The sequence below is a fragment of the Oxyura jamaicensis genome (genome assembly GCF_011077185.1).
Source record: "Oxyura jamaicensis isolate SHBP4307 breed ruddy duck chromosome 5 unlocalized genomic scaffold, BPBGC_Ojam_1.0 oxy5_random_OJ106705, whole genome shotgun sequence".
Lineage (NCBI taxonomy): Eukaryota > Metazoa > Chordata > Aves > Anseriformes > Anatidae > Oxyura > Oxyura jamaicensis.
In genome coordinates this window covers 1-65,959 of record NW_023303986.1, presented here as the reverse complement: position 1 = coordinate 65,959, position 65,959 = coordinate 1, and the positions used below count along the sequence as shown (strand labels likewise).

The following is a 65,959-nucleotide window of genomic DNA, read 5'->3' as shown; positions in this document are numbered from 1 at the left end:
ACCGCGCGGGGCTGGGGCTGGGACAAGGATGGGGATGGGAACAGAGATGGACGCAGATGGGGATGGGATGGGGATGGGGACGGGAATGGGATGGGGACAGAGATGGAATGAGATGCGGGCGGGCTGGGGCTGGTGCCTGTGTCCCGGCCATCCCACTATTCCTTCCCCCGCCCCCGCCCCTCCGCAGACCGCGCAGGCCGTACCACCCCACGGCGGGGGGGGATCCGCGACCCCCGGGGGTCCGTCCGTCCAGCCGCAGCCCCCATCCCGATCCCCAACTCCCCTCAGCTCCGTCTCCCTTTCCCACTATCGCCCCCCCCCCCCCTCCCCGCGCGGTGCCAGGGCCAGGCACGGCTAAGCCGCCTCCCCCCGTCCCCCCATGGCCTCTCCCCGGGCCCCCCACCCCCCGCCCCATCTCCTCGCCCATTGGCCGAGCCGCGGGCCGCGTGGGCTGCGATTGGCCGGCGGCGCCGTCGCTCATCCGCGGCGCCCCCCTCCCAGCGTTCCCACGGCCGCCCCATTCATCCCCCGCCCGCCGGTCCCGGCGCCACGGGGCGGCGGAGATGCTCCGGGGGGGCCGGGGGCTGCCGAGCCCCGCCGCCGCCGCCCCTGCCCCGCTGCCGGCCCCTCGTGGCGGCCGGGGGCCCGAGGGGCCGGGGCTAGGCGGCGGCGGGGGGCTGGGGGAGGTGGGCGGCTGGCGGGGGGGGCGACACCGGTGGGAGGAGGAGGAGAAGGAGGAGGAGGGGGGGGCGGCAGCGGCGGCGGCGGCGGGCGGTGATGCCGCGGCTCCCGGTGAAGAAGATCCGCAAGCAGCTGAAGCTGCTGCTGCTGCTGGCGCTACTCACCTTCGCCGTCTGGTTCACCTACCTCCACATCAGCCTGGTGCGCCAGGGGCGGGCCCTACGCATCCCCTTCGCCTACGGCAGAGGTAACCCCCCCCGTCTCCCGGGACCCCTCCCTTGGGATCACTGGGACCCCCCGGTGGGCGTTGATTCCTCCTCCCGGTATCTCCGCCCTTGCCCCATCCATCCCACATTTCCCCTACAGGCGGTGTCACCTCCATCCATAGCCCCACGCCCTCGGGAGGGAGCCGAGAAGCCCTCGGGGCTATTATTATTATTTATTGTTATTATTTATCTTTTTATCATTATTATTTATTATTATCATTATTAAATTTTGTTACTCCTTTATTTCCTTTTGAGGGTTTCACACCTCTTTTCCCAGCCGTTTGCTTCTTCTCCGTGCTAACAAAAGAAAGCCGTCCATAAACCCGGGGGCACCCAGGCGGCGGTGCAGGTCCCTGGCCCCGAAGCATCTCTATCCCCTCCATGGGGACCCCCCCAGAAACCCCCAAACCCCCCTTCCACCTGGGAAGGGATGTGGGAGGCTGCAGCACGGCCAGCCCTGAGGGCCTGGTGCTGTGCTCCCCCAAAAGCTTAGCCCCAGGGGAGCGGCCAGGCGAGGGGCTTCATGCTGATGGATCCCCGGCTTTCTGCCTTGCAGGCCTCGTTGGGCTGTTTGCCTGGTGTGAAAGTGCACAAAATATTTGCCAGGTGGGCTGAAACTTGAGTTTGAAACGTTTCCGATGGGCTTGCAGGGAGAACCTGTCTCCCATCTTTTTTATTTTTTAGTGCTTTGTGCCCTAAAATCATGGGAAAGGAATAAGGAGTTGGTGCTTGTAGGGGGGAGAAACGACTCTTCTGAGCAGGTTAAGGCTGGTGAAGTCTCTCAGCTGCTAACCCCAAAGTTTCCGACCGCAGGAGCAGCATGATCCTGCAGATTTTCAAGCCCCACCGGTGCAATCAGGGTAACGCCAATAAGAGGAGCAGGAAATGAGATGTGCTTGGGCATCATCTCTGAGGAGCACTTGCAGGGCGCGCTGCTTGTTTTCTTTTTTTCCGCTGCAGGATCATGCTTATTGGGAAACCCCCAAATTACAGAAGTCTAACCCCAAAGAGGCTGCCCGATATCTTTTAGGGCAGAAAAAGTCCTCTTTTGGGACTGGCAGATGGTGCGGGATGGCAAGCCCAGCTGTCTGTCCATTGTAGTCCCTCTGGGTGAGGTTTCCCTTCTCTCTGAGGAGGATGCTCAGAGCAAAAGCACGTTCCCTGGCTGTGTTTTAGGGTGCTGAACCCGGTGGGTGCCTGCTCCTGCTCTCCCCTGCATCCCAGCTGGTCCGTTATGGTGCTCGGGGGGTGAGGGGATGCTGTTTGCTGTACCAGCGAGATGCATCGCCGTGCTCTGGCTCCTGGCAGAAAGCCCTGCGGTCATGCTGCAGCTGAAAAGACGAGCTGCCGGTGGGATCCTCATTTTGGGGGAGAAAGGTGGGGGAAAAAGAGCCTGGGGACTGCAGCGGGGGGAACGCTCGTAGGGCCATGTAAGGAGAAATGGGTTTGGAGGTGCTGGGTGAGGATGGTGCTCTGGTGCTTTCTGCTGGGCTGTGGGCTTGTTCCATGCCGTGGCGTACGTGGTGGAGATTCAGACCCAGCATCTGGGGATGTGGCTGCCTGAAAGCTGGGGGAAAAACAGCTTTTGGCATGGTTGGTACCTGTTCTAAGCTTAGAGGTGTCGCCAGCCCCAGAGCCCTTGGGGATTTGGGGGACGCTTGTCCCTGGAGTGGGAGAGGTGGCTGGGGAGCTGTGCCTGAGAGAACCAAAGTGTGTCCAAGACCTCTCAGCCTGGCTCAGAGGATGCTGCCTGGCTTGTGTCAGCCAGCAGGAGGTGCTTGGAAGGGTTAATTACTTGGTAAGGCAAGTGGCACCGAGCCCACGGGCTTTCTGGAAGCTGAAGGTGCGGGGCCTGAGTCTTCCTGGCACCTCTGTTGGGGGCAAGGCAGGGGTGGGCCAGGCCAAGAGGTGTGCATGGAGGGGGTCTGTGCATGAGAGGGGGCGGTTTTGGGAGGTTTGTGGGGTCCAGTGGCCTGGCAGGCACTCACACAAGGAGCTGGGGTAGCGTGGTTGGGGACTTAGCTGGGAACCATGCTGGCATCATGTCCCTGATAAAAAATACCCCCCTTCTCCTTATCTCCCACAAGTAGATAATTACCCTTCTCTGCCTAATTTAACACACAGATTCCTCATCTGAAATAATGAGACCATTACAGTGTTCTCCCGGCTGGAAACCGCACCGAGTCAATAGGGTGGAAATGCTTGCATGCCAGGTGGAAAGGAAAAAAAATGAAAAAAGGGGAAGAACAGACAAAAAAAAATTACAGTAGACATTTAAAATAGCTCTTAGCAGGGGTGCTTGGCTGGTCCTGCTCCCTGGCTGCCACCTCGCTGGAGCAGCGACTGCACACACAGGGCTCTTGCTGGTGCTGAAGGAGCAGCAGATGTGCTGGGGTCCTGATTTCAGAAGGGTCCTGCAACAGGTGTGGGATGTTTGTTGGAGGAGGGTGATGGCTCTATCCAAAGCCAAAACAGGGAGCAAAACCTAGCAAGGCTTTTTGTGGGGTGAGATGCTGGCTGCTGTGTGTGTGTGTGGAGAGCTGCTGGCATGCGGGGTGGCCCGGAGAACTCCCTAAAATGCTGTGAGCAGAGGCGGTGCTGGTTTGGGGGGTGCTGAGATCATAAATCGCAGTGTTTTGGGCTGGAAGGGACCTTAAAGACCTGCTAGTCCAGCCCCCACGCTGTAGGCAGGGACACCTTCCACCAGACCAGGTTGCCCGCAGCCCTGTCCAACCCAGCTTTGAGCTCTTCCAACGATGGGGCACCTAAAACTCCTCGGGACAGCCTGCTCAGTGCCTCACCACCCTCAGAGTGAAGGATTTCTTTCTTACCTCCAATCTAAATCTACAATTTAAAACCCTCATCCTATCCATCTTTCTTAAGAGCCCCCTTTAAGTATGGAAAGGCTGCAATGAGGTCTCCCCGGAGCCTTCCCTTTACCAGGCTGAGCATGCCCGGCTCTCTCAGCCCCTTTTCATCGAGGAGGTGTTCCAGCTTGCTCTGAAAACTCCATCCCTCTTGTGCTGGCAAGGGCTGGGTGCAGTGCTGCGGGACCTTGCACTTGGCCTTGCTGAACCTCACGAGCTGCCAAGCTGCCCTGAACCTTCTCGGACCCTGCTGGATGCTGGAGCAATTCCCACCTCCATCCAAAACGCTGAAGCGGGGAGCACGGCACGTCTCCGGGAGGAGCTGTCGGCATCACTGCCTGCGCACCCTGTGTCCCGTCCTCGGCTGTTCCCCTAGGGACAGCAGGAAGGAGTGAATTTGGGCTGACGTGCAGCGTCCCGAGCACATCTCCTTGGTTCATGTGCTTTTTTTTTTTTAATTGGAAAGCTGGCACGCTTGTGAAGCTGGGCGGCTTTATTCCTTTCTTCAGAGGTGCAGGTAGGGGAGAGGATTAGAAAGAGCCCTTTGAAAAGGCTCGGTCGCCCTTGCGGAAGGGCAGCGGTGCTTGCGGGGAGGCTGAGCGCTGCGGATGGCAGCTGCTGTCCCCAGAGCCGCTGTCTTCCCCTCCGTGTTATCCCCTGGGCCTCCCCCATGGAGCCCTTTCCCTCCTCATCGCGGCCCCACTGCCCTGAATCGGCTCTTTGTAACCACTCCTGTCCTGCCAAGAGCTGCTGCAAGGGGAGGAGGAAGAGGCAGGCAGACAAGTGAGCCCTGTCCTTGGGAGACCGGGGCTGTCTCGGGGCTTTGGGGCTGGAAGACGAGCTGGCGTGTGGCTCGGAAACGTGGCAGCGCGGCTCTGAGCCGTCCTGGCATCTCTGCCCTGGGTGAGCGCTGAGCTGCTCCTTAAAACGGGGTGGGGATGACTGCAAGGCTTGGTAATTAAGTGAAATGATGGGCTGCACCTAATTTATCCAAACTGTCCTCTTGCTTCCCCTTTGTGATGTCTGGGAGGGGCCCAAGAGCTCATGTTTATGGCTCTTGCCTCAGCAGAAACCCCAAAGCTGTCAGGGACAGGGGGCTCAGCATCCCCTCTGCATCCTGAGCTGTGACTGGTGATGCTCCTTTAGGGTGCCTTTTATCCACTAAAGGATCCTTTAAAGGAGATATATATATATATATAAAGGATATCCTCCAAAGGGTCCCCGGTGCGGGTACCCTTAGCAGGTGAGACCCCAAATGAGGGGGGGGGAGGAACTGGTGCCTGGTGCCCAGCTGGGTTGGGACGTGATGCAGCGGGTGCTGGAGCACTGTTGGAGAATCCCTGTAGCTCTGCAGAGTCCTGGTCCTCCCCAGCACCGCTTTGCACAGCAGGGGAGGTGCATCACCTCTTCCAACAGCTTGAGTCCTTTTAAAAAAACTGGAGGAAAAAAAAGAACTTAAAGAACTGCAATAAAAAATACTTCTCAGTCTCTTTAATGTGGGCTTTTGCTAAAAATGAATTTCTTGCTGTTTTGTTCACCTCTGGGCTTCGTTTGAAGTCTCCTTTTGCTGTGGGGCTGGCGATGCAGGGGTCACCATCCATCTCCTCTGTGTCTGCCCCCAGCCCCGCTGCGGGATGTGGGGAAGCCACTGTGTCCCCAGCCTGGCCACCAGCCTGGCAGCCCCCTCTGTGCCCTCTCAAATTTAATTTAAAAACAAAGGAAAGGTTCAAAAGCACCCAAGGCTGCTGGAAGTTCCTGGGGGAGGACATAACACAGGCGCTGGCCAAACGAAATGAAACGGGAGGCTGGAGACCGACAGGGGTGCAGGGAGGTGGGAGCTGGGGAGCTCTGGGTGCCCAGAAGGATTTGGGGCCAAGCAGGGGGATGTGGGGCTGCCTGTTTGAGGCGTTGATGTTTTGGAGTCTGGCGGGCTCCAGGAAGCCACCGATCAGCAGAGGAAGGTGGTGCAGGTCCAGCCCCTTACAATCTCTCGTGGCACGAGCAAAGCCCCCGGGAGCAGCGGTGTCAGGGGAAATATCCCCGCCCGGCCACTGGTCCGTGTCCCTCCTCGGGATGCCACATGTGGTCCCCTGCCTCGTCCCGACCTGGTGGACAGATGCACTGATGTTTTTTGTGGCCTTGGGAGGTGTTTGCAGTATTGACCCCCGATTGTAACTGCTCGGCAGCCCGTCGGCGGGGGAAGTTCGCGCTGCTGGCTGCTGACTCAGAGGCTGCATGACGGCAGTGAGCACCGAGCTGTCGGCAATTATCCGCTGGGATGGCACCTCGGGGCGGCCAGGCTCCCTCTGGAGAGGGGTGACGGGGCTGGGAGAGCTTTGTGCCTGTCCCTTCCTGAGCTCGGGGAGCTCAAAAGCACCCCAAAAATCCTGAGGTCAGCACAGAGCCTCTGGAGGAGAAAAGGATGTGCGCAGATCTCATCGAGGGGTTTCAGCCTCAAAAGATGGGAGGTCAGGTACTGAGTGTATCCAAAACCTGGCCCTCAGCAGATGCTCCTGCATCTCACCCCATCACCGGTGTGCTGGGAGCAGCTTTGGGATGCCAAGGAGCAGCAAACCCAGGGCTTGGGTTTCTGTAAGCAGTAAAACTCCATCTGTAGCCTTGGTTAGACCGCAGGGCTGGGCTTTGATGGGGTTGTTACATCTCCATCCTGATGTTCCACACGTTTTTGTGCGTGAGTTGAGCTGCTGCCCCTGTGCATCTCTTTGCCAGGAGGGTCGGGCTGTAAGGATGCAGGTCTGAAGACACCGGGATGGTTTTGCAACTGGTGCAGCCTGGTCTGCCGATATTTCGGGGGCAGATGGCGGAGGGGCTGCTGGTGGTTGGCCTGGAGCAAGATCCAGCTTGCTTTAGCATCTCCAGTTCGGCAGAAAGAGGAAGACAAGAGCAGATGCTTGCCTTTGGGGAGATTTCTCGGTTGGGAGCACCCAGCAACATCTCTCCATCCCCGTTTGCATCGCTCTGCTCATGGTTTGCTCATCGGGGCAGCTGAAACATCCTGCAGCAGCCTCCACCGCTAGTGCTGCTGGCTTTCTGGGGGGCAACCAAACCCCAAATCCCCCTGTGCCCCCCTGTAGGTGCTGTGCAGCCTGGGAAACCAAACCCTGGAGGCTCTGTGGTGGCATTTACAAATTGTGCTCTGTTTTTAGCACAAGATTTTGGGGGGGGCTTCAGTGCAAATTCAATATCTTGCTTGACTGTCCTTGTTTCCCAGCTCTCCCTGGCCCCAAACACCTCAACTGCATCTTCACCAGCACCTTGCTAGGAGAGGTCGAGCAGCGAGAGGAGCAACCAGGCAAAGGCTTGGGGGGAACGTGATGGCAAATCACCCATTTGTGCCCCAAATCCCACCTGGTTGATGTGCTTGGAAGTTTGGTGCTGGGGTGCATCGCTTTTCATCTTGCTAGCAGTGCCCTGTCTGGGTTTGCTGTGGGGAAGGGAGAGGAGAGGCGCTGCTCCTCCCCATACAGCAGCATCTCCTAGGAGCCTTTTATCCTCGCTGCTGCCTCTGGGCTTTGCTGCGGAGTGGGGCCAGCAGCCGAACAATGAGGCTCGCCAGTGCCTTTGTCCCCTCTTCGGGGCTGGGCTTCCAGCACCCTCTGCTTTGGAGGCCAGGGCTGCTCTTCTGTTCTTTCGTGGCGTTGCCTGGGGATGCTGATAATGACAGCAGGGCACTGGGAGGAGGGAGACGGCTTGCACGAGCCTGGCTGGGGCTGGAGAGGAGGTGGGGAGGGTTTTACATCCATCCCTGATTTTACATCCAGTGGGGTGGCGTGTGCCTGGTTGCGAACCCTTTTCAGCATCTCCCATCTGGGTGACGGACACGGGAAGAGCTGGAGGGGGGGGTACGGGGAGTTTGGCTTGCTGGGTTTGGGGATAGGGAGCTCGCCTTGCTGGCTTTGCATTTATCCCCGGGGACTCCTCTGGGTGGGCAAGAGCGGAGCGAGCTCTCAGCACCGCCTTGGGAACGATTAGGGAGGAAGCATCACCGAAGGGCATCTCCCCCCGAGCTGGCAGAGTTGGCCTCGAACCAAGGCGGCAGGAGAAATCCCAGCTCCGGAGCCTGCCTGAAGAAAGGGGCTGTGTTCGGGGCGAGCCAGCCGCGTGCCGCCGGCGGAGCAGGAGGGGAAGAGGAAGGCAGGAATTTGCAGCCTGAAAGGGCCTCTGTGCGCCGCGGTCCCGGCTGGCCGGAGCGGCACGGAGCGGGTTTGTGTGGCTGCGGTCGTGGAAAACCAGAGGTCTGGCTCGTCCACCGGGGACAGACCTTCGCTCCAGTGCTGATGGGCTTCATCTCGGGCTGCCTTTTCCTTCCCAACCCGATGCTGGCCGGTACGAGGTGCTGGCCTTTCCCTCCCTTTCTCAAGGGGGGGTGCTCATTTTCAGCTCCCACATGCTGCAGCCAGGCTGATTAGCACTTCTTTTTTGGGCCAAAGCCTGTCCTTGACTTTCCTACCCAGTATTTGAATTGCAGAAGAACAAACATTGTCACGGAAACCTTTTTACATGGCTTTGCTGGCGCTTTTCCTCCTCCTGGGATGCGGCCACCTCTCCGAGCACACGCTTGCCTCCCTATCCCTGCTGAGAAGAGAGGGTTTTGCTGAAAGCACGCAGGCACAATTAACCCAGCCCTAATGAATCTGTAGTGGCAGGGCTGGGATATGAGTGAATTCATTGGCAAGAACATCTCTTGCTGTGGTGTTCCCATAGAGGACCGTAAGGCTGGGGGATGTAGGGGCAGTGGCACCTCCTGCTCCACGGCTGTCTTGCTGGGAGAGGTGACGACCTCACCCTGGCTGGTTTTGCATGGCCAAAATTGAATTTTTGCATATCAGACTCTGCTTTGCGTGGGGTAGAGGCAGGTGCCTGCCTCCATGTGGTGACTCCTCTTTCACTGCGTGCATTTCTGCTAACCTTGCTCCAATTTCCCCAATACCCTGTATACCAGACCCAAAACTGGGGGCAGCATCCGTGCAGCGAACGGAAGGGCACAGCCACATGCCTCCGTGTCCTGTGGCCTGGGATGCTGCTGGCTCAGGTCTTCCCAGAGAGGATGTATGGGAACGGGGAGGGTCTGCAGAGCTGGAGCCGGTCACGTTTCCCCCCGCGACGCTCCCCATCTCAGCCTCGATGGGGTCGCGGGAGGAATGATGTATGTCTAAAGACGTGGGAGGGAGGCAGGGAGCTGCCAGGAGAAAGCCAAGGCTGCCAGGGCTGAATAATGGCTGAGAGCAGAATAAGGGGGCTTTAGAGCTTAATTTCCTGTTCCCGCGCTGCGCTGGGGACGGGATTTGTGCCGCCATCTCCAAGGAGACGTGGGCTGCGCGGCCGCCTGAATGCTAATGGCATCGGGTAGGGACGAGCCCCCCAGGGCTGCCAGACGAGGGGATGGAGAGTGGGGGGCATCTCGGTGCCCCCTGCCCCACTCCTCCTGCTGTCCGTGGGGACCCGTCACTGCTCGTGGCATTTTGGGCTCCCGCAGGGGGTTTCTCACTGGGGTGCGGGGTGGTTGGTAAGGGGGGGACCCCACTGTGGTCATCAGGGGGGCTGCCGTGCTGGTTTCGGGGTCCTCCATGCTTGTTTAAAAGTTTTGCAGGCATCCATCTGTTGTGGTGAGCGAAGGGGGTTTGCCGCCCCTCCCAGAGATAGCTAATGCAGTTTTCAAGTCTGCTCTGTTATTCTGGGGGAAGCAGATTATTTTCACACTGCGAAGCGAGGGCGTTTTAATGCGAACCCTCCCTGGCAGCCGAGGAAGATCAGTGCAAGCTGCAGAGGGGAGCCTGTAGGCTGGCACTAATTATCTCAGCACCCAGTAACGAAGCCATCTGCAGTGGGTCCCCGAGCTCCCTCAGTGGGTGTAGGATCCCTTCTTCCCCTTTAGCTTGGTGTTGGTGGGCAGGAAGATATATTTGGAGAGACTTTTTTGGGGGGGAAAGGGGGTCAGCATGGTGAGCTCAGAGGTGTGGGATGCCCCAGGACAGCTGGGGACCAGCGGGAGGAGGGCTGGGACCTGTCCTTGTCCCATGCACAGCCCATGGGGCAGGCTGGGCTGGTTTCTCTCTGGTTACATCAGAGCTCTGGGACGTGGGTTGAGTCCTAAACTAAGTAAATTTGCAGATGATGCTAAATTAAGAAGAGCTGTTGGTTCCCTTGAGGGTAGGGAGGCCCTACAGAGAGAGCTGGGTAGATGGGAGCATCCCACCCAGGATTCACGTACAGGCTGCGTGAAGTTTGGGGCTCCATGATGTGAGAAGGGTATAAAAATATCAGAGTGCCCAAAGGAGGGCAGCAGAGGTGGTGAAAGGCCCAGAGGGCACGGCTTACAAGGAGCAGCTGAGGATGCTTGTTTGGTTCAGCTTGGAGAAGAGGAGACCCCCTGGCTGCTCGCCATGTCAGAGGGCGCTGACCTCTTTTCTCTGGTGGTGGGATGCGAGGGGATTGCTTGAAGCTACATCAGAGGAGGTTTCGATTGGGTATTAGGAAAAGGGTCTTCACTGAGAGAGTGGACCATGGACGTGGTCGAGGCCCCGGGCGTGCTGGTGTTCAAGAAGCATTCGGGCAGTGCTCCTAGATGGCTTGACTCTTTGGTTGCCTTGTGTGGAGTCAGGGTTTGGCCTTGACGATCCTCGTGGGTACCTTCCACCTCAGGATATTCTGCGATTTTAGTTTCCACGCCATGCTTGGATTGAGTTTAATTCATGGCAGAGCTCAGCGCTGTCCCCAGCGCTGGACAGACAGCCGAGGTCCTGCGGGAGCTTATCCCGTCTCTTACGTCAAAGGGCTGTGAGAGGAGTAATTAAACCTGATGCTGGCGAGCCACCGCAAGCTGCTTAGGACAAATGCAACAAAGGGAATTGCAGCCAGAACCTGCCTCACTGTCACCCCGTCCATCCCTGCCCCGGGACCAGGAGGTGGCTCCAGGAAAGGCCCAGGAGCATCTTGTGGTGATGGGGTCGTAGAATGGCTCTGGTTGGAAGGGACCCCAAAGATCACCCAGTTCCAACCCCCTGCCGTGGGCAGAGGGATGCCACCCACTAGATCAGGTTGCCCAGGGCCTTGTCCAACCTGTCCATGAGCACCTGCAGGGATGGGATGGGGCATCCACAGCCTCTCAGGGCGAAGGATGCCAGAGGGATCTGTGATGAGGGGGTGGCCGTGGTCCCGCTCACCGGTTCCCTGTTGGTGTTGCAGATGGTGAGCGGCTGGGCGAGGTGACGGACCCCGGCAGGCGGCCGGCATCGCCCCAGGCATCGGCACGGCGGGGGAAGGCCGAGGACTCCAGCGAGAGCCGCGAGGAGGAGCAGGTGGTAACGGGAGCCATAACGTGTCTGAGGTGGGGTGGGACCAGCCGAGATCCCTGGCCCGAGTCCCCGGCTCAACACCTGGCCAAGTAGAGCAGGGGGCTCTGAGTCTGGAGTGGGCCTGAGGATGGAGAGGACACCAGCTTTGTCAGGCATGATCTGCCCTTAGTGAAGCCACGTGGGCTGTCATCTCCTTATTTTCCCTGTTCCTTAGCGTAGTTTCCAGGAGGATCTTCTCCATGATCTTGCCAGGCACAGAGGGTGAGCCTGGCGGTCCTGTAGCTCACTGGGTCTTCCTTCTTTCCCTTTTTTAAGAATGAGGGTTATGCTTCCTGTCAGTGGGAACTGACAGTGAGAATGGTGACAGTGAGCCGTGCTCCCCCCAGTGCTTTTCACTCTGCACCTGCCATCGCAAGGGCCCTTGGAGGAGATGCCAGCATCCCTCCCCTCCTCTCGCTGCAGGCTCTCCCTGCGTTTCTCCCCCCTGGAGGATGCTCTCTGCCTGCTGCTGCCTTCTTGTCACACTGCTCAGCCTCCTGCCTGCCTTCCTCCTGCTCGGGGGCCCCAGGCGGGCAGCCCTGGTCCTGTTGTGGCTCTTGGGATGGGGACAGCAAGCCCTGTTGCTTACCAAAAGAGCAGCCCTTCGCTGCGTGGCAAAGATGCTTCGGAGCAGGTTGGCTGCCTGGAGAGGCATCCAAGAGGCTCCCTGAATCCAGAGCAACAGCTGCAGCTTAAAAACAAAGATGGGAAACTTTACTCCCACTGCACTCCAAGCGTGTGCCAGGCTTCAGTGTGGATCTTGCTGTTGGCACCACCGATCCTTTAGTTTTGGTCTTTTATTTATTTATTTATTTTGCTGTTTTCCTTGTCCTCGCGTGCAGGGCAGCCTGGCCCCGATGCTGGGGTGTTCTGGTGAGGCTGCTCTGTAATTGCATCCTGGCTTTCCCAGGGAGCACAATTACGCCTCCTCCCTAATAATGCCTTCCAAGGGCATCGCTCCCCTCCTCCGGGATGGTAATGAGCTCATTTAGGCAAAGTTTGCTAATTATTTCCTTGGCGCTGCACATCTTAACGGGCTGGGCTTTGCCGACACTGCGGTTCTGCAGCGGGCTCGCTGCTGCTTTTGGGGACGCTTGGCTCCTCTTTTTGGGGGGATGGCACTGTCTTTCCTTCCCCGTCCAAGTCCACGGGGGACTGTGAGTCATCTGGGGTCAGGCAGCCTCGGAGTGACCACACAGCGTGTCCTGGCTCGGAGGGCCCAGGGGCTGAAGGGTGACGTTTCGACCCCATGTCGCTCATCCCTTCCCATCCTTCCTTGTCTTGGGCTCACCTGCTTGCTCTGGCCTCTGCCGGTGTTAGTGCAGGGGAAGCTCCAAAAGCACACGGCTGCTCTGTGCCACTTTTTCGGCAAGTAGCTGTTCCCCTAATCCCTTCTAAATTATGAGATGCGAGTGATGGGATTCACCTAATCCCCCTTAAAGGAAGAGGGGAGCAGGGAGGCGCAGACGCACAGGTTGCGTTATTGCCCAGGCTTCTGCTCTGTTGGAAACAAAGCCCCAAATGCTCCCTTTCCAGGAGCCTGTAGGACCGGCCAAGTGTTTTGGATGAGCAGAAAGCGTGCTGTTTAGGAGCAGGAGCAATTTTGACAGAGGATGGGAAATGAGTTTAGCTGGAACGTTTTTGAAGCTCTGCTCCCTGGGACACCTTGCCAATATTTTTCTGTGCTGGGGTGCCCTGCTTTCCTTTGCATTTATCCCGGAAAGCTTTCCCCCTTGGTTTGGAAACACTTGACATCCCAAATGAGACATTTATGTGTAGGGGGGTCTTCTGCAGCAGGCTGGCCCCAATGCCTTGCATCTCTCACCTCCCTCTCCTGCTTCCTTGGCAGGACGGACAGGATTTGGATGGCTGGCTTTCCAGGGGCTCGTGGTCCGACCGAGCCACCAGGCACCCCAAACTCAACCTGACCAAGCAGGCTTTGCCCTGGGATGAACAGGTATGCGAGCAGGAGGTGGTGGTGGAGGGGAAGCACAGCCACAACCCTGCTGTCCAGGGATGTGGGAGCATCGCGTGGTCCCCTCCACCCAGCCTTGTGGTGCCAGTGGGATGGGTGATGACGGGGCTGGGCTTTTGCTGCCATACCCATAAGGGAATCAGCCCTTGTATGAGCCTGCCTGGGAGCCAAAGGAGGCCCTCGCAGCAGCAGCAGGAGGAGGATTATCTGCTGGGATTTGGCGCTGTGACCACAGGGCTGGCACAGGGATGGGGATCAGCCTTTCTCTTGGTTGTTAGCGTGGGCGATGGCCCTTGGGCGTCCACATTTCAGCCTTCCCTGATGCTGTCCAGGGGAGGTGCCCCGCTTACCTCCCCCCCTCTTCCCTGGCACTCTCCTCCCGCAGTACAAAGGGAAGGCAAACCTGCACGTCTTCGAGGACTGGTGCGGAGGAGCTGTGAGACACCTGAGGAAGAACCTCCATTTTCCGCTCTTTCCCCACGTGAGTCCCAGACCCAAGGGTGTGTGTGTGTGGGGGGGGGGTTGCTCATCCCTCTCTGGCTGCTGCTTCATCTCCCCTTGCTGTGAGCTTGGCCCTTCCCCGAGACCTTAGCTTGCAGGTTTTGGGTCCTGTTCAGGCAGGTCGTTCCCGTTGGAGCCAGCCGAGCTCCAGAGCCAAGATGGAGGGATCTGGGTGGCGATGGGACCGCCGTGTCCCCTCTGGTTTTAGGGATATGAGACCCCAGGAGGACAAGGGGCGGGTGGTGTTGGTGCAAGGCATGAACCGTGGGTGCTTTTGCGTCCCCAGACCCGCACCACAGTAAAGAAGCTGGCCGTGTCGCCCAAGTGGAAGAACTACGGGCTGAGGATTTTTGGCTACATCCACCCTTTCAAGGATGGTGAGTGATGGAGCTCGGCCTCTTCTCCCCCTGCTGCGATGTGGAGAAGCTGCCTCCTGCCCCCTTCTTGGACCACATAAGGACAGAAGGAGAGGACAGAAGACAGTTCCAAATCCCCTGGCTTGCCCCTTTGGGACAAAGATCTTTTTCTGTGGTTGTTTTGAATGGAGACAAAGCCCTGGTCCCACCCAGGAGAGCACAGCGTGGGGTCTGGGGCAGCCTGTTGCCTCTGCCCATCCATCCCTCTGTTTCCCTGGGTCACAAGGAGAAGCTGTCTCCTTCAGCCACCCAGCCCAGGCCGCCAGGACTGCTGTATCCCTCCGTGGTGACCCTCTCCTCTGCTCTCCCCAGGGGATTTCCAGTTTTCTGTGGCATCAGATGACAACTCGGAGTTCTGGCTCAGCTCTGACGAGAGCCCATCCAACTCCCGGCTGGCTGCTTTTGTGGGCAAGGTACGCACCGTCATCCTCGGGGTTAGCTCACACTAGGGATATTCCAGCTCCTGCTGAGGGCATCTCCTCCCTTGGGGTGCCTCTCATTTCCAGCATGCTAATATCCTGCCTGACTGCGCTGTGGGGATCCCCAGTACTCAGTTAACGGTGTCTCAAACGCATAGGCACCGTCCCCACCACAAAATCTCCCTTCGATGAGCCCCTCTGCTGCAGCAGCTCTTAAAAGGAGCGAGCAGAGTCTGTGGGTGACTTTGCCAGAGGCGGCTTCTCCTGCTGCTTCATCCTCCTGGGAAATGCCAGGCCGTCTCAGCCAGGCCAGACCTCCCATCTCTGCCCCTGGCCAGGCTCAATTTGGCTTCTGAAGGAGCATCTGCTCCTTGGTCACATCTTAGTTGTAGCTACCAAAGCTCATGTCCCAGGATAGGGGATTGTCTGCTCCTGGATTTTCTTGGTAAACTGGACACCCTGTGGTCTGTCCTCACACCTGCGTGCTTTTGGGATCTTGCTGATCATGGCTGATGGCAAGCTCCTGTGCCAGGAGTGCCACGTGCCGGGGGGAAAATGGGACCCTGGGGTCGAGCCCTCTGTCCTCCTGCCTCAGGAGCTTTTCTGCAGCGTGGCACAGTGCCTGGTGGAGGCGGAGGATTGCTCCTTGCTGCCTGTCTGAATCTGGGCCCGTGCCTGCTTGGCCCAGCCGTTCTCACACGCTCCGTTTTCCTCCCCCAGCTGGGCACCGAGTGGACGGCCCCGGGGGAGTTCACCAAGTTCAGCTCGCAGGTCTCCAAGCCTCTGCGGTAAGCTGCACCCTGACCCTGACCAGCTCTTCCTCCACAGCCAACCCCCAAAAAAACAACACTATCCTGGGGCTCAGAGGTGTTGGGCACTATGAGGTGGGGACCAGGAGTTCTTATAAGGTTTCTCCACAGTCGAGTTGGGCAACAGATATCCTGCTCACGGTGCCTTTCTCCCCACCCCAAAAAGTTTAGCCACACGTGAGCAAGGCAGAGGCAGTGTCCAAAGAGCTCCTCTGGCCCCGAGGGTCCAGGGGCTCCCCATCACGCTGGAAGCAGTAGCAGCATATTTCCTAAGCAGCCTTTTCTCTTCTTACGCAGCCTCATGTCGTCCAGGCGCTACTACTTCGAGCTGCTCCATAAGCAAGACGACCGGGGTTCGGACCACGTGGAGGTTGGGGTGAGTAAATGCTCCCTGTGCTCCTCCTCCCAGGTTTATTTCATTGTGTTGTCAAAGCCATTAATGGGGCTTTTGGCGTGCCTTCAAGTGCTTTATCCCTAAGCAAAGCCAGGATTTCCCCTTGGTTAGGAGCAGAGCTGGGACTCGCTCACCTGGGAGGTTCCTACACAGCATGCTTTTCTCCCAGCTTGTCTGATCCTTGCGTGTCGATAGCCCTTAGGGACCTAAAGACCCCGTCATCCCTCATGTGTGCTCCTGGACCTCCTGTAATGGATGCTAACAGAGTGACTCTGCTCTGGGCTGCAGTGGTGGTCAGATACCAGCGCTGCACAGCCAGTCCCATCCCCGCCCCTTCCCTCTCGCTCTGTGCAGAAGAGAATTGGGCTGGAAAAGGAGGAAGGGTCCCTTTCTGGGGGAGCCCAGACTGTGGGTAAGATCAGGACAGCCACAGGTCCAAGCCAGCACTGTCTGTGACTGTCACCTCGAGCTGTCAGCCCACCTTGTTACCTTGGGTCCCTTTTTTCTCCCCCCCCTCCATTCGGAGATACCAGGAGCTTCAAATCTGAACTTGCCTGCCTTGCCTGTGCAGCCCTGAAGCGTACATCTCAAGAGCTCGGGCATTTTTTTTTTTTATTGGGAGGGGAAGATGTTGGCTCTTTCGCCAGGGTTTCCTTTCTCCCAAACAGCCATTAATCACTGCTGTCAGACTTGTACCAGCAAAGCATCGGAGAGAGGCTGACAACTCCCCTTCCTCGCCTCTCTCCTCCCCGTCTCTCAACCTCACCCTCCGAGGGCTCCGGTCCCAGTGCATCCAGCACTGATAAGATCTGGATTTCTGATGTGAAAAACAAATGGGGGGGGGGGGAAGGCATTTTTTTGCTGGAGGGAGGGAAGCCTCGCAGATGGTTGCGAAGAAACAACAACAAAAAGGACCCTAATGCATCTCTCCCTGGGGGTGCTTAAAGGCTTGTCTGGACAAAGGCTCGCATCCATCCGAAGGCATGCTTTTAACATGTAGTCACATCGGTGCAGGCAGCTGGGAAGACCCTCGTAAGTCAATGCAAACTTGAAGTGCCCCAAATCAGCTTAAGCTGCACTGAAATGAGTCATGAAGAAAGCAGCAGGAATTTGCAGTGGGTTGCTTCGTGACCCGCTTTGGTCTGTGCTGGTTTCCTGCAGTGGCTGGTGTGGGTTGTGGTCCTCACCACCGGCATTTTGCAGCCCTGGGGAGACACAGAGGAAGGAGAATGTGTTTTGGGGCTTGGTGTATTTTAGGGCTTTGGTCACGGTCTTGATCCTTGACATTGTCCCTGCCCTGCCAAGGCACTGCCCACGTTTGTGCTGCCCCTGTGATGTTGTTGATGCTGGTGAGGAAGCTGCTGCTGAAGCAGGGCTGGATCTGTCCTGCCTGGCCTGGAAAAAAACACAAATAACTGGGATATGTGGCAGTCACAGCCAGGAGGTAGCATGAGCCCCTCTGTCTCACCTCTGGGAGCCTTGTCCTCTCCAGCCACCCAGGGAATAAGCCCAGACCGCCTTGTGTTAAGGCAGGAGATGGGTCTGGACCTGTGTAGGTCCAGAGGTAGAGCCCTACCTCTCCTTCCACCCCTGCAGGGTTGGGGCTGGGAACAATGCAGAAGAATTCCCGGGAGCTGAGGGTGGGTGAGGACCCATCCTCCCACTGATCCTCCCTGTCCTTCTTTTCCTAGTGGCGAGTTTTCCTTCCCAGCTTGAAGTTCGAGGTGATCGACTCCTCCTACATCTCTCTGTACACAGGTAAGGACCACCCGGGATCTCCCCGGGCACCCCATCGCTCTGTGGCCCTCCCAGAAACGGGATGTTGGAGGTGACACGCCATGGAAACGCAGCTCCTGTGGCTGCTGCACCTCAGCCTCCACCCTCCTAAAGAGACCTGGTTCCTCGGCAAGGAGCTCAGCTCCTCGGCCCAGCCCTGAGTTATGAGGAGCTGTCGTCTAGGCGGGGATGGATGGAGGGGGGGGTTAATTAAATCTATAGATCTTCTGCTTCCTGCCCCTTCCCGGCCTGGCAGCAAGAAAGCGTTTGATAAATGGGTCCTGCACTCACCGTGCTTGAGAGCCGGTCATCAAACATGCCCTCGAAGGTTTTTGGTGAGGCAACAGGACGGGCAGCACACAGGGATCAGTGGGGAGAAGAGGGATGGAGGGGGCTGAGCCGCCAATGCCAGTGCCCAGGAGATGGATGAGGCTCAGATAAATGCTTCCCAGCCACTGTCCGTCAGTGCTGGCATGCTCCTGCCTCTGAGCTCCCTTTGGAGCCCAGCAGCATCCCAGGGAAAAGCCAAGCCACGTGGGAGATGCCTCTCCTTGAGGTTCCTCCAAAAGCTTTTCCCCTTCCCTTGCTCCAGCCTTTGCCAGGGGCTGCAGCCCCTCAGTTTGCTGCATGGGGACGTACGGGGAGCCCTGGGTCTGTCGATGCGAGGCGATGTGTCCCTCATCTCCCCACACTCCACAGCAAAAGGCTGCGGTTGTGGTGCTGCTGGCTTCTGAACATGCCCGTTGCCTCGCAGGGTGCCCTTGGGTGCTAGGGACAGGCAGCTCTGCGTGGGACCGAGGTGACCAGAGCACGGTGACCTCCCCTTGGGCACTCTGGGGGCTGCTTAATAGCCAAGGACGACGTGTCGCATGAAGCCTTAAATAGAAGAAAGGGCAAAAACAAGCTCATGTTGTGTTTACCTGCAGCTTGAAGGGCAACAGCGCTCGTGGCTTCATTCCCGTGTCCTTGGGAGCTGAAGCCTCAGAGTGCTGCCATCCCTTGTGTTTGTGGCGAGCGATGCTGTAATCAGAGCTGGGGCTCCCGGCTGAGATCAGCCGTACCCTGTCCCTCCGTGTCATCAGCTGATGTCAGTAATTATCAGGCTGATTAGTCACAGGGTCTGCAAGCCTGCGAGAAGGATGAAGGAGCTGGCTTTGCGCTGGTGCAGGCTCATCGGCTCCGCAGGAGCTGGGAATCTGTGGGACGTGCTGTTCTCAGGAAGGACCACCATCAATTTGGGGTCACAGAGCACGCGTGTGTGCGCGTCTCCTTTTGGGGGGGGCACGTCCCTTGTGTCCCTGCTGGTGGGGCTCAGCCAGCTTCCCCCCACAGTCATGGGGTTCCCCAGGGCTCCCCTCTCCCCCAAGACCCATCTCCCACACCGTGTCCTGGGTGAACAAATGGGGGCAGGAGGGGGAATCCCCAATCCCCTGAGCCCTCCAGGTGGGATGGGGGCAGAGGCTGGGACGTGCCGCCCTGGGGGATGCTCCCGGCTCCCTAGGGAAGGTGGGACGGTGCTCGGAGGCTGGAGGGTGAGCCCTGTGGTGGGTGCCTGTGGGGTCCAGCCTCTGCCCTCGCTCCCCGCAGACGAGTCGTCCCTGAAGATGAACCACGTGGAGCACATCCCGCAGTCCCTGGCCAGCCACAGCGGGAGCTACCTCTGGGAGGCCCAGCAGGACGAGCACGGGGCTGACATGCTGAAGCCCGACCCCAGGGACACCTTCTTCCTCAGTAAGTGCCTGGGACCAGGTCCGTGCACTGCTCTGTGACTTCTTAGGTCCCTTCCAACCCAAACCATCCTGTGATTCAACGAAAAAGGCAGGAACTGGCTGCCCCAAGTACCTAGAGCATCTTCCCTGCCTTCTGCCCGTCTTGAGGGTGAAGGACAGCTCTACAGGGGGTGATTTGGGACCGTCTGGGCTACAAACTGTAACGTGGGAGGGGTCTGCAGGGTTGGAAGAGCACAGGCTGGGGCTGAGCTGCAGCTGCCTCTCTTCAGCCCCTGCGATAGAGCCATCCCGAGTGGAGAACGTGCTGGTGCCCTGTGCCTACAGCCCCACCTACGTGGTGAAGGACTTCCCCATCGCCCGCTACCAGGGCCTGCAATTTGTAAGTGTCTCCCCACGACGCCTGCGGGAGGAACGGGGTCACACTCCCATGGGACACCTGCCAAAGCTCCTGCCCTTGTTTTGGGGGTTGGCTTGGCAGGGCCGTGTCCACCTGGTTAAACTCCAGGAGCCATCCCCGGCTGGAGGGTCAGGCTGAGCTTCCCCCTCTTGACCCGAGGGGGCCTGAGATGAGCACCCCACGGTGTGTTTGTGGTGCTGGGCTGGAGCTGAGGTCTCCTGGCTGTTGGGGTGCCCCCCACCCGTCCCCCACGTCCTCAGAGTGAGCCCACCCTGTGCAGGGGTGACGGCCGTGTGCTCGGCTCCCCAGGTCTACCTCTCGTTTGTGTACCCCAACGACTTCACGCGCCTCACTCACATGGAGACTGAGAACAAGTGCTTCTATCGGGAGTCCCCGCTCTACCTGGAGAAGTAAGTGCCGAGGCACGACCCCAAACCCTGTCCCCAGCAAAGGGCCACCTCCAGGCTGGCTCCTACCCCATCTCGTGGGCTCTTGGGCTGGGTTTGGGGTCCCAGCTCCCAGCCCAGAGTCGGGCTGTGGCTGGGGACGTTCCCCCGTGCACCCGTGTGTGTGTGTGTGTGCGAGGCAGCACGCGGCCGCCTGCCCGCGAGCACCCCTCCCTTATCTGCAGGACCTCATCTTTCATCTCCGTCTCCCAGGTTTGGTTTTTATAAGTACATGAAGATGGATGAGGAAGAGGAGGACCCACGCCAGCGAGCGTTTCTCTTCCTCAGCCCAGACAGTGAGTCATGCCTGCCCGCTGGCAGCTTTCGGGCATCTCTCAGCAGCTTGGCATGGGGCTGAGGACCTGGCATCCTGACCCACCGGCCCACCCGCTGCGAGAGGCAGCGTGTTGGGATGCCTCTGGTGATGTGCTGCCGCTGGGGGCTCGGGGATTCACCCTCCCCGCTTTTTGAAGCCGCATCTCCCAGGCTGAAAGCAGCTGTGGCTGCAGCATCTGTAAGAGGAGACCGGTGTGGTTTTTCCCTCTCTTGTCCTGCAAGCCCGCTGTTTAATTGTCTGATTGCTCTGCCTCTCCTCTCCGAGCGAGCTGTTATTAGTGTCACCCAGGCTTGATTGACCATCGGCTTGGTGTCTCCGAGCCGGGCCCGGTGTGGACCTTGGGGATGCCTGTGCAGGCAGGGATTCCTGGGGAGAAGCCAGTTTTTTTCAGAGCCTGCCCTGCTCTTGGTGCAGGCTCGGTTTGCTCCCAGGTGAAATGGGAGTAGTGCCAGGATTTGGAGGGGTTAATTAGCTGAGGTTTGGAGGGGTTAATTAGCAGAGTCTCTCACCCCTGTTCTTGGCGTGCATCACTCAGCACCTGCCACCTCAGTCTCCCTCACCTCGGGGCAGTTTTCAGGTTTATCCTCCTTAGGGAGACACGCTTTGCCTGCTTGTCTTGAGCCATCGTGCTCAGAATGGCCTGAACCCTCCGGGTATTTACCTCTGGCTTTGCTCCCTAGATTTTCTTGAGGACGAGGAGGAGGAGGAGGATGGAGCAGACAGCCCTGAGCCTACCGACCCACCTCCTGAAGCCAAGAAAAACCTCGAGCTGGTAACCAGAGCCAAAAAGAAGGAGATCCTGCCGATCACCAGGGATTATGGGGACGAGCTGGAGTACTACAGCTTTCGCCGCGAGCAGGACCAGGTGCAGGACAAGGCGGGCATGGGAAGGTGGAGCGTGCCCCTGGCTACCCCCAGCCCCGCAGCCACCCTGGAGGGTCCCCATGGCTATGGGGGTACGGGACCCGTGCAGGAGCGAGTCAACGGGAGGATGCTCCAGTGGCTACCCCAGGAGCCCAGCGAGGGCAAGGAAGATGAGCTAGGGCTGCTGGCATCCTCCAAGCATGCTGGGGCCCTGAGCCTCCAACCCCACTTCTCTGTTCCCATCTTTGGTGGCAGAGCCAAAACACCGGGTCCCAACAAGCCTGTGGCGCCCAAGAAGGACAAAAAAAACCGGAAAACCCAGGAGAAGGTGTACGTGACCAGGCTGCAGATGGGCAAGCGCAAAACCCCTGCCCAGGAGCCTGCCTTCCCCAGCATCTTCCTTTACCCAAAGCCTCTGAAGAAAGTGCACCTTCACTCCAGGACCCCTCAGAGGCATCCCATCACCTCCAGCAAGCTCCGAGCCGTCACTGGCCACCGGACGCCTTGGCTCTTGAGCAACATCTCCAAAGAAAGAGACACGGCCAGGAGGAAGAGCACGTGGATGGGAAGCAGGAGGTGGGAGCGGGTGAACAAATGGGAAGAACTGGGGGCCGAGGGGATCTTCAGCCAGGAGACCCACGAGGACGCGACTGCTGCCCCGGGCAGGGTGGCTGCCACCACCGATTACAACTCCTCTGAGGTGGGGACGAGGGTGACATCCTTTCTGAAGATGTCGGAGCTGACGGTGTCCCAGCAGGAGGGAAAGGGCCAGGAGGAAGAGGAAGAGGAGGAGGTCTCGGACTACAGCTACGAGACGGCAGAGCTGCCGCAGAGCTGGCTGGAGGACTCCATCAACTGGCAGAGGACGTTCAGCGTCAGCTCGGTGGACTTTGAGCTCCTGCGCTCCGACTGGAACGACCTGCGCTGCAACGTCTCGGGCAACCTGCAGCTGAGCGAGAGCGAGGTGGTCGACGTGGTGGCCCAGTACATGGAGAAGCTCAACGAGAAGAATGGCGGGTAGGGAGGCAGCAGGGTGCGGGCGGGAGGTGGGGGGACCTGCCGTTTTGCCCCCTTTGGCTTTTTGTGACCGGGGGATCCCGACGATGGGTTAGAATCATAGAGGTTGGAAGGGACCTTGGAAGATCATCAGACCCAACCTCTGGGGAGGGAAAAAGGAGCCTAGACGAGATTGCCTGACACCTTTTCCAGTCACATCTTGAAAACCTCCGGTGGTGGGGATGCTACCATGTCCCTGGGCAGGTTGTTCCAGCGTGTGGTTGTTCTCACTGTAAAAAAAATTGGCTTATATCAAGACAGAACCTCTCCTGGTGCAGCTTGTGCCTGCTGTACCTTGTCTTGATGTGGCTCCTAGGGAAGAGAGAGCCTCGGTCCTCCTCGTAGCTGCCCTTCAAGAACTGGAATACTGTGATGAGGTCCCCTCCGAGCCTCTTCTTCCCCAGGGTGAACAGACCCAACCCCTTCAGACTTTCCTCAGGTTCTTTAGCCTTAACAAGTCATTGCTCAGCATCCTCTGAGTGCAACCTGCTGGCCCATCTTACAGCCCACCTATCCAGTCTATGTTTTGGCAGTTTGTCACGTAGAAGGCTGTGGGAAACAGCATCAAATTTGTTGCTGAAGTCCAGGTAAACAATACCCACTGCTTCCCACGTGGACAGACACGTTACTGAGTTGTGGAAGGTGGTTAGGTGATACCAGGTTCAGCCCAGCCCCTCAAGCACGGGACGCAGAGCTCGTGGCAGTGGTGGCTTCAGCTGCTTCTCCTCTCCCTGCAGCATCTACACCCTTCTGAGGATTGTCAACGTGGAGAAGCGCCGGGACACGGCCCGAGGGAACCGCTACCTGCTGGAGCTGGAGCTGGCGGAGCGGGGCCAGCGCACGGTGCGGCTCTCTGAGTACGTCTATGTCCTCCTGCACCATGGCAAGCAGGACAACAGTGCCGAGACCAACCCCGAGGGGCCGGCCCTGGGGGCCACCGAGCCTCAGCCCAGCACCTGGAGCGTCTTGTATGGCAAACCCATCCTGTGCCAGCCCCTGCAGCTCAGCTGGAAGCAGGACATCATGGTGCACTTCGTGGTACCTGGTAGGTGACGGCAGGACGTGGCTCTTCAGGGTGTCTTGTTCCTGCTGCCCACTGCATCCTCCAGGCTGGCCCAAGGGTGTGCTGGCAGCCAAGAGGGTATGAACCGTGGCTTGCAGCATGCTCTGCGTTGGGCAGAGGGGTGTAGGGACATCCCCATGACTATGGTAGGGCCGAGCATCTTTTCTGGGGTCTTGGGCAACCACTGAGCAGGGCTGTCTCAGGAAGCTAGGTCCATAGTGATGCTGAGGTTGTCTGCTCTCATGAGATGGGGTGCTGGTGTGGTTGGGCGTGCTCTTGGGACTTCCATTGCTGGGATCCCGAGGTCTGAGAGACTTCTGTGGCTGTGCCTGGCAGTGAAGAACCAAGCGCGCTGGGTCCAGCAGTTCATCTCGGACATGGCCGGTCTGTACGAGGCTACGAAGGACGCCAACTTCAACGTCATCCTGGTGGACTTTGACAGCGATGACATGGATGTCGAGAAAGCCCTGCAGGATGCCAAGCTGCCCCGGTAACCTACCCCAAAGACCCCTGAACCCCATCCACGTCCCACCGTGGTCCTCACAAGGCTCACAGGGCCAATCCTCGCTGCTATTCTCAGTCCCTCTCTCTTGTGTCCCCTTCCACCACCAACGCTGACTGCCCCGGGCTCTCTCCCCAGCTACCAGTACCTGCGGCGCATGGGCAACTTTGAGCGCTCGGCCGGGCTGCAGGCTGGCGTGGACATGGTCGAGGTGAGCTGGGGGTAGGAACCACTGCTCCCCTTGCTTGTGGCTTCTGGTGGGGCTTGGGGCTGTTTGTCCACGAGCCTCGTGGCCGTGTCTTGTCCCCTCCTGCAGGACGGGCACAGCATCGTGTTCCTGTGCGACCTGCACATCCACTTCCCTGCCAACATCCTGGACAGCATCCGGAAGCACTGCGTGGAGGGGAAGCTGGCCTACGCGCCCATCGTCATGCGGCTGAGCTGCGGCAGCTCCCCGCGGGAGCCCAACGGTGAGCGATGCCCCCTGCGTGCCCCAGGATCGCTGCGGTGTCGGGTGTGGGTTACAGCCGTGCTCGGTCATGCGAGAGGATGAGTGTGGTCTGCTTTGGTGAGACGGGCTTTGAGCCCAAGGGTGCTCCAAGACCTGTGGTGTCACCCTGTGAGCCAACCACAGCAGGAGGCGGCAGTGATGGGGGCAGACCCGGGGTGGAAAGGGATGGCTGAAAGGGGGGCTTGGGATGGGGTGCTCCCACAGCTGGGGCTTACCGGGCAGTAGGGAGCACCCGAGGGTGATGGGTTGGTGGGGCGGGGGTCCCGCTGCTCTCCCCCGCAGGTTACTGGGAGGTCAATGGCTTTGGCCTCTTCGGCATCTACAAGTCAGACTTCGACCGCGTCGGAGGGATGAACACGGAGGAGTTCAGGGACCGTTGGGGCGGGGAGGACTGGGAGCTCCTGGACAGGTGAGGATGGGGGCACCGGGACCCCTGAACCCGTGGGCATGGCTGGCCTCCGCTCTGCTTTGGGCCCTTCCCATGGGCAGGCTGCGTCACCTGCACCTTCGAGCCACCTCCGAGGGGATGTTTGGCTTCCCAAGGCCACGACCTGGCTTTGGGGCGCCCCCAGCTGTGTCCGTGCCCTCCTTTTCTCTGAGCGTTTGTCCCTCTGTCCGGCTGCAGGGTCCTTCAGAGCGGGCTGGAGGTGGAGCGCTTACGTCTCAGGAACTTTTACCACTACTACCACTCCAAGCGCGGCATGTGGAACACCCGCAGCAAGAAGCCGCCCAAGGACTAGCGCCCTGAGCCCGTCCTGCAGCTGCCAGGCCCCACCAGAGGCCGGCCACCACCGCCACCTGGCTGTCCCCAACCCCTGCCCATGGCCACCGGTGCTGGCACGGAGGGCACTCGCTGCCACCAGGATCTCTAAACGAACCGCAGTTACTTTGGGGGGCGACACGGGGAAAGGGGGGTGGGGTGGGCAAAAACGGGCTCGTGGTTTTTTTTCTTAAGGGTCTAATTTCTTAGTCAGAAATGAATTTATTAACTCATTAGTGCTGGGGCAACAGGCATCCTGCTGTCAGGAGGGGCGAAGCCTCTGGGCTGAGCCCTGGGGCTGTGCTGCGCCGGCGATGCTGGAGGTGGGAAAGAGGTACCTAAAAAAGAGGTACTCAGGAACGTGGTACCAAAAAGGGGTACCCGAATAAGCGGTACCCAAAAACGCAGAACCCACGCTTGCAGGCGGTGCCCACTCTGCATCCCCCAGAAAATGCCAGTGCCAAGCTTCTGCGGGGGGCTGCTGGAGCAGATACCTTCAGGGTGGGGGTCCAAGCCCAGGGGGAACCCCAGAGGCAGGCTTGGAGGGGAGAAGGGGGCTCAGCTTTGCCCCCACTGCTGTGGGTGGATGGGGCAGGGGCAGAGCCCCTTCCTGGACCCCCTCAAGCAGGAGGAGCTGGTGATGCTTAGGCCCGGGAGGGTGGGCTGCGGGGGGGGGGGAAAGGGCAGAGCCCGAAGCAGGTATTGGGAGCGGGGGAGAGCAAACAACGTTTCCAAGCTAATTTCTGTGAAATTATGAGGTAGGAAGCTGTTTTCAGGAAGTTGTCGGTTTTTTGTTTGTTTGTTTGTTCATTGCTTTTTTTTTTTTTTTTTTTTAATTCTTAAAAAATAAAATCAATGTCTTGGCTGGGATTTCCTTCCCCCCAGCCTCATGTCACCCTGCACCTCGAGGCAGAGCCTTGGTGGGGCAGAGCAGGAGGATGGGTACAGGGTGAGGATTTGCTCTTTTGGGTGGCAACGTGCAGAAAAAGGGGGGAGGAGGAGGAGGCAGCCGGGTGCCTTTGAAGCACGCCCGGGCTTGCAGGGAGATGGGGGAGCCTCCACCCCACAGCTGGGCTCCACCCGCCCGTGCCCCACACAGGGAGCTCACCCCACTGTGGGAGCAGGGGCTAAAAGCACACCTTGGGGCATCCTTGCCCCTCGTGTGGGTCATGCAGCGAGGCTGAACACCCCCAAAAGTCCCTCAGGTCACTCCAGGATTTGCTGCTGGGGTCAGTCTCTGCTGCGGGTTGAGGGCAGGCAGCAGGATTTTATCCCCGCGAGGCCGCTCACAGGCTGCTCTCCTCACCCAGCTGCCCTCGTTTTCGAGCCCTTTTTCAACACTTTGTTGTGGGCAAGGGCTCTGCCTGCTGCACCAGGAGGTGGCCTCGGGGCTAAGAAGTCCCAGGCACGGCAGGCGGCCACGCCGACCCCAAAGTTCGTGGGCAGTATGATCGCCAAAGCCACTTTTCCTTAGGCACAACTATTCCAGCTGTCGGAGCGGGCAGCGCTCCCGCTGGAGCTGCTGCTGCCAGCGCTGTCACCGCTCACCCCATCTGGGACACTGAGCCTCTCCGGTGTCAGCCCTGGTAGGGCAGGGGAACCCCAGGTGACAGCGGGGCTAGGGCAGTTCCCCTCTTCTTGAGGAGCAAGCGGGAGAGGCGTTTGCTGAGCGGCTCGCCCTGCCCCGGGGGGGGTGCTGCATTCAGGCTTGTTGGGTCCTGTGGGGTGGGGGGGGACAGAGATGAGTGCCAGCCCCAAGCCTGTGGCCCAGCAGCTCTCCGTAGGGCCGGCCGTGGGGCTGAGCACAGGGATGGTGGTGGGCAAAGGGGGCTGGCGAGCACTGAGTGCGGTGTGGGGCCGTGGCTCCGGTGGGAGAGATGGCCCCGAAACTGGTTTGGCTCGTTTCAAACGCTCCCTTTCGGCTTATCTGGGCTTCAAAGGGCTCCTGCTCAATCCCACACATGCAAACATGCTCCCCGGGAGCCTCTAGGGCAGGGGGGAGCTCCTTGCCCCAATAGCTGTGTCCCCCTCCCCTGCTTCTGCTCCCTCTTGTCTTCTTCGGAAGCCCCCTGTTGCACCCAGGGGCGCCCTGTGCTGGGTGGGGGGGTTCGATGGCCCACATTGGGAAGGACGCATTAGCCGAAGGGACGCGGTGGTGGGGGACAGAAGGGCTTTTGGGACCGTGGTGGAGGTGACTGGGACTGGGGGACGCGTGGAACCCCACTGATGGCGAGTCGCAGAGCTACCGAGAGCCGAAGCCTCGTCACGAGCCCCAAAAGCACAAACTTGGCTGTGAGGCAAGCGGGTTTTTGAGCGCACATGCAAAACAACGGTGAAGAGACTGGTTGGGTAAGCTCCCGGGGCGGGCCCTGCCGCGGCCCCACACCCGCCACAGCACAGACGGCAACGCCGACCCCGCACCGCGGTGCTCGGCTCCCCCGAAAGCACCCGGAGGGGCGCGCGCCTGGCCGGGAGGATGCTGCAGGGCACCGGCCCTCCAGGGCCACCCAACAAGGTACGTGCTGGCCGGTCTCACACACGTGTGGCTGTCCCCAGTGCAGGTTGTCACTGTCTTGAGGGGCTGTGGGTCCCACTGGGATGAGCTGGTGGCGTCAGCCACCCTTTGGCATCCCCACAGGCAGCTCGTCCAGGTGGCAAGGGACAGCTCATGCTGGATGATGTGTTCGTCAGCTGCCAGCTCCCGGCCAGCTGTGGCCAAGCAGCTTTTCTGTCCCTCCCCAAACATCCTCGTGCCTCGGTGTCCCCGCTGTCACAGGGACACTGCGGGCAGGGAGGCCCACGTGCACTGCGGTGCCGTCAGCCACTCCCGGTCTGAACCGCCGGTGGCACCAGCAGCCACAGGCTCCCAGGAGACCTGCTTTTAGGGACAGGCACCCAGTGGGGCTGAGGGGACAACCTGCACCTGGGCATGGAGGTCTCGCGGGGGACATGGTGTTAGTCACGGCACAGAGGAGAGGACGGGGGTGCCTCCAGGGTGCGAGCCAGCAGCTGCTTTGGTGTGTCCGCAGAGTTTTTTCATCCCCGCGTCGCTCTGGCTGTGGCCACATCTCCTTGGTTCTGCTCCAGATAGGAAGGTTGTGCCGATTTGCTGCTGTTTTTCCTTCTAAGTGTCCGATCTGAACGATTTTGTTGGGCTGCAGGGCCCCGGCTGCCCGCTTTGGGGGTGCGGAGGCATGCCTGAGGGGTGTCCCCGAGTCACTCGGAGCCTGGCGCGGGGCCGCGAGCAAGCAGCAACTTGCACGGGGAGCGAACCGCCTGCTCCTGGGGCGGGGGGGGACGTGATTCATGCAGGCTGGGAGCGCCCTGCCGAGCTCTGCTAGACTCAGTGTACCCGTGTGGGTGGCACAAGGTGGGCATGGAGCCGGGAGCGGGGTCTCCTTAGGGCTGCAGACCCCAAAAAGGAAGCATCAGGTGTGATCCTCAAACCTACAAAGCCCCCCAAGGGAGAGATGGGGAGGTGGGGGGGTCATCGGTCCCAGGGCACGGTGCTGCGGTGGCCCTGGGGTTTTGGGGTTTGCAGCCACCAGCGCCAGGGACCACATCAAAGCAGAGGACAGGCTGCCTGGCCATGAAACGCTCTCCCGCCCAGAATAAGCCGCTGCTCCTGCTGACGGCTGCACATTCCTCCTCGCTCTTTTCCCCCTCCTACCGAAGCACAAAAGCTGCCGTCTGGAGCTGTCATCGCTGGGTGTTGCACGCCCTGGCCAGCTCACCAGCTGCCAAACCCCAAGACGCTTCTGCCAGGCGGGGCCAGAGCAGTGACACTGAGCACCGAAGCCACCGCGGACACCGGCGGTCCCGCTCCAACCCCGTCCCGAGGCTGAGAACGTACACAGCTCGCTTCACGAGTGTGCATGAAAGGGAAAGAACTTGGGCAGAGGGGAAAGCGGTGGTTTACAGCCTGGCACAAAACAAAGCCGTGGGGATTTCGGGAGCGTGCTGGGCTGGGGAAAAGCAGGCGTGCCCCCCAAGCTGGGGTCGGCCAGGGTGGCTGGGTGGGTGGGGCGAGTCTAATTAGTGCCTGTGCGTGGCAGCGGCTGAGTCACCCCACGTCCACTGCCTCCGTGCTCACAGGCACCAGCCCGGCGGCGTTGAGCTGCCCCCTTTTTATTTATTTATTTATTATTATTGTTGTTTAATTCCCTGGCTGATTTGAAAAGCAAAGCAGGGAGAACCTGGCCCCTAATTACTGCCCCGAGCCCGCCGTGGAGCCCCCTGGTGGGCCAGCCCTGTGCCCCAGCTGGGGTGGGGGGTATCTGGGGGTGAGGGTCAGCATTAAGGGGCTGCCAGGGACCTGGGGGCTCTCCGAGGAGATGGCTCGAGACTGGCTGTGGAGGCCACGTGGAGGTCCTGAGCTCACTGCCGGGTGCTCTGCCGGTCAATGGGGAGGCTGTCTGGGGGTCCAGGACTCTCCTGGGAGGCCACCTGGGGGTCTGGGGCTATCTAAGGAGGTTTTCTGTGGGTCTGAGGCTGGCTGGGAGGTGATGCGGGGCTGTGAGGGAGATCAGTGGTTGTCCATGTGGGGTTTATGGCTCACTGGAGAGGCCACGTGAAGGTCTGTGGCTCACTGGTGGGACTGACCAGGGGTCAAGAAGGGGGCTAACTGGTAGTCCAAAACCCTTCTGAGCTGCAATGTGGGTGGCTGGGGCTCTCCAGGGGGGTTGTCTGGGGTTCTGGGACTGACTAGAGAGGCCATGGGGTGGTGCAGGTCTCACTGGTGGATCCATGCTGGGGTCCAGGGCTCAGCACAGAGACCACACAAAGGTCTGCCGGTCAATAGGGAGGCTGCCCAGGGGTCAGGGGCTCCCCAAGGGTCGGCTGGCAGGACCACGTAGGGGTCCACGTCTCACTGCTGGGTCAATGCAGGGGTCCGGGGATTAATGGGGAGGTCTGGGGCTTACTGGAAGGGCAGCTTCTGAGGCTCTGGGGGTTAATGGGGAGCCTGCCAAGGGAGTCATGGCAGCCTCAGGCACGTCCTCCCCCAGACCCCTTCGGGCAGCCTCCACACCCCTCACGCCCTCGTCCCCGCGAGGCCGCCCCTTGGCTCCTCCACCTGTGGGCACCTCTCGGGGGGCCTCGATGGCGGCGGGGGGCCCGCGGCCGCCCTGTCCTCCCTGGGCTCAAGCGGCGGCCGCCGAGGCGTGGCGGCGGCGGGGCGGGCCGGGTGCCTCCCTACGGCTCAGGGAAGGCCCCGCCGCCGCCCTGCCGTGCTCACCTGCGTCGTAGGGCGGCCCCGCTCTCCTCGGCCCCGCTCGCCGCCACCACCGCCATGCAGGAGACGAACAACTTCTTGCTCTCGGCCCTGCAGCCCGAGGCCGGCGTCTGCTCGCTGGCGTTGCCCTCCGACCGGCAGCTGGATGGCCGAGGCCGGGAGGCAGCCGAGGCCCAGAGGCTGCGCAACGCCCGCGTCCAGGAGCAGGTCCGCATCCGAATGCTGCTGCGGGGGCAGGCGGCCGCTGCGCACCCCGAGGCCGCCGTGCTCGACCAGGTCGATGGCAGAGGTGGGAGACCGCGAGGTGGCTTTTTTTATTCTGGGGGAGGTGGGGGGTTCCCCTTTTCCGTGTGCCTCTGCAAGAGTCCCGTGCCCATACCTGCCCCATGCCCTGGAGCAAAGCGGGTCAAGCCTGGGCAGGTTTTCCCCGTGCCTCAGTTTCCCCCCACACCCCGAGGGAAGCGGGGTCCCGCGCCCCGCTTTGGGCTCCCCGGGGATTGCGGGCTGTGCCTTCCCCGTCCCTGGGTTCTCAGCGGCGTCTCGCCTTGCTGGCCGGGCTCCAAGCGCCTCCATTTAACGTCTGAGCTCGTGGCCTCCGCCCTGTTGCTTCTCCCCATTGTGCCCTGGGCTGCGCCGTGGCGAGGGGAGAGCCCCCGCAGCACCCCTGGGCTCACCGAGGCTGGCTGTGGGTGCGGGTCTCGCTCCCGTTGCGGCCACAGCAGTGGCAGGGTCTCCCCATCCTCCCTCGTGCCCCGTCCCTGGGACTGGCTTTTGGGGGCTCCCAGCTCTTGCCTTGCTCACCCCCCAAGCCCCAAAGCTGTCCCCGTCCTCAGCTGTCCCCGTTCCGACACCTGGTGGCACCCAAGCCACAGCTCCGCTGTTGACGGCCACCCGGCGGGCTGTGGTGGCAGGATTGTGCTTTCCGCAGCCTCCCGCAGCAGGAGGCCATGACTAAGCGTCCCGGCCAGGGCACGGCAGGCTCTCTGAGCGCAGATCCCAGCCCGGGTAAGGCCAAGGGGGAGCTGTGCTGAGCCACCGTGTCCCTGCCAAGGTAGCAATTATTCCTCTTGCCGTCGGGGCACGATGAAAGGCAGGGAGGCCGTGGGAGGCGCGCTGTCTCCACGGCCTCTTCCGGCTCTCCGTGGCTGGAAGGCAGGCACATCCCCAGTCCTCCGACTCGCTCATCCCTCTTGCCACTGCCCTGGCACCACCGCACCTCCCAGCGGGGCTCTGTTACCCCTAGGGTAGCAGGGTAGGGGCGCAGCATCGGTCTCAGACTGCCCAAATGCCTCCCCGCTTGCTTGGACCTGTGTGTGCCCCTCACTGCCTCCAACCTCCATCCCGCAGGCGGTCAGTATGGCACGACCCTGCGCCCGTCCTTCAGCTCCCGCTCCCAGAGCAATGGCTTGGACTCCAAAAGCTCGGTACGTACTGGGGGGTTCACCATCCCCTCCCTGCACCGGGACCCCTCTCCCGGTCAGCTGGGGATGCCCAGCCTCTAGCTGTAGCTTTTCTAGTTGTAACTTAGCACTGAGGGGGCTCTTGGCTGTGTCCTTTCCTCTGCTCGTGGTGGGGATTGAGAGGACAGGCTCACGGGCATCCTCCCTTAACCCTGTGCTCCCCGCCCTGCAGATGTATCAGTCAATGGCCAAGAAAGATTTTGGCACACTCAAGGGCAGCAGCTGGTCCTCACGGTCAGCGGTGGACCTCACGCCACACAAACGCATGGCGACCATCAGCAACGGAGGCATAGCGAAGGGCCGGGCCTACGGCACCGGCTACGCCATGTCGCAGGCTGCCAACACCTCCCCGCGGCCCAGCTCCTTCCACGAGCGCAACTACCGGGCTCGGCAGAGCTTCGACACGCTGTCGCTGCGCTCCCTGCGGCTGGCTGACGGGCCGCTGCCACCCACCGCTGCGGACGACCGCTACAGCGTCATCTCGGATCAGCTGGACCCCATGGGCCACCGGTCCCTCTACAAAAGCCAAGGCAACGGCGGCTTCACCCGCTCGTACACCTTCGAGAGGCAGATGAGCGCTGGCTCCAACGCGAAGAGCTCCTCCGACTGGTTGGATGGCGGCGAGGTGCCCCAGAGCCGCACCATCCGGGCACCGGCCATGCGCACGCTCCAGCGCTTCCAGAGCAACAACCGCTCCCGTCTCAGCACCAGCTCGTTTGGCAGCATCCAGCCGTCCTCGCAGGCGGGCATCGGGGGCTCCTACATGGGCATGGTGGAGCACAGCTCCCGGGCGCCCTCCGTGCGCAGCCTGGCCGAGTCTGGCCACCACCTCCAGGACCAACGCGCCATGGAGATGTACAACGGGCACAGCACGCTGCTCACCCACCAGTCAGGAGGGTGAGTGCCAACCAGCCGAGTCCTTTGTGTCCTCCTTAGGCACTCGGCTGGTTTAGGGCAAAACCCTCCGGCCCTCCTGGCATTACCTTGCTGCAAGGGAAGCGGGAGAGGCGAGGTGGTTGGCAGGATTCAGCCCCATAGTACCACGGTGCAGGTTGGCCTCTAAGTGCCTTTATCTCCTCTATGTGCCCTTATCTCCTGCCGGGAGCCCATCCTGAGATGTGAGGGTGGGAAGATGCTGACTCGGCCACAGGAAGGAGTGTGATGGGTTGGCTGGTCCTGGAGATGTGGGATGTGGTGGGGAGCAGAGGTAGAAGACCCCTGGGGGATGCCCTGCCTGGGCTCTTCCTCATCTGCCTGTGGCTTCCAGGTTTGACGACATCGACTTGCCCTCTGCGGTGAAATACCTGATAGCCAGTGACCCCAACCTGCAGGTCCTGGGCGCTGCCTACCTCCAGCACAAATGCTACAGTGACAGCAACGCCAAGAAGCAGGTGGGCACCTGCAGGGGACGGGGCTGTCCCTGCTTTCATCGGGTCCCCTGCTCCTCTCTGCTGTGGTGGGGCGCTCCTGGAGGGGTGAAGGAGGTGTGGGGAGCCCCAGACCCCAATCGAAAGGGAGAGGGGATTGGCCTCTCAACCCATCTGACCTCTCCCACCCCAGGCCCGCAGCCTCCAGGCCATGCCCAAGTTGGTGAAGCTCTTCAACAGCCCCAACCAGGAGGTGCAGCGCCATGCCACTGGCGCCATGCGCAACCTCATCTACGACAACGCCGAGAACAAGCTGGCGCTGGTGGAGGAGAACGGCATCTACGAGCTCATGCGGACGCTGCGGGAGCCTGATGACGAGCTCCGCAAGAACGTCACAGGTCAGAGGTGGCCAAGGGGGCAGGCTGGGGTCCTCCTCACATGGAGGTGGGTCTGGTCCACCCCCGCTGTGAGTAAGGCCAGGGTGATGCTTGGTGGGGACAACTTTACATCGTCAGCACCCACTTGGGTGGTGACCCCAGCCGCAAGCTGTCCCGTTGCTGTGCCTGGCTGCAGGTGGCCAGCGTGAGCCCTGGGGAGGTGGGTCAGGGTGGGCATGCTCTCCAGCCACCCTCAGGTCTGAGAATCCCTCTCCTCTGCGCAGGGATCCTGTGGAATCTCTCCTCCAGCGACAACCTGAAGGATCGCCTGGCTCGGGACACGCTGGAGCAGCTCACAGACCTCGTCCTGGTCCCCCTTTCTGGGCTGGGTGGCTCGGGCGTCATCCAGCAGAACCCCTCCGAGGCAGAGATCTTCTACAACTCCACGGGCTTCCTCAGGTACCTGCTCTGCACCAGCTCCACTCCTGCTGAGGGTAAAGGTTCTGGGGGGAAAGAGACACCACTTGTACTGCCAACATAGCGAGCCAGGGCCCTAGGGCTTGTTTCTGGGGTCCCCATCCCTTGCAGCGCTGGTGCATCACGGCAAAGCGTTGTCAGCCCCGTGGCTTTAGCTGCCTTCCTCGCAGTGGTGGGGCACCAGGAGGTGGTGGTCAGGGGCAAGTCCATTCTTGCTGTGATGGATCCCTGTTCCCCCTGCAGGAATCTCAGCTCTGCCAGCCAGCAGACCCGGCAGAAGATGCGCGAGTGCCACGGGCTGGTGGATTCCATGATCCACTACGTGAACAGCTCCCTGGAAGTGGGCAAGTCGGAGGACAAGGTGAGCCCCTGGATTTGCTCTGGATATGTCCAAGCTTACTGGGCACAGCGGGGTTCTGCCAGCGTTGGTGCCATTGGTGTGACTCTGGCCATGGATCCCAGTAGGGACCCCCCAGGACTGCGCTCCAGGGGATGTGCCCACACTCTCTGCTCTCCAGGACTGACCCCTCCATGTCCCGTTTCTCTCCCCAGAGCGTGGAAAATGCAGTCTGCGTCCTGCGAAACCTCTCCTACCGTCTGTACGACGAAATGCCCCCCTCCTCCCTCCAGCGCCTGGAGGGCCACCGCCGGAACAACGGTGGCACCATGACGGGGGAGCTGGTGGGCTGCTTCAGCCCCCAGAGCAAGAAAGCACGCGAGGTCAGTGGCAGGGGGGGCGGTTCTGGGGGGGCCCTTTTCGTGCCGTGACAGCGGCATCAGCCGGGGCAGGGAAGCAGCTGGTGGATGTGATGACAGCGGGGCGGAGGTGGACGCTGGCCTTGGCTGCTGGGTGGGACACGCGGGTGAGCTCAGCAGAGGGTGAATCAGATGGCTCTTGCATGTGACAATGGGTGCCAACCCCCCCCCACGCTGAAGGGTGTGACCTGCCAGGTCCCTGCCAGGTCCTGGAGGTGCCCGTGCACATGGGGGACGCCAACGGCAAGGGGCACTGTGGAGGGGACACCCCTCTAGGTCTAACACTGCACCCCCCCCCCGTCCCCACAGCACTACCTGAACGCGGACATCGTCACCTTCACAGAGGTCTCCAAGGACCCCAAGGGCATGGAGTGGCTCTGGAACCCGCAGATCGTGGGCATCTACAACCGGCTGCTGCAGCGCTGCGAGCTCAACAAGCACACGACCGAGGCGGCCTCAGGCGCCCTGCAGAACATCACTGCTGGGGACCGCAGGGTGAGGACGCGGGAGGGGAGCGTCCCCTGGGCTTGCCCCATCCCGCTGGGCTGTTCCTGCTGGTCACTGCCATGCCTGGGGGGGGGACACGTGGCCACCACGCTCCTCGCCAGCCCAGTCATCCGGCAAGGCGAATAGGAGGAATGGGGCAGGAGGAGGCAGGTGCCTGGTGGTCCTAACGGGTGCCTCCACCGCGTGTTTTTGCCCCCGCAGTGGGCGGGCGTGCTGAGCCGGCTGGCCCTGGAGCAGGAGCGCATCCTGAACCCTGTCCTGGATCGTGTGCGCACCGCCGACCACCACCAGCTGCGCTCGCTGACGGGGCTCATCCGCAACCTGTCCCGCCACGCGCGCAACAAGGACGAGATGTGTGAGTGCCAGGGAGGGCTGGGCAGGGCCGGGGCTGGACGCTCTCCACCCTTTTTGATCCTCGGTTTGGCCTCTGGTTACCTCCGGGCGTGTCTCAGCACCTTCCTGCCTGCTGAGCTTACAGCTAGAGGCAGGCAGACTGCCTGCATGTGAGGTGTCCTCTCCGTCCTCTGTCCCCAGTGACCAAACGCCTCCTGCCTGCTCTGCTCTGCCTCAACCCCTGCATCTCACTTGATTTGTCCTTGCCCCCCTCACCCATCCCATGGGCTGCTCCTCTCCCAGGTGCCAGGGAACCCCGGCAGAGACTGCAGAGAGCAAAACTGGGGCTTGGAGATACCTCTGGTCCTGGTCCGTGGGGTTTTTGGCTGCAGGGTTCTTCCCTTAGGCCACTCTGAGGTAATGCCTTTGCCCACCAGCAACCAAGGTGGTCAGCCACTTGATTGAGAAGCTGCCGGGGAGCGTTGGGGACAAGGCACCTCCTGCTGACGTTATCGTGAACATCATCGCCGTGCTCAACAACCTGGTGGTGGAGAGCCCCATGGCTGCCCGCGACATCGTCTACTTCGATGGCCTCAGGAAGCTCTTCTACATCAAGAAGAGAAGGGACAGGTGGGAGCTCCCTGCCTGCTCCTCCCTCCCAGCTTGGACCTGGGGTCCAGTCCTGCTCTTCTTCCCCTTCTTCCCCTGCTCCAGCGAGGTGGACGAGGCTCACAACCAGCCTCCCTTCCCTTGGTGTTGGGAATCCCCAGAGCAGCACAGAGTGGCCTTGAGGCCAGCCTCCGGCCCTTTACAGCCTCCTCAGGACACCCCACCGTGGGGTTGCCCATTGCTGCAGCCACCCTTCACTGCTCCTCCCCTGTCAGAAGCACTGCTCACCCAGCCCGTCGTGGTGGGACCCAGCCTGTAGTCTTCTGCCTCTTTCCCCCAAGTCCTTGGCCCTTCTGGGGTGGTTTCTGTGGGCTGGTGGGCACCACTCCGTGCCTGGTGGTACCCAAAAACTCATTGCAGCCTCTCTCTGCTCCAGCTCAGACAACGAGAAGTCCTCCAGAGCAGCGGCCAGCCTCCTGGGCAACATGTGGCAGTACACCAAGCTCCACCGGGACTTCAAGGTGGTACGTACCTCCCTCCGACGGGATCCTGGAGCGGGGCCCCGGGGTGGAGCCCCTGGGAGCCAAGGCCAGGGGCTTCACCCTGGAAAACCGAGCCACCCAGGCACACAGCTCGCTTGGCCTCCAGGTCTTTGCGTCTCAAAAGGGTGTGGGGACGTCCCCACAGCACCGTCCCCTTGGTGGCTGGTGCCTAGAAGAGTGGGGACAGTGGTGTCCCCGTGCCGTGTGACGGGTGGCCTGTTCTCTTGCAGAAGGGGTACCGGAAGGAGGACTTCCTCAGCCTGTAAGGACAAACCCTGAGAGAAGGGACTGCACAGCCCTCACTCTCCCTGCTGGGATGCTCCTCGCTGCCTCCTGCGCCCTGGGGAAGCTGCTCGCCACAGGACCCCTGCTGCGTAGCGTAGTCCCCGGCTGCTCCTTGTACCCCTCGTGCCTGCACCCCTCTGCTGGCCACCCTGTCCCTGGGCTGGAGACGCAGGTGCTGCAAAGCCACCCCCCCTCCTTCCTGTGCCAATTCAAGCTCGTCTCGTGGCTTGGCTGAGGAGCAGAAGCTCTGGGGAGGCTCCTGCGAAGCAGTGCCGGTGGCGAGGGGGGCTTCTGAGGGAGTTCCTCTTCCAGCTCCCCCCCCACTAATAGGGCTGAGCTCCCCAGATGGCGGCGTACCGGGTGCCTGTGCCACCAGTCCTGCCCTGGCTGCATGGGGACGGGGCTTTGCACAATGCAGGGAGCCGGGGCTGGGGGGGTCCAAGGTGGCTGCTGTTGGCTCCCCAGATTTTCCGAGGGGCGGTTCCTTACGTGCCTGTAAGGAGCTGGGTCTGGCATCGGCGATGTGGTTCTCAGTCCTCCCTTCGCTGGGGACTCCACGTGGAGCTGTGACTGAGGCTGCCCGCGCCCCCGATGCGGGAAGGTGGGCTGTCCCCATCCCTGCACCCCACAGGGACCGTTTGGGGCACTGCTGCTGCTCTGTTAAGGGCTCGGGGTTGGGGCTGGTGCTGCGTAAGCAGGATCCGGGCAGGGCCAGGCAGCTTGTGTTTGCTGGGCGGTGTCTCCCCATGGGGTGGGGAGATGCCCTCGCTGCCCGGCGTGGGCTGGCGCCAGCGGGGCCAGCGTGGGTCCAAAGCTCACTTTGCAGAGGTGGAGGCCGGGTTGGGGTGTGCGGGGAGGGGTTGGGGGTTGCTTGGGTCTGCCAGTGGGTTTAGGGCTGGTAGGGGGAGCCCTGCGCTTGGGGTGTGCTGCGCGCCCTGTCTGGGAAACGGGGTAGAGTATAGGTACAGGGGGTGGGGGGCAGGCGGGGTGGGGAGAGCAGGCAGCGCTGCCACAAGGGGCTGCAGCAGCCCTGGACGCGGCTGTCCTGGCACACCTGGGCCCAACGTGGTCCAGGCAATGCGTTTGTCTCCCCAGCTCTCCGTGTACAAGCTCCCCCAGCACTGTGTATCCCCAAAATAAAGGCCTTGAACAACACCCCTGCGCCTGCTGGAGGGGAAGAGAGGACCCGCGGGACGCTGGCGTGGGGGAGCTTGGCCCTGCGGTGCCATCATGCTCGTCCTCTTTGTTCTGAGTCAATGTGGTGGGAACACCAGTGCCCTGCCACCCACCGGGGGCCCACCAGTGTCACTCGTGTCCCTGCAGACAGACCAGAGCTGCTCCAAGCAGCAGCGTTTTATTGCCACTGGGATTTGGGTGACGCAGCCGGCGCTGCTGCAGCTGCTCACATCGGTTTTCCAGCCCAGGCCCCCGGGGCAGGGGCATGAGGAGAAAAGGGACAGAAGTGCACACTGCTTCTTGGAGGGCATCGCCAATCCCAACATTTGTCCGTTAGATGGAAAAAATGTCCCTTCCACCCATGGCAAGGGAAGGGGACCCAGCACCCAAGGGTGCCCAGGCCCTGTGGTGATTTCCAAGCAGAGAACGTGCTGCCAGAAGGAGCCAGCTCCTCTCTTCCCAGTGCTGGTCCAGTCACAGCGCTTGGGATCCTCTAGCTGCAGCCTGGATCCATGCAGTCCTGCGGAGCAGGGGGCACCCCCTTTCCCTGTTGTGGCCCTGCTCAGATGTCATCCTCTGTCACCAGGCAGTAGAAGTCCGTGCGGGCGCCGTAGTTGCGCGAGCCCAGGTCTGAGATGTCGATCTCGGCTCTGTGTCCATCCCTCTGCTGCGTGTCCTCCGGCGTGCCGGCAGCCAAAGCTGCAGGTACCCCGAGGCTGCTGACGTGGGGAGGTGGGGGTCCTCTGAAAAGACATCCACGAAGGCCTGGAAGGAGTTGGGGAGATGGGTTAGGTGTTGGCTGAAGCCAACCTTACCCCTATAGTAGTGTAAATGTAGTCCAAAGGGGCAAGCTGTGAGGCTGGCTCGCTCTGAGCAGTCCCTCTGCCCCCCCCAACCCACTGGCACTGGCTCAGAAGGATCCCTCGTGGCCCTGCCAATAAAATTAACACCTCTGTACCCCAGGACAGACAAACTTCTGCCCTTGTGCATAGCACAAGGGGACATCAGGCAGGTGACCTCTAGCGCACGGCTCCCCGTGTCCCCAGCACATCTGTCCCCCATGGGAGGGGAGGTGGAGGACACGAACCTGCACCCAGGTCTCCGTCGGGGTGGGGGTCCCCCCGGCTGTCCAGGTAGCTGCTGTGCAGGATCAGCATGGGGTCCTTGTCCTCCTGCAGCTGGGTCTGCGGGTCCCCCATGGTAGGCTGGAAGGACACCTTGCGGGGCAGGGCCAGGCACAGCTCTTTCCAGAAGTCCGACGACGGGGTCTGCGTGGGGTAAGAAGGGACCAAGTTGAATTAGGGCTGCAGCAAAGCCAAGCCCAGCCCGTGTGGGGCTGTGGCAGGCTCTGTGGGGCTCGGCTGTCTCTTTCCGGAGCTGGGAGCTCAGCCAAGGTGAGAGCTGTGCTCCCGGCATGGCAACGTGCCCGCGCAGCAGCAGAGAAACCGGCCCAACCTGCTGGATGGAGCACAGCAGCTCACAGCCCGGCTCTGAGACGCGAGTGGCCACAGCAGCGCGGCGACAAAGCTTCGCTGCCCCAGCTCCTTCAGCTGGGGTCACCCCGTGGTGGCACGGGGCTCCTGATCACTGAGTTTACACAAAAAGGGGCACCGGGGATAGAAAGGGGGGTGCTGGGCAGGATGGGACCTCGCTCTTACCATGGAGCCAGCTCGCCACACCAGCAAGGTCACCACATTCCTGTGCTGCTTCAGCAGGCTGATGGCAGGGTGCGTGATCTCCCGGTACTGGCTCTCGAAGACGATGAAGATGGGTTTCTTGGAGAGCTCCAGCAACCTCCAAAGGCCTTCCCTGTGAGTCAGGCATGTGGCAGGAGGGTGAGGGCCCACCGGCTCCTCTCCCCCAGGAGTTGACAGGAGCAGGCTCGTACCTGAAGCTGCTGTTGCACCAGTCTTGCTCCAGATAGGCCACGGAGAGGACTACGATGAGGCGCCGGCACCGGCTTACGTTCATGATCAGGTCGGCCGATGGCTCTGGGTGGGAGAGAGACAAGCAGCTCAGCCCTTTCCAAGTCCCCTCTTGATTTTCAAGCCCAGGTGCTGGCACTGTCCCTCTGCCCCATCCCACAAAGGTCTGGGTGGGCGGCCAGTGCCTACCAGCGTTGGGCAGGATGTTCTGCTCGTCCAGGAAGAGCTTGTAGCCGTAGCGGTTCTCCAGCTGTGGCTTCACAATGAAGTGGACGAACTTGCGGTCATCCGGGGCGGTGGCGTGGGACACGTAGGCATCATACAGCTTCCCATCTGGGGAGGCAGTGACCATGGGGAAAAGGTGAGCCTATCCTGGGGGGGGGGCTTTGCACAGTGATGACCCCCGGCCCAGGGGAGGCTTGTCCTAAGGGGGGCACCGTGTCCTCTGCACCCTTCTCACCATTTATCTCCAGCTCGCCATAGTGGTTCCTGTACCAGAGGAGCACGCTCAGGCGGCACCTGATGTAGAGCACAGCCAGCAGCACCAGGAGGGCCAGGACCAGGAGGGCTGCCAGCACCGCACTCACGTGCCCCGCGGCCTCTGAAATGATGTGGAAGGGAACAGTGAGCAGTCAGTGGCTCCAGACCCAGGCTTCTGGGTTTAACGTATGGTGGTCTGCACCCCAGCGTGCAGCCATGCCCCCGGTGCCTGCTTTGTGATACCCATGGGGCCACTGCGGCCACCGAGCGTGACCACCCTCCTTGTGGGTGTCCCTTCTTTGTTGTCTCCCCCCCCCCCCCGCCCCCACCAGAACTTGGTTCCCGTGCGCCCCTACCCTCTCGCCGCAGGGTGAAGGTGGCTGTGGCGTTGCTGACCCAGCAGGCAAACACCCCAAAGTCAGCGTCATGCGTGAGGTTGACCTGCAGGATGGTGGCGAGGAGGTGCTCCGAGGCATTTTGGCCAAACCTGGGGCGAGAAGGAGCTGCTGTGGGTTGGGCAACCCAGACAGACAGACAGACAGACGTACCCTGGGGCAGGCTCCTTACCAAGTGGTGTCTTGGCTGCTCTCACTGCCCAGCCACTGCCCGTCTTTGGTCCAGGCGGCGACAGGCTGGCAGTGCTCGGTGGCTGCCCAGCGCACGGTGCAGTTCAGCGCTATGCGGCTCCCCAGCGCCAGCGCCAGCGTCTCGTTGGCAGCTGGGACAAGCAGTTCAGGAGGCACGCTGCAAAGGGCTGGGGGCACAGTGGGAAGGGGGTTTCAGAGGGGAAAGCCATCAGGGATACAGCTTCTGGCAGTGTGGAAAGCATGACAGCCCCGTAGGCATCCCGGCTTCCCCAGAAAAACAAGCTCAGCCGCCGGGGTCTGGCAGCGAGCACTGATTGCAGCTGCGTTGCAGCAGGCTGGGCCGGTTTTTGGGGCTTGGACAGCCCCTCACCCACTCCCAGAACAACAAGCAGGACCTCCGCCATGCCCAAGAGCACAGGGTCCTTCCCAGCTGAAAATATGTGAAACAGTTCATTTTGCAGCCTACCTGCCATGGTCAGGAGCGATCAGCTGCTGGCATTGCTGGTGGGCCACCCACAACAGGAGGTCCCCTGCGCCGTGCCGTCTTCCGGGGGGGGGCAAAGTTCTCCTGCTGCTGCCACTGCCGCCGCGGGGCAGACTGGGGCTGGAAGAGCTGTGAAACCGTTCTGTGAGCACTGGGTGCTCCTTGCTGGGCTGGCACAACGCTGGGCAAGTGCCCTATTGCTCCCCGCAGCAATTTGGGTCACGGGGTGGTGGGTGCCACCGTGGGGTGAAGCCAAAGCACAGCCACTAAGTCACCTGCTCTGCCTGCACAGTGCTAACTGACAGCCTGCAAATTCCTGGTCAGGAGGCGATTAATGACCAACTAAGGGCAGTGGGACATTAAAAACATAGCTTCGGGACAATGTTCCACCAGCTAAAAGCAGCCAGAGGCTGGTGAGGGGAAACGAGCCACGATCTGAACACAGCCACTCGTTGGGGTGTGCAAGTGGGGGACCCTCCTCTGTGCTGCGCGGCTTGGCCATGGTGCTGCTTCCAGCCCAAGGTGCCCATTGAAATTGCAAAGTAAGCCACGGGGTGGTTTATTTATAGCAGCACGGGCTTCCTATCTCATGAGCCTTCATACCGTTGAGCTAATCTAAATGGGTGCAGTGCTCCCAGCCACGTTAGGAGGCTTGGTGTGGTGCTGCCCCGTGGCCGTGCCCGGGGAGAGGCGCAGCTGCACAAGGTGCCCTGCATGTGGGGGTCTCGGGGACCAGCCCCCGGCTGGCATCGCACGACCAGAGGCTGCAATCGACCCATGGGAAGAAGGGGGACCAGGGAGGACACCCCGTACCCTGCTGATAGATCGCAGAGGCACCAGGAACAAACGATGAAGCAGAGCCTGGTGGTGGGGTTGGGCTCCTCCGTCCCCAGATGCCTGCAGAGCCCCCAGTGCGGGTGTTGTGCCTGCTGGGGCTGATGTGGGAATAGCAAGGACGTCACATTGCCAGTGTTTATGCAAGTCAGTGCGACTGTAAACACACCCAGCATAACTGCTGGGGCCAGCAGGGGTAAAAATCCTTCTTGGCTGCCTCTTTGCCCCGGCCCTTCATCGCTCAAACTGGTTTTGAAATGATGAAACCCAGTTTGTCCCCGGAGAAGCCATGCTGGGATGCTGCTGGGAGTGGGGACGGAGGCACCTTGCTTCCCTTTGGCACAGCAGCCCTGGCACCAGGTGAAGTCGGGGGTCAAGGTACACAGGAAACGCTTGAGCAGCTGAACAATGATTTATACCTGAAATATTAACTGGGTGTCTCCGTGATTAACTGGGTTTCTCCATGACAGAAGAGCAGGGGCTGGAGATGAACCTCCCCCTACCTAGCTATATTGGGGTGGCGTGGGGCTTTCCCTGCCTGGTGGGTTGCTCAGCCCGTGCGTTGTCCTGCCCAGATGGGTCGCTGTCACATTGTTTCATGCTTGCAAATATTAAGTCCCATCAAAATGTGGGCTGGTCAGAGAGCCGAGGGAAGCCCTCGACGCCTCCCTAGTCCCATGGGGAGGCACATCTGGGGCTCCTTTGTTCTGGGGCACAAAATGAGTGCCCAGAGGGCAGCTCAGTGTAGGGCTGGAGAAGGAGCACAGGGCAACATGTAGCATGCTTCCATTTCCTATGTCTTGGGGTAAGTAACAGACTGGATTTATAGCAATCCAAGCGCCATGGCAGGGCTGTGGCATCCCCCCCCCAGAGCAAGGCCATGGAGAGAGCGAGACAGGCAGGGAGGCATGGCAGCAGGGGAGCAAGCAGCAGGGATGGAAACTGTCTGGGGAGCCAGAGCAGAGTGGTGGGGCTTGCGGGGAGAGGACAAGACCCTACCAACCCTGGCTGAGACAACCTCAACGCGGAAAGGGAAGCAGCGGAGAGCTGCATTTACCTTCAGGAGCTTCCTCAGGCTGCGGGCTCCCTGCCAGCTGCCTCCCTCCTGCGCCGCTTGAGCCGACTGGACCTGCCGGACCAGTGCTTGGTGGAGTTTTTTTCTCCTTTTTTTTTTTTTTTTTAATAATTATTTATTATTTTTCCCCCTCCCCGGTTCAGCCCGTGCCCTTTGCTGGGCTCCCCTGCCGCCCCAATCGCTGGGCGCCAGGCCTGCAGGAGGAGTTGGCCGTCCCTCCCTCCCTCCTGCTGCTCCACCTCCACCTGAACCTGTGGGGGAAAAAAAAAAAAAAAAAAAAAAAAACTAAATAACTTTGGCATTATGGGAGGGGAAAAAGACGGGGAGAAAAAAAAAAAGAGAGAGAATAAAAAGGAGAAGGAAGGCAAGCCACGCACCCTGCCAGCCCAGCAGCCCCCAGGGAGTTGGGTGCACGCAGGAGGAAATTCCCCCCCGGCTCCCTGTGGCTGGAAAAGCCTGTGGAGGCGTTGGGGCGAGACAAAACCCGCACCCACCGGTAACACCGGCTCCCCAGGCCACAGAGGGGAGGTCAGAGGCATTGATTTGATGCCCAGGGTGCATTTTGGGGACAGGGTTTGCTGAGAACCCACAAGCTTGGTGCTTTGGGGCTTCATCAAGGTGAGGTACTGGTGGCGGGGCGTGGACAAGGGCAGGAGGGTGGCAGCTGTGCCCGAAGGATCTCTGCAGGACCAAGTGGGTAATGTGGGGTCAGCTTGCAGTGGGGAACCGGGGCTGATGGGCAGCAGGTGACAGCTGTGATATTTGCCAAGGAGGTAAATATTAGAGCTGCAGCACGCCCAGGCATGGGTTATGTTCGTAGCTGCGGTGTTTGGTGCAGTGAATGACCAGTGTAAGAGCATCGTGGTCCTGACCTGCTGCCTGAGAACCTGGCTGTGCCTGAGAGCACCAAAATCAGTGTCTTCAGTGAGGTCATCACACAGTTCGGGACTGAAAAGGGAAGAAAAGCGGCTATTTCCTCCTGAAATGCCCTGCTCCGGTGGAGTATGATGGTGGTGGGAGCAGTAAGAGCTACAGGGTTTCTCTCACCATTGGACTTTTCTAGGAGTAAATTCATACAGCGACCACCAGGCAGCATCGTGGCACGAGAAGGGCAGAAATTGGGGACATTTCTGGCTCCTGGGGGATTTTGGTGGGAGGGCGGTGTGGAAGGGGTGCACAGAGGCAGGAAGATGTGGGGAGATGGCGTCATGGCCCCAGTGCTTCACCTGCTGGTTGTCTTTTTTTTCCCTATGTTTTAAGTTTATTATTATTATTTACATTTCCTTTCAAAATGCATATAGAGGTTTTTTAAATTATTTTATTATATTTTTTTAAAAAAGGCTTTTTTAGGGTCTTCTGTTCAGGTGGCCTGCCGTTACTCAACCCCCAGCGCACCTCCTTCTGTCTGCAGCTCATCCAACAACCGTTGGAAAAAAACAAAACGAAACAAAACAAAACTTAAAAACTATGGGGAAAAAAAATCCCAAATCCGGCCTGCGCAGGTCAGCGTGTGCCCCCCTCCCCCCCGTTTCCACGGTAACCGCCCGCCGGCGGGCCGGAAGTGGCTGCCACCGCGCGCGGGGCACGCCGGGAGTTGTAGTCCGGCCGCACCCCGCCCCTACCCGAGCCAGGACAATCCTGAGGGAAAGGCGGGGGGGGGGGGGGGGGGGGGGGGGGGGGGTTGCGCCAGGGGAGGTTCAGGTTGGAAATGAGGAGACATTTCTGCTCAGAAAGAGCAGCCAGGCACTGGGACGGGTTGCCCAGGGAGGTGGTGGCGTCACCGTCCCTGGGGGTGCTCAAGGAGAGGTTGGACGTGGTGCTTAGGGACATGGTTCAGCGGTGATGGTGGTAGGGGGTGCTTGGACCAGGTGATCCTGGAGGGCTTTCCAACCCTGATGGATCTGTGATAAAGGATCCCAAGGAACAAACCCCAGCTCACGTGAATGGCAAGGGCACGAGGAGGCAGGGTAGGGACCTGAGGGCTGATAAAACCTTTCTTGTCCATCAGAGTTAATCCCGTGGGTAAGCTGAAGCAAGAAGAAATGGAGCTGATCCTGGTCACAGTGGCAAAAGGACAGAACAAGCCGGAGGGCTGAGAGCACTGCATGGTTTGTTTTGTTTCCCAGCTTGGTGGTTTGTGGCTTTCCAGTTCTCGGGAGTGAAGTTTTCAGTTTGAGTTAACTTTGGTGCCTTTCACGGCAGTTCTGGGCAGGGATTCACAGGCACGTCACCCCTGGGAGAGTCACCTGCTGGCCTTGGTAGCAAGGCAGAGTCCTTGCAAGCCCCACGACTGCTGGAAGTGTGTGGTGGGACCCTCAGGAGACTGTAAATATTTGGGGTTCAGCAATAAAATAGCTCTGCCCCTGTTCTGTGCTCTGACAGGGCTGTGTTGTGCCAGGCAGGCAGTGGCTGCGGTCATCACACGTGGGGCAGCCATAGGGAAGGAGCTGGCTCTGCAGCCAAAACTCTCTTGATTTGAGGTTGTTGCTTTGGTGTGCTGTGCTGCTGTGGGGTTTGTGACCCTGTCCCCCTGCTGCTGTACCCTGGCCCAAGGTGAGCACGTGCTGCTGAGGTAGGAAGAGCTCCCTGCCAGCTAGGAGGCAGATGAAAATAACTTTATCGATGTGAGATTGCTAATAGCCAGTTCTTGATGCATTTAACAGCTTGAAGCTAATTAAGGGTGAGCTACTTAATGCTGCCAGGCGGCCGTGTACCAGAGTTCACCTCCACGTCCCATAAATAAGAACACTGCTACAGGATGAGGTGCCGCCTAGCAGCAGACATTTAATCACTGTCACTGTTCTTCTCCTTTTCCCAGGAAAACAGCAGGTGGTGGCTTTTCATCCTTAATAAAAGGACAGGGACTCTCCAGCTGCACGGCTGCTCCGACCCTTCAAGCGAGCCGCAAGCAGTGTGGCCTCTTGTGACGTGCAGTGCCCATGGTGCTTTATAACAGCGAGAACAGGTTGCAGTACAGGAAGGAGCATCACTGTGTACATTTCTTTACAGGGCCTTGGATTATTCTGACTTTTAATTACAGAACGTGACAGATGAGCCCTAATGAAATACTTGTTCCTGACCTGTGTTGCTCCGGTTTCATTATCTGCATCTTTCTGAGTTTGTGTCGTGGCTACATGTTTGTTACACGTGCTCACACACATGCTTACCCATGCAGCTCCCACGTTTTATTCAGCTTATTCCCACAATTCACCTTGAAGTTCCTATTGCCATTTTAGAGAGGAAATGATGAAAGTGTGGAGCTCAAGGTTAAACTTCAAAACTGGTTAAAAGGTTTCAGGTCTCATAAAGAAAAAGACCCTAAAACTCAGAGGTTAGCTTTAAAACTCCCTGGTGGATTTGCCCAGAGCTTACAGGGACCGTAACAAAGCTGGAAACTGAGCTGTAACATCCCAGCCTGTGCTCTTGTCTTCCTCATGGATCAAAGTTAGGAAAAAAAGAAAAAAGGAGAAAATTTGTTTCCCCCTGTTCTTGCCAGCCCAGCTCAGCAAGGCTGCCACACACAGGTGTAACATGGCATGGGGCATCAAAGGGCTGTTTCTGCACCTGATGGTGAGTGAAAGATCCCATGTTTGAGGGCACATTCTCATTTCTGTGTAGCGCCAAACAAATACATCGTGCCTTTTGTGCAGATAACTCTGCCTTGAGCTGGTAAATCTGCAGGTTGGCCTGGCATTAAGCAAAGCAAAGAGGCTGGAAATAAATATTTGAAAAGTCACAGTGATGGCTGTGACACCAGGCCAGCTGTGGCACGTAGCCCCTGCTCTGCTACAGACAAAACTCCCTGGTGTCTGGAGGGAGAAAGGAGAGCTGTAAGGGAAGAGGGGAAGAAATATCAGGCTGGCAGGGTTTGGCTTTAGGCTAGTGGGTTTGTTTTGCAGCAAGAAATAACCCTTTCTAGCCCTGTGACTCAGGATTTTCTATGTAGCTTAATGCATTTTTGTTACCCGAGCAAATTAAAATGTTTTTTTCCCCACTACACATGGTCAAAGCACCAACTTATTTTAATTCTGTCACTCTCAGCACCTCTCCCTCAGCCCTAGTGCTGTGCTAGGTAGAAGTGGTCCAGCTCCAGCCCTTTTTTGATTATCCGCATCAAGAAAAGAGAGGTTGGAGTAGACGATTTCTTTGGGTGATGTGGATGGCAAAGGAGGGGAGGTGGGAACTGTTCCGTGTGACTACAGTGAGTCACGGCAGCTGAAGATGAGGCTGCTTGCACCTGTGCAGTTAGTGTGTTTATTTACTGTTCTCTCATTCTAGTTGAGGTGGGAACGTAATTGAGTCAGAGCAGGTGCAGTGACTTGGCAGGGCCCAGTGCAAAAGCCACTCAGGCTAACGAGTTTGTTTTTCCAGCCTGTGAAAATGATGGGCTGGAGTTGCAGCCACACAGTAGTTTTGTCGAGAGGAGGATTGTGCTGGCTGGTGTGAAAGAGGAAGGACTGAATTTTCTTGATGGTACAGGAGCAGGGAGATCACTGAAGGCAGAGGAAGAAGGGGCTGGAGAGGGAATGTGGACTGAAGTAGCTGCCTTTTTCTGCGAGGCTGCACGGCATGTGGAGGTGATGACTGATGCGGAAGCTCGCTCACCTCCTGCAGACCAGCAGTGCGCTTGTCCAGCCCGTGCCCCAGGTAACATTCCTGTCTCTGCTGCGACTTTCTTCCTCCTCATGGCTGTGCAAGTTATAAAGCATCCTGCTCTGTGAAGCTGCCGTCAGCTCCCCAGCTCAAGTCCAAGCTCGGGGGCACATGGCCTGTCTCTGCCAGCGGTGCTGCGGTGGTTCCTCCGGTGCCTGCGGCACTGCTGGGCTGGGGAGAGGGGCTCAGGTCCGTGCTTCTCACTCTCTGCAGTGCAAGGCGGCTACACCTCGGTGGAGTACTCCATCATGCTGGGGGAGAAGGGAGAGGGAGGTCATGGATGGGATATCCGCATCGGGAAGGAAGGGGGGAGTGGGGAAGTGTTCTGAGCGGGAACAGGGACATTTGCCAGATACAAGTGAAGAACGACCTGCTGTTTGTGGAAAGTCCCCGTGTGTGCAAATCTCTCTGCTGATGGGAAGCAGCAGCCTGGGAGCTGAATGGTGGTGGTGTGATGCTTCCTTGACCCCACACAGCTCTGCTCTCACCTGGATTTCAGGGGAGGCTTATGGGGAGGGGCAGGCTGAGCCTTCCTCCAAAGCAGGGTTCAGTCCTAGAGGACAGCTGCACCTACAGCTTTCTTCTAAGTTGGTTCTGCCTCCAGCTGAAATTGTTTTGTGGGTTCCCCCCTATCCCCCAGCAAAGTTTTAAATGGAAAATTTGGATAAAAATGCTCCTTTTTTTTTTTTTTTTTTTTTTTTGAGTTCGTTTTTCCTAAAGGAAAAGATGAAGGCAAGCAGACTCCTCCTCTTGTGAGCTTTAGTGTTGAATCACCTCAGGTGGAACTCTTCTCACTGGCCTTGAGACACTTGAAAGCTGGGCACCAGCATTGCTCAGTGATGCTGCAGGCATGGAGGGAGGTGTCTCCTCCTCTCCAGGTAATGCAGCCTGCCTTAAAATGGACATTTAGTGCTGTAGGCCCTAAGCAGCAGGGGCTGGACTGAAAGCTGGGGAGAAGCTACCTCCAAAAGGGTGATGGAGGAGCTTACCAGAAGGCAGGGGCTCATAGCCCCATGCTCCTTTGTGCCCATGGAGGCAGGGAGCCCATTCTTGGGGCTCTGGAGTGAGCTGATTCTACAGTCAGCCAGGTCTCCAGCTGGATACCATGCTGTCTCTGAGCACAGCAACACCTGGCACTTTCTGGGGCATCACCCACCTCAGTTCTTTCCGAAGGTTGCTGTGTTTCTCGTCCAGAACGTGGTTCTTAACTGACTGGGGGACATCGGGGACGTACCAGGCTGCGATCAGCTTGACGCACAGAGCCGCATGCTGCAGAAAGCAAATGGAGCCACCGCGGGCAGTGAGCAGCTCCCCAGGTCTGTGCCACCACCCCCGTGTTTGCCCCAGCCTCTTTGTGCCTTCCCGGGCAGCTTGCCCTAAGTGCTCACCTCAAAGAGGATGAGGAAGGCAAGCCGGGCTGCGAAGACGTGCCAGAACTGGACGGTGTAGCTGTAGTCATCGGCGTTCCTGTAATCCCGGTACCTGCAGCAGAGCCCCATCAGCACCAGCCCAGGCTCCCCCCTTGCCAGGCATCACGTCCCACCTCGGCAGTCCCAGGGGAGCTCTGATGGCTTCCTGAGGGGCTACGTGCCATGGTGAGGGGCTGGCAGGGGTGCTGGTACCTGCACTCCGTGATCTTGTCCCTGACAATGTCTGTCTGATTTTCAGCCAGCTTTGTGTGGGGCTCGAAGTCCTGGACGTGGAAGACGGAGAGGCTGTGGTTGATATAGCCGGTCAGGCAGCTGTGGGGGAGGAAAGGGCACATCTGGGCACAGAAACCCTGCGGCGAGGGCAAGCTCCTGCTTTGTGGCCACACTCGGAGAAGTTACGGCATGCCCTAAAGGAAATTGCAGCTCGTGACCTTTTTTTTTTTTTTTTGGGGGGGGGGGGGGGAGGGGCTTAAAGGCCCCAGATTGCAGGCAGACAGTCTTTATAGCAATCAGTTTTTGTGTCTAAGGGCTTCCTGGTGTGTGGATTCTCAGGTGATTAGTGGTACGGTTGAGCACAGACTGTAACCTCCCATTTTGGGGGAAGTCAGCTTCTGTCTGGGGCTCTCCCTCCACTCCCCAGCCACCCGTTTTCACAGAGCTGAGGGGATGAAAGTCTCTGAGACCTCTATCCAATTTAACTGAGTTTGGCTGGTGAATCAATGTGGGAAAAGAGGGAGGGGGAGGAGAGGGCATGGGCAGGCACCCAGCCAAAAGTCCTCCCTGCAGCTCTCAGGTGCTACACAGTGCTCTTTCCATGCAGAGGCACCAGTTTACCCACTGATGGGAGTGGGAGGCTGGCTGCGATGTTGAAGTTGGTGCCATCTGGAAAACTCTTTCTGAAGACTTTTGAAAACTCTTTTTGAGGCACCCTACTTTAGGGGATGCCTCACACTCTTGCACTGAGGCAGGACAGGACACTGCAGGCAGGGCTGCAGGGGCTGGGGCGCCTGACCAGCAACACTCACTCCACAGCAGTGTTGTTTTCGTTCATGCAGGGGCTGTATGTGTACTTGTAGACCTGCACAGGGATGAAGTCAGACGTGATGGCGATCACCAGTCCATTCCCGATGACAGCCAGGATGCCAATGGCCTCCAGGACCTGCAGCCAGATTCCTGCAGGAGAGGAGCAGTCACTGAGCCAGCTTTCTTCCACTCTTCTGGGATTGCAAACCCAGCCCCAGCTGGTTTGGCATAGCCAGAAGAGGCCTGGGTCAATGAAGGAGATCTCCAAGGTGCCCTTCAACCTCTGCAGGATCTGAAATTGTTTCTCCTTCCCCAATAAACAGCTCTCCCTGTGGTACCAATTGCTGGAAAAGGGATGCTCCAGACCTCCCCACATCAGAAGGGGCTCACCACCTGCGCTGTTTTCCCAAGCAGCAGCTACAGAGGGCCCCATCTCACCGATGTCATTGGCCTTCCTGGGCACCATGCGCCGGCGCAGCCGCATCATCTTGATGGCATCCAGACGGATCTCAAAGAGGTTGTTGCAGAAAGCCAGCAGCGGGGCGAGGGGAAAGGCAGCCACAAAAATGGTGGTGAAGCTGTACTGGATCACTGCAGAGGAGGGAAATGCCGGGTGATGGCACGGAGCTGCCTTGGAGGGGTCATCCCACAGATACCCAGCTGCAGTGTGGGCTTGTCCTGCTTTATGGCTTTTGTCAGAAGGGCCTCGCAGGATTGAAAGGGGGAGATAGACTTGTCTTAGAGACCCCTCACCCCCAAAGGGGACACCCACCTCTCCCAGAGCTATTGGAGAGGGAGCTCCATGGGGTCCCCAGTGGGCATTGGTTGAGCCAGCCAAGCAGAGGGAGCACCTAAGGGTTACAGCCATCACCTTGATGCTCCTAGGAGGAGAGGAAGATGCTAGGCAGGGACCCAAGGCCAACACAGTTGCCTTTCCTCCCTGACTTTGGGAATGATCTTGTGTGCCAGGGCTCTTGGAGTGGGGCTGGGCATGGAGCTGGGTCTCAGAGCTCTCCCTTGCCTATACAAGGGCTCCCCAATGTCAGGCTCTCCCCACCCGAGGAAGACATGGCACTGCACACAGCATCCCTCCTTGCTCACCCTCCCCTTCCCTACGTACCCATCTCCAAGAACTCATCAAACAAGCTGAAGATGTTGACCTCGTTGAGTTGATAGTTGCTCAGCCACTGCTTTTTGCAGGGGTCCTCAGGCTCTTCCTCCTCCCCCAACACCATGTTTCTCTTCTTGGGGCGCTTCTGCCTAGTGCGTATTTTGTGGCTTATCCAGCTGCAAGGGGAGGAAGCAATTGGTACTGCTGCCTGAAGAGGACAGCGGGGCTGAACTGCTGGCAGTGACAGCCCTGGAGACCTGATATGGGGAAAAGGAGGAAATCTTGGCCCAAAGGCCAGGGTTATTCTCTGTAAGAGCCGGGAAGCTGTCCTGCAAATACAGAAACACCGAGAAGTGCTCTGCAGGGTGGAGGAAAGCTTACGGGACGAGGTACTCCACCAGATTGCTGATGGTCTGCTTGAGCATCATGATGATGGCCATCTGGATGAAGAGGTCGGTGATGCAGCCGCTGGGGTGGCACTGCAAAGGGATAAGAGGAGAGGAGTTGTGCACCACAAGCAGCGTGACCTGCTCTCAGGGGCTACTTGGCCAAGCTGAGGCTCAGCAGAGCCTTGCTGGGTAGCGGGGAAATGCAGTGTAGGAGTTGTGGTGCAGGGTCAGAGGGTTTCACAGCAAGTCCCTCACCTCCTCCAGCCTCCACCTGCCAGCAATGCGCACATAATTCCCTGGGTGGCCGTTGATCCTGAGCAGGGAAGCAAGAAGAGCGACATCTGTTGAGCCCCACCGTTGACTCCCCCCCCCTTTGGATGAACATCCAGCAGCAGGATGGAGAGCACCAATCTCCAGGCAAGGGGCTCCCCCCACCCACCACACCCTCAGGGAAAAGCCCTGCTGAGGTCCCAGGTGGTTTGTGGCCCTCTCCCGTCTGCCAGCTGCCCTGGGCACTGTGCTCTGGTGAGGAGGGTGGATGGGCCTCTGGCCACAACTCACCGTCCCAGGAAGAAAGCGATGTAGATGAGCGAGGAGAAGTTTGTGAAGAACTGGAAGATGAAGATCTTTATGGTGAAGTTGTTCTCACGCTGGGAGAAGGTCCGTGGTTTCTCTGTAGACAGAAACAGGGCTTTGGTCACACAGTGGTGGGACCTTGCCCCGCTCCCCCTGGATCCCATGGTAGCCTTGGAGGTTCTAAAGGGGTCTCTGTGCCCTGTGGAGCTCTCCCTGCCCCTCCACCTGAGCCCTTTGTGGGTGGTAAGCCCAAGTTAGAAGATCCCTCAGAGCCAAAACCTGGGGCAGAAAGGGGGCTCTGGTTGGGATGAAAACCATGTTATAAGCTCTTCTGTGGTTGTTAAGGTTTCCTGCTCATCCCAGCTCTCAGCCCCACTGCCCCTCCAAAGCGTATCGTGGCTGGGGACAGCCAGCTGGCAGCATGGGGGCCACTGATGGGCTGCTGGTTTTCCTTGGTTTGCATGGCGAGAGCTGCCTGGGAGATGCGTCGCAGTGGTGGAGGAAGGGAAGGGGCTATGAGCCTGGCTGCATTTGGAGACCATAGGGTGGGGGCACCACTGTGGGGTGCAGGTGGGGGACAGACCCCAGTTTCCCTTACCCACGTCACAGAGAAAGAGGGCCACACGCCTGTTGACCTGCAGGAGAGAGGTGTAAAACAAAAGGGGAGCATTGATGATGGGGAAAAAAAGGCAAGCCCCACCAGTGCCCACCCCATGCCACGTTCTGCACCTTGGTCATGATGACGATGGTGAGGTAGTGCAGCACAGCCCCTGTCATCACAGCCACCGTGTTGGCCTGCTCGCGGAAGAATTCAAAGTCGCTTTGAGTGAAGAGAGCCGTCGCCACCACCCGATAAATGACGAGCGCGTGGGCAATGCCGATCAGCACAGCAATCTGTGGAGGAGGGCGGTGGGGTGAGGAGAAGCCACTCCAGCTGAGGACCACCAGGCCTTCAGGCACTGGCACTCTTCACCATGTGGAACTGGCCTCAAAAGCAAGCCTGTCCTCTTAAGTGGAGGATTAGAGGTTCGTAACGTGGACATTTCCACCTCTCCTCATCTAGACTTTCCTTAGGCCCGTCACACTCACGGGGAGAAATGAGAGTGTCAAGTGCCCCTTCTACCCTATGTTCATCCTGGCACATACCATGACCAGAACCAAGATGAGTACGATGGTGCTGCGCAAGTAGGAGTGCTGGTACCGCCGAGGTTCGTGCTGCAAATTATTTATCAGCTCCAAAGCCAGCTCCTCCTAAATATATATATATATAAATAAAACAAATACACACACATGCACATATATATATGGAAAATGAAGGATCCAACAGAGCCATTCCCAGGTGGTGGGAAGCCCAGGGTGGCTGTGTAAATGGAGGTGTGGGATGAGCAGAACCAGAGGACAGGACTGAGCACCCAACCCAACCTACAACAGTGTGGCCAGTCCTGACTGAGTTCAAGCACTCATGCAGGTGAAGAGGGGGCTAGCAATGCAGAGAGGGGAATAGCAATGCAGAGTGGAGACCAGCATCTGCTCAGCTCTCTGGTGGGGTCTGCCTCTCCTGGGCCTGTCAAAGGAGCCAGGTGTTGGCTTTGCCCCTTGCTTAAGTGCATCTATTACATGTCCATATCCACAGAGAGGTACCTCTGCCATGTCTCTTCTGCGAGCCCAGCTATTTCCTGCCCTGAAAAGGAAAGCAGCAAGCAGGAAAGATAATATCCTTACCTCATCCTCATCCCACCTGTACAGGTCCCAGTTGGTGACCACGGTAGCTCTCTGCCTCTTCCACAGCTCCAGGAACACGGTGGCTGTAGGGGGAAGGTGGGAGCACGGTGACCCTCAGGGATGGCCCCACAGAAGTCACCCCTCCATTCCACAGCACAGGCTGGGCAGTCGTGTTACCATCCAACCTGATGGCAAAGCTGCTTGGACTGCTCTTGGCCCATGAAGGACAAGCAGCCACCTCTGCACCTCAGCGACCAGAAAGGACCCGGGATGAGCAGCAGTGAAGAAGAGGATGGAGATATATGGGGGTCAGTTTTTACTGGGAGTCAGGCCAGCCTGAGGGGCTGTAAGGGATTTGATCTAAACCACAGTAAGCACCAGGGCTAGTCTGCTGGGGTGGGCATGGTTACATGGGGCCAGAAAAACACATTATTCTGGCCTGATGAAAAATATGCTTTAAAATAGAGTAGGCATCCCATGCTGCACCTCAGCACGACTATACCTCTGCAAATCCATTTACAGCCACCCACTCTGTTAATTCACCTTCCTAAGCTTGTTCTGTGTAAGCTGACCCACAGGAACATGCAAGACCACATCTGTAACCTGCTCAGCAGTGAAACACCCAGCCCAGGTGCTGGCTGCTTACAGCCATGGTGGTGTTTGTAACTGAAAGGGCTGTAGTGAAACCAGACTAAATGTGTAGCTAATATGGTGATGGGATCACATTGACTCAGAGCACAGTGGTCTTCCACAGAAGCTGTAAGATTGTGTGGCAACCTGAGAAGGATTAATGAGGGATGTGGTGGTCCCTCCTTCCTGCAGCTGTGACCACTTGCAGGCAGCTGCTAGAAAAGGACCAGAGTTGGGTGGAGGCTGTGGCAGATGAAGGAGTAAAAGCTCTCAGGCAGGACAGCTGGGGAGTGCTTGAGAAGTAGAAGGGAATTTTGGGGATGATTTTATCCCTTGTGCTGTCTGGAGGGGGAGCCGATAGCTCTGGAAGTAGAGGAGCTAGGGACTAAAAAGCCCCTGAATGCTGGAGCTGTGTTGGTGTCCCATTTTCTTCCACCTCCTCTTCCCCTAAGCTACAGCAGGCTGCTCCTTCTTGCAAGCTCTGTGTGTGTGGTGCTGAGACATTGACACCTACCCCAGATGGCCATGAACATGGCAAATAAAACTGTCCCCTCGTTGTCAATCATGTGAGTGACCTGGAGAAGATCAAGGAAGAATGTGATGGGGGCACCAAGGAGCACCTCGGGGCTGGGGAGAAGCCTCTGCACTTGGTAGTCCTCTTGCCACCCTGATCTCCCAAGAGACAGGTAAAGATGGTGCAGGAAGGCAAAATGCAGGAAGGGGATAGACAGCAGGGACTTGTTAGATTGAGGCAAATGCTTTTTCCTTGGTCTTTTCCTTTTTTTTTGGTGGTGATGGAGACCATGATCTGGCTAGAGCTCTTCTTCCTTATCAGTGTAGGTCTCCTGCGTGTTGTAGCCAATTTGCAGGGGGGGCTTTCATTTTTGGTGGTGTGGGCACAGCATAAACTGGGAGCTTCCCCATCCTTCATCTTGAGCCTGTCTTGGGAAGGGGGCTACTTACCCTGGCATAGGTGCAGGTGTCTGAGAGCAGCCAGAATGGGCACTTCTGGTCGCAGAGTGGGCACATGATGGTGTTATTGGCTTCGCAGATCTCCTTGCTGGAGAGGAAGGAGTAAAGAGAAGCAAAGGGGAGTGACAGTGGTCAAAGCAATATGCACAGCAAAGGGTTGTGAAGGGGATGTGCATTTGGTGTTCTCAGCTGCCTTACCTCACCTGGCTGGAGTTGAAAACAGTAATCCCAGCCACAAAGACCACCAGTCCCATCATCGCAGCGAATCCCAGCAGGTAGGTGTACCAGCCAAGCCAGGCGAAGTACAGGGCCACCTTCTCACCAAAATAGCACCTGGAAGGAAAGGTGAGATGTGCTTTGGGGCCAGTGAGGAGACAATGCTGTTTGGGGTCACTAGGAAATGCTCTTCCACCTCCAAAGGGATAGCCACGTCAGGAGGGGCAGTGCTGCATATCTGGGGATTTGGTTGGGACTGGGACAGTCAGCCCAAGTGACCCGGAAGAAGCAGGAGTGGGCAGCAGTTCCTGGGGGATTTCAGCAGCAAAGGGAGATCCTGGGACTCCCTGGGTGTGGGCTCGGATTGAGGATGCAGCAAAGAGCATTGTGGATGTGGCTGCACAGCAAAGACCTGCTCGGAGCATGGCTCCATCTGAGAGGTGAGTGTGGGGTGGAAGGAAACACAGAGCTCTCCCAGGGGGGCGTGTGGTGCTGGGCATGCTGTCCTGCAGGGTTTGGAGAAGGCAATGAGGTGGTTTCTCCTGTTCTCAGTCAGCCTGGTGACTGAAGCAAACTAAGGAGTGAGATTTTTGTTCCTCATTCCCCCCATCTTGGTTAATATGCCACAGAGAGGGCCACTGTTGTGTGATGCCTGCCTCTGTAATGACTCTGTGGGCACGGTCCCACAAATGCTGCTTCTGCCCTCCCATGAGGGGATCCCAGAGGGGCTGGCTTAAGGGTAGATGTGGTCAGATGAATTGTATTCTAGGTAAAAGTGGTGGGAGTGATTGAGAGACCAAGCTGCAGTCAGTGTCTACAGAACAGAAAGGCTTCAGAAAGATGAGAGGGCCACAAGGTGCAGCGTTTCTCCAGCCAGAGCAATATCCCCTCCCCAGCTCATCTATCTCCCTGCAATACTTTCACTTCTTATTCTTCTGACAGCAGCATCTCATTTTTTCTTGTGTGGGCAAGAGGGTTGGAGGCATGGGTGAGAAATGCTGGTAACTACTGACTGAGGGACCTGCCCCCCCTTCCAATATTCCAGAGGGGTTCACTCCCTGCCAGCAGTCAGAGGTGGTGATGTGCTCCCTGGCTTGTGTTAAGAAAATGATTTTGTACTTGGCCCCTTAATCCTTCTGTGATAACAACGGGTCAGGATGCATTGACCTTAGAAATGGTGTTTTGTCTGACCTTGAGCACCATGGAGGGATCAAGGCTCCCTGGTGCCCCTGCTAGACTTGTGAACTGTGAGACACGTTTAAGGAAAGAGAATGCAATTTTAGCATTTCATCTCCCTCCCACGCTGAAAACCTTATGAAGCAGCATGTTATTTTTGCCTTCCTTCTCCTGGCCACAGAGACTTGGTTTTCTTCCCTTTTCTAAAATAGCTGTGCTCTTCCCTGAGTTTTAATGTGGCTATAGGAGCCCCTTGTTGCCTTTAATGTCTCAAGTTCGGCTTCAGGCAGGATGTGTTCACTGATACTCTGTTCTCATCTCACCTTCCTTTTGAACATGGGAGAGGGTGGTGGAAAATGAAAGGCTAATTAAGAACTGCTCAGATGGGGGGGGAGAGGGGGGTTCATGCTGCAAAATTAGCAGGCAGAGCTTGGTGCCATGGGATACCCTTTAGGTTCAGAACTTCACAAGCTGCAGAAAAGGCCCAATACGTGTGAGAAGAGCCAGGTACAAACTAATGATTTTTTTAAAAAAAAAACAAAAAACAACAACAACACAGGAGCTTGGGAAGGGTTTCAGGTGGGGCCTCTTGGCTAGATGGATCCCCTCTGCCCCTTCTTCCCACATTACCTGATCTTCTCAATCGGCTGTTGGCAAAATATATCTCTCCAGCGAGCCCACTTCTCCTTTAGGAATTCTCTTACCTCTTCTTTCTGGAGTGCAGAGAAATTGATTGGACTCAGGAACATCAGGGCAACCTTAATCCCCAGCCCAGCTCCCATCTGGAGCCCGGTTGTGCCCTACATCCAGGTGTGTCCCAGTACAGCCCCAGTTACCCAAAGCTCTCTCCCACCCGGTCTGGCTCCTCCACCTCTTGCGGCTTTTCCTCCCAGACATCTGCGTACTTGGCCTCACCTCGTGCAGTGGAAACATTGCCTCAAAGACGTTTTTCTTCATGAGGTCATGCAGCTTCTCTGTTAGCAGAGCGGAACAGGAAGGATTAGTGACACAAAGCTTTGCTTTCCCACCTGCATGCTTCCTGCCAGGCAGCATCACCCAAAACCTTTTCTGAAGCCTTAAGGGCGGGGGACAGAAAATAAAAATGCCTGGGAGAGGCTGAGCTGTCCAGAAGGGATCAGTGCTAATCGTTGTGGTTGTGCTGCTCAGCTGGGATGCCGCAGGCTGTGCTGGGGCTGGTGCTGGTAGCAAGCCAGGTAGGCAGGTCCTTAGAGAAAGATGGAGAGCCAGCACCTTTATTACCTCTCCTGCTGATGCCAGGGTGCCAGAGAGGGACAAGCCTTTTTGGGGACACAGAAGGGTGGATTTGGGGAAAGGGAGTAGAGGGCCGTTGATGGTTCCTACAGTCCAAATTTCCCAGCCTCTGGATATGGCAGCAAATTGACCTCCCAGAGCTGCACCTCTTTTTGTCACATCCCCACCCAAGGGTGCTGAGACAGCTGGGGTGCCTGTGCCTGGCACAGGGCAGGAGCTGTGCTGCTGGTCCTGGCTGTGCATCACCCCGGGGATAAGGGGGGTGTAAGGGCCCACTGGTCCTGTTCCCTTACCGAGGTCGGGCGTGACCGTGTTCAGCAAGATGAAGTTCACAATCCGTATCCTGAGCAAGGAGAAACTGGGATTAAAGGCTAGCCTGAGGATACAGACTGGTGTTGTTGCTCCAGAGAGCGGGGAAGGGAAGGGAGGTATGCACCAAACCCCAGGGAAGTAGGGAAGAAACAGGGATCTGGTTGTGGACAGTGAGGGGCTGGCCACTTTGCACCAAAGGTGGTAATTGGCTTTCTGTGGAGAATTAAAAGCCTGGCACAGTTGTGAGCTGAGACGAAAAGTGGATGCTGGTGTGGTGGGAAGGGGCTGCAAGGTGCTGGCAGCCAGCAGCCCAGCTCAGGACCCACCTGGTGGTCACTGGTATGTCATGACGGGCATCGGAGTCTTGCAGCCGGCTGTCCTGAGGGTTCCTCAGGAGCCACTGGTATTTCCGGAAGATATGTTTTGGGGCACGGACCCCATAAAATAGCTTCTTGTCCTCAATTTTCTAGCGGGTAGAAGAGAGAGGCTGTTAAAGCAATGCAGGCAGGGAAAGAGGCAGAACTGCAAGATCCAGGGGCTGTGTGAGTCCTGGGGCTGGGGTCTCCCCTAGGTGTGTGTGCCGTGTGTTTTACACCTGGTGGGGTGATTGGCTTGAGGGTTTGGGTCTCTTCCTGAGGCCTGAACTAGGCTGGGATCCTGGGTACCACAAGATATCCCCAGCCTTTTGTTCTTGAAAGAGAAATAACCTCTGTTTCACTTTCCCCTTGTTTTTAAATATGATCTGCTGAAAACAGATAAACTGATAACTGGGGTGATTAAAATGAACTGTTGGTTTGGAAATGCTTTAGTGTGGCGTGAAAGATATAGGTGATCTAAAGAGCGTGTGATAGTTGTGCTAAGTAATTAGAGAGATTTTGTGAGTGTGAATTCCAATTTAAAACTTAGTTTTCACATAGAGATATAAAGGTCAATAAACTTACCTAAATTCTTATGTCACTAGTGAGTATTTTGTTTGTGTATATGTACACACATAATAGTAGAGGGATATCTCTTTTTCTGGCTTTAATTATCTTTCTTTAACCTTCCCTTAGAAGCCAGTTGTTTATAGATGTTGCGTTACGTAGCAGATACCCATATCTGCTGCCCCTCACCTTGATGGTGAACCCCTTCTTGCTCAGCTCATCCAGGAACTTCTTCCTCTTGATCTCCTTCACGCTGCCCACTTCGTGGATGTCACTCACGAGGACGAAATCCCACTTCTCTTCATCCTGCCCACAGAAAATACGAGGGAATTAATGGGGATGGCAAGCTCTCCCATTTGGCTCCAGTCCCTCGGAGGTTTGGGAGGTTCCCATGTTCTATAGAGGGACCCTGGGGACCGGCATTGAGCAGAAGAGTGGGGATGGGGAAACTGAGGCAGCTGCTGCCATGGTGTTCCCCCCAAACCCACATTTTTGAGCTCTGTACTCACTGTGAGTGCAGAGGGACCCAAGCTTACCGCAGAGGCAAATGGATCTGAGTCTTCAAAGGGAAAATTTCTCCAGGGAGTCAACAGAATTTCATCCTGTGGAAGAGAAAACCAGCAAAGGCTTCAGTGGGGTCTCTGGGACATCCTGCATTTGGATGCAGAGCAAACCTCTCTCTGCAAACACCTGGATGGCTTTGTGGTGCCCTGGGTCAGGTCTTGCCCTTGCTGCTGGAGGCAATGGGGTCAAGCTGCCCTGCTCCAGCTGGTGAGAGCAGGTAAGCAGCACTCTGCTTGTGGTATGGAGAAACCCATCTTTAATAGTGCAGGCAAAGGATTTGCAGTGTTGCCTGCCAACCCACCACTGTATGTGGTCTGCACAGGCTCTGCCAGACTTTCCAAGCTAGGGACATTTGGTAATAGCAGATGAAAGGCATCCTGAAAGAGAGTATGGGCTAGAGGATCTTGGGCATGCCCTAGCTGGGCTGGTGGAGGTGTGTAGTTGGCCTGCAGGAGCAAAGCAAAGAGTGGTTCCTGCCCATCAGCAGAGATTGTGAGATAAATAACCTGCTGGGGTTAAGAAGAGTGCATCTCAGTGTTGCCCATTCGACTTGTGGTTTATCTGAAGAATGGGGACCAAATGAGTCCAAAATAAAGGCAGGTGGGACAGCAGGTTGCCCAGCGTGACAGAAGGGTCTTCCTGCGAGGTGCCACTGCTGGGGTCAGCCAGGCTCCCTGTGCTCAGTTCCACTAGTCTTGTGCTCGTGCCTCCCTGCAGGGTGCTGCATCTCGCTTTCCTCTGCATCTCCTGGGGTGCCGTGGTTGTTTTCAGGAGATGAATGAGTGAGGATTGCAAATGTTTCAGGCAGCAGAAGCACAAAGCCCTTGCCGACTGTGCCAGCCTGGGGTTGCTGCCTGCAGCAGCTCCCTCATCCCTCCAGGCTCAGCCTTGATGCGTTTGTGGCACAGGAACAGATGGTGAGGAGATTGATGGGAGATGAAACTCCTGGTATTTGGGTGCTCTAGGGTGTACCATTGGCATGGCACCTTGCAGTACATCAAAAGAGGCAGCCCATGTAGGTAAAAAATGCATTACAATGTAAGATCAAGGGCCAGTTTTCCTCTTCCAGTGGCTGAGGGGGTACCTGGGGAGGGGGGTTAGAGCAGGCATGTCCAAAACCTCCTCCCGTGCACTATTGGTCTCCAGCTCAGGCTCTTCCTGAGTCAAAAAATGTGTCTTTGTGTTTGGGGATCCTTGAATGATTGCTGCTCCACGGGCAAGGGCATTGATGTCTCATTTTGATCTCTTGTAATGCCTAACATCTACAGAGTCCTGGGGCCCCGAGGGAGCCAGCCAGCAGAACAAAACCTGCCTCTGTTCTGGACTTCACTCCTCCTTGCTTCACGTGGTGCCCTGATATCTGCACCAGAAGAATGTGGATGCTTAACTCACTCCCTCTCCATGCATCAATGGTTTTTACAAGACTTTCATCTGCCTTTTCTGCTCTTTACCATTCCCTTTCAGGTAGGGAGCTCTTAGCTTTTTGGCCAGGAGGGGGAAGGCAGTTTTGAAGTCCCTGGAACAAAGAGTGGGGTGCAGGCAATGGGAGGCTTGCACAGCAAACAGGGTGGAAAATAATTTCTCAGAAAGCGCCACAAATGGCTCAGTCTGTGGCTCAGGGGCAGCTGACACTTGGCTTCTTCCTGCTTGCCTCCTGTGCACTGGCAGCTCCAAAGAGAGGCTGTGCAGGAGTGAATGCAAAATTATGCTCAGGCACCCAAGTGAGTCTGAGCCTAATTATGCTCAGACACCCAAGCGGTGTGGTTTTGGGGCTGCACAAAGCAAGTAAGATGATGTTGTGGCAGTAGGTGCCCTCTGCCCAGCCTAGGGTGCTCCTCCTCTGAGGGATGCTGCAGAGAGCACCCTTGGGTGGCCTGGACCTGGTGGTGGGTGCCGGTACAGGGGCATGTCAGCTTCAAAACACTTTGTTCCCAACTTCAGTGCCTGGCCTCCCCAGTGTGATCTCATCCCGGTCCCGCAGCCGTAGTTGCTCTTAGGCAAGAGAGGATTAGTCCGACCAGTCCTTCAGTGGGCTGAAGAGAACATGCTGGGCTTCAGATCCCAGTGAGCACAAGGAGGTTAATAAAGACCTGCTCTGAAGCCTGTGCTGTACAAGGACAGGGAATGGATCTTGTCTTAAAAGTGGCACTTTTAAAAATTATTATTATTTTTTGCAGTTCTTTGGCATGATTCATGGTGCAGCCCTGCAAACAGTTATGCTGCTGTTTCTAAGGGCACAGTGATGCAGCACAGAAGAAGCTGCTGGGGAAGGGGATATCATCAGTCAGGACTGCCACCGAAGACTTTGTGTCCCAAAACAGCGGCCAGACAGACGAGTTCATCCAGATGTAATCTCGGGAGCGGAGCGGTGGTGGTGCAACCAAGTCCTGATGTAAGATCTGGATCCCGAGCTTCCACTGAGGAATGAGGCCATGGGAGTCAGCAAGACTGAGATGAGGAAAGGGCTGAAATGCTCTGCCAGATACTCTCTAATGTGGAGCCACGACCCTGGCTTCACCCAGAGCAGAAGAGCAGTGGGGAGACTGAGGAAGACAAAGCAAGAAGACTTGGGAAGAGGGATCCCCCCCAAAGAGGCGTTGTTATGGTAAGAAACAGTGCTTCCCATTGCTGAAAGGTTCCCCAGTTAAAGCCATGACACAAAGGGAATTTGTGGTGCTGTCATCTGCTCCATCCAAGACCTGAGGAGGCTTTGGGTGGGAGAAGTGGCTTTTCACTTGGCTTGGTGTCCCCAGCTGGGTAAGAACCAAGTTGGTGCAGTGGCTCTACCTGTCCCTGTCCGAGAGCCCCTCTCTGGGCACAGGGGTAGAGCAGGATCCCGTCAGGGCTCTGCCCCAGCTCCTGATGCTCTGATGCTGGCACAGATCAGGGCTGGCACCGCCTCTCTACAGGTTGCGTTGTCTCATTCCTGCCTGGCTGGTTTCTCCCAGCCTGTGCACGCACCAACCTCATCCTGCAAAGGCTGCCAGCCTTTCAGCTCTAGCAGTGATCCCTGCAATGCTGAGGGTACCCTTTTGTACCCTAGGTGTTCCCAGATGCATCCCTATGCTGCTGTCCAACTGGTGTTAGCCCCAGCAGAGCTCAGGAGAAGGTGAACAGATCTGCTAGCGTTGCAGTTTCTGTTTCCAGGTGGCTCCCAGGCACGTCATCTGCACACACAGTCCCCTACTGGGAGGCAAAGCATCCTGACCAGCACTACCCTACCCCAGAGAAAAGCTGCTGAAGGGATTAGCAAGGTAGGTTCGTGCACGGCCAGCATCCAGTCATGGGACTCAGTCCTTGAGGCCAGGCCAAGAGGCTGTGGAGTATTGGGAGCTTCACCCGCAGACCCTGTGGTGCCACCAACCCCTGAGTCCTGCTCTGTCCCTGCAGGGCTTGAGCAGGGCATCCTCCCTCTGCCAGCACTCCCAGTCATAACGTGGCCAGTCTCCTGGACCTGATGCTGCCAGATCCTGCCCTTGCTTCTGCTTGTTCCTGAAACAGCAAGTGCTGATTTTAATCCCAAGAGGGACCTGTTACTTTTTAATTTCCCCCAGAATCAGTGGGGGTGCTTCTCAGGCCACCTGCGTGCAGCTGTCTAGGCAATAAGGATGTCGTGGAAGCAGGGACTGCAGCAGCTCGGCAGGCCGGTCTCTGTGTTCCCATAGCAATAGGATTTACCACCTGGTCCCCCCTCTGCAGGCACCGTGAGTGCCTCTGTATAGGACTGAAAACCGGGGTTGGGGGCGGGAAGGGTTTGCAAATTATTTGCTGCTCAGAGCAGATGATTCCCAGTGCCCCCCTCTGGAGTGGTAACAGGCAAAATTGCATTCTCCTGCAGAGTGTGTGTGTGGGGGGGGGTTGCAGACCTGGGATGACAGAAGGGTGGTGTTTCAGCAGGCTTAATTCTTGGTGGCTGCTGACATCCACGCGAGCAGGGCTGAACGTGAGGCAAAGGCTGCGTTAAGCTTCCTCTGCTAGGGCTGTTGTGCAGGAGCCCTGCCTGCTTTTGAGGCCAGATGTGTCTCGTGTGAAGGGACAGCTGCAGAAGGGAGGGACTTTGGATCGTTAGGACTCCCACACCTATTTCTCTGGCCCTGGGGACTGGCAGCACTAATGTGGTGACAGCTGCTTTGCTCTGGAAGCACGAGGCAGCCAGGTCAGCCTCGTGTGTGGGCAAGGCTGCCTCAGCTCCGAAGCGGTTGTATAAACCATGGACTCTACTCCTTGCTATCAAGGACGGCTCCCATTTAGCCCTCTTCCTGCGCTGCGCTTGGAGCAGGGTTGGAGGCACGCTGAGCCAAGCTGTGGGAGAAGCAACCTGCACAAAGAGCAGTGTCAAGGAGGATTTGAGTGCCCTGAAATGTGCCAGATTTCTCTCCAGCTGTACCAGCAGGTCCTTGGCTCCTTGTAGGCAGCCAGGTGTCCTGCTCCCCGCGCAAGGAGGTTGCCGGATCCTTTTGAGGTACCCTTGGGCTGGAACTGTAGTCACCTATGTGAGTAACCGAGGCGAACCACCTGGGCAGGATCCGGCATCCTTGTTTTCCTTTCCAGCTGTAGATTGGTAAAAGTTTGGGTGGTTCCTATCACCTACACAAAGATGACTGGACTGCTATCTTGTCTTGGGGATGATTCCTACAAATGCTTCTTGTGCTCTCCTCCCTTCCCCTGGAGCACTTCCACCTTACCTCGTAGTTTCCTAAGAAACGTGACAATCTTTAATTGAACAGGCAGACGGTATTCCTGTGCTTTTGCTAGTTGTCCCAGTTGTAGAGAGTTTGCCTTTTAAACGAAAGAAACTTTGTCCTTTCTTTCAAGCTAAAGAAACAAATCTTTGCAGCTCTCCTTCTCCTCTGCCATTATTTCAGGCACTCCTCTAATATGTGGAGCTGTCACCTCTGCTGGAATAAGCAGTGCCTTTTCCTGGGCATGTAGAAACTGAAGATCTGGTCTCAGCCTTCTTAAAAACAAACCACGCTTCTGTGATCTGCTCTCTGGAAACTCTGAATTGTGGCATCACGGTGTGGGGCCACGCAGGACCCCACCGGCCTGACCCCCCTGCACCTTTGGGGTGGTGTGTGGAGCTCTGCTCTGCCTCGCTCCCACACTGCAGGTACTGTGGGGAAACTGCAGAGCAAGCACAGCGTACTGCTTTCCCCTGTATGTGGTCATAAGATGAGATTGCTCACTGGAAAGAGGAACTGAGGTTTTATGGTACTTTTTGAGTACCCTGAGGGCTGAAAGCATTTGAATGGCAGAGATCAGCGCTTGCAGCGTAGGAATTTCTAAGCTACAGACAGCTCTGAGATGCTGAAAAAAAAAACCACCTCTTGGAAATTGGTGAGCAGTTTCTCTTTCCTA

At 58.2% G+C, this 65,959-nt stretch overlaps 4 protein-coding genes and 1 long non-coding RNA gene across 11 annotated transcripts; 3 read left to right on the top strand and 2 right to left on the bottom strand.

Moving 5' to 3' along the window:
- The first annotated feature begins 670 nt into the window (after positions 1-670).
- LOC118157424 (N-acetyl-beta-glucosaminyl-glycoprotein 4-beta-N-acetylgalactosaminyltransferase 1-like) lies at positions 671-25,995 on the top strand. The gene is made up of 20 exons (XM_035311727.1): positions 671-928; positions 11,021-11,133; positions 13,019-13,126; positions 13,530-13,625; positions 13,932-14,022; positions 14,374-14,474; positions 15,201-15,268; positions 15,587-15,665; positions 17,375-17,441; positions 19,047-19,190; positions 19,459-19,568; positions 19,896-19,996; positions 20,246-20,328; positions 21,050-22,250; positions 23,027-23,334; positions 23,689-23,842; positions 23,993-24,065; positions 24,171-24,324; positions 24,648-24,774; positions 24,991-25,995. Exons 1-20 carry the CDS (start codon positions 778-780, stop codon positions 25,103-25,105), a joined length of 3,444 nt encoding a protein of 1,147 aa, XP_035167618.1. The 5' UTR covers positions 671-777; the 3' UTR covers positions 25,106-25,995.
- Positions 25,996-29,712: 3,717 nt separating this feature from the next.
- Positions 29,713-37,387, top strand: LOC118157428 (plakophilin-3-like). Of its 2 annotated transcripts, none has more exons than XM_035311734.1 (13): positions 29,713-30,662; positions 31,706-31,782; positions 31,991-32,715; positions 33,086-33,209; positions 33,379-33,583; positions 33,847-34,021; positions 34,283-34,400; positions 34,592-34,759; positions 35,105-35,290; positions 35,504-35,657; positions 36,073-36,265; positions 36,681-36,768; positions 37,017-37,387. In XM_035311734.1, exons 1-13 carry the CDS (start codon positions 30,080-30,082, stop codon positions 37,050-37,052), a joined length of 2,832 nt encoding a protein of 943 aa, XP_035167625.1. In that variant the 5' UTR covers positions 29,713-30,079; the 3' UTR covers positions 37,053-37,387. The 2 variants fall into 2 exon arrangements, with proteins under 2 accessions (XP_035167625.1, XP_035167626.1); XM_035311735.1 differs by having other exon boundaries at positions 29,714-30,647.
- Positions 37,388-38,393: 1,006 nt separating this feature from the next.
- On the bottom strand, positions 38,394-43,850 carry LOC118157429 (single Ig IL-1-related receptor-like). Its single transcript, XM_035311736.1, has 10 exons — positions 43,615-43,850; positions 41,706-41,843; positions 41,220-41,406; positions 41,009-41,139; positions 40,633-40,773; positions 40,362-40,505; positions 40,136-40,238; positions 39,906-40,056; positions 39,335-39,515; positions 38,394-39,012 (listed from the first exon to the last, which is right to left on the bottom strand). The coding sequence occupies exons 2-10, from the start codon at positions 41,710-41,712 to the stop codon at positions 38,810-38,812; spliced, it is 1,248 nt and encodes a 415-aa protein (XP_035167627.1). The 5' UTR covers positions 41,713-41,843; positions 43,615-43,850; the 3' UTR covers positions 38,394-38,809.
- Positions 43,851-47,863: 4,013 nt separating this feature from the next.
- Positions 47,864-60,775, bottom strand: LOC118157425 (anoctamin-9-like). 6 transcript variants are annotated; one of them, XM_035311729.1, is made up of 21 exons: positions 60,574-60,775; positions 60,227-60,343; positions 59,441-59,580; positions 59,096-59,145; positions 58,446-58,504; positions 58,161-58,243; positions 56,337-56,471; positions 56,130-56,226; positions 55,681-55,741; positions 54,537-54,619; positions 53,961-54,065; positions 53,544-53,708; positions 53,413-53,449; positions 52,800-52,911; positions 52,494-52,551; positions 52,231-52,328; positions 51,859-52,025; positions 50,741-51,329; positions 49,908-50,027; positions 49,674-49,767; positions 47,864-49,554 (listed from the first exon to the last, which is right to left on the bottom strand). In XM_035311729.1, the coding sequence occupies exons 5-21, from the start codon at positions 58,485-58,487 to the stop codon at positions 49,366-49,368; spliced, it is 2,235 nt and encodes a 744-aa protein (XP_035167620.1). In that variant the 5' UTR covers positions 58,488-58,504; positions 59,096-59,145; positions 59,441-59,580; positions 60,227-60,343; positions 60,574-60,775; the 3' UTR covers positions 47,864-49,365. The 6 variants fall into 6 exon arrangements, with proteins under 6 accessions (XP_035167620.1, XP_035167622.1, XP_035167621.1 ...); XM_035311731.1 differs by lacking the exon at positions 59,096-59,145; XM_035311730.1 differs by lacking the exon at positions 60,574-60,775 and having other exon boundaries at positions 60,227-60,411.
- On the top strand, positions 55,349-63,863 carry LOC118157427. Its single transcript, XR_004746640.1, has 3 exons — positions 55,349-55,852; positions 62,779-63,206; positions 63,645-63,863. It is a non-coding gene; the product is annotated as an uncharacterized LOC118157427 (long non-coding RNA).
- Positions 63,864-65,959: the final 2,096 nt, after the last annotated feature.

Coding starts and splice junctions, on each gene's coding strand:
- LOC118157429 (XM_035311736.1), bottom strand. Junction 40,774..41,008: donor CTTCACCCTGCGGCGAGAGG/GTAGGGGCGCAC, acceptor ACATCATTTCAG/AGGCCGCGGGGCACGTGAGT. Junction 40,239..40,361: donor GAACATCCTGCCCAACGCTG/GTAGGCACTGGC, acceptor TCTCCCACCCAG/AGCCATCGGCCGACCTGATC.
- LOC118157424 (XM_035311727.1), top strand. CDS start 778: ATGCCGCGGCTCCCGGTGAAGAAGATCCGCAAGCAGCTGAAGCTGCTG. Junction 11,134..13,018: donor AGAGCCGCGAGGAGGAGCAG/GTGGTAACGGGA, acceptor CTTCCTTGGCAG/GACGGACAGGATTTGGATGG. Junction 15,269..15,586: donor CAGGTCTCCAAGCCTCTGCG/GTAAGCTGCACC, acceptor CTTCTTACGCAG/CCTCATGTCGTCCAGGCGCT.
- LOC118157425 (XM_035311728.1), bottom strand. CDS start 58,312: ATGGGAGCTGGGCTGGGGATTAAGGTTGCCCTGATGTTCCTGAGTCCA. Junction 52,026..52,230: donor CTGGTGGAGTACCTCGTCCC/GTAAGCTTTCCT, acceptor CTCCCCTTGCAG/CTGGATAAGCCACAAAATAC. Junction 51,330..51,858: donor TGATGAGTTCTTGGAGATGG/GTACGTAGGGAA, acceptor CCTCCTCTGCAG/TGATCCAGTACAGCTTCACC.
- LOC118157428 (XM_035311734.1), top strand. CDS start 30,080: ATGGGGAGCCTGCCAAGGGAGTCATGGCAGCCTCAGGCACGTCCTCCC. Junction 36,266..36,680: donor ATCAAGAAGAGAAGGGACAG/GTGGGAGCTCCC, acceptor TCTCTGCTCCAG/CTCAGACAACGAGAAGTCCT. Junction 36,769..37,016: donor TCCACCGGGACTTCAAGGTG/GTACGTACCTCC, acceptor GTTCTCTTGCAG/AAGGGGTACCGGAAGGAGGA.